Source organism: Aplidium turbinatum, chromosome 8 (genome assembly GCF_918807975.1).
Source record: "Aplidium turbinatum chromosome 8, kaAplTurb1.1, whole genome shotgun sequence".
NCBI lineage: Eukaryota > Metazoa > Chordata > Ascidiacea > Aplousobranchia > Polyclinidae > Aplidium > Aplidium turbinatum.
In genome coordinates, this window is record NC_137479.1 from 6,525,556 (window position 1) to 6,576,296 (window position 50,741).

A 50,741-nucleotide genomic window follows, 5' to 3' on the forward strand; every position below is an offset into this window, starting at 1 on the left:
ATCATTATTTTTCATACAAAAATCGTGCTCACATGTTTATACTGCTTGCTAGAGCCTCACAACCTGGTGATAAGGTAGTTTCAACAGCACTTTCTCAGTATGCGTACGATACGTCACAATAACTATTGTAGTTAAAAAATTAGGCCTATTTAGAGTGGGCCAACTTGCCTATTGGGCCAACTTACCTGAGTCTCCCCTATTGGCGGTGAAACACAAAGCATGGTTGTATTTTAACCTTCATTCGCTTTTTTCAGTCAAGAATGTAGGCTACGTTCTGCGGTTTTACCACAAAACCAAGCTAGTTTTTATAATGACCTTTGTCACACAAAAACTAGGCCATAATCTTATTTGTCAACGGATAGGCTACTCAAACATTCCACTTATCCAAAAGATTTTGGCAACTAGCAGATCAGTCTCCAGTAAAATTTGAAGCTACACGTTGACATGGCCTGTAGGCTACATGGTTGGTTTTGAATCGTTTTCCTCGGACTAACAAAGCCTTGGTAGGGTATTCATGGTAGTTTCGCAACTATAGCCTACTTGTAAAAACTTTTGACGCAAGGCCAGTTAACGAGGTTGACAGTTTCCGATTGTTGAAGTCTTGTTGCCGGGAAATTATTCTATCCAATGGGTGCCCCTAAATGGAGAGCAGTCGTTAGAATGCGTTAATGCTCAAGCACACACCCCGAGAGTCAAACCAGCGCCGCTTGATCTTGAACCTTTTTTATTCACGAAGTTACCAACTAAATTACTAAGCTATCGGGGCGCCATGATTAAAATCAAACCTTAAGCAACACAAGAATTTTTTTGATTTTAAGAAATTTTGTCCCACAAAAAACGATTTTTTTGGTTACAAATAAATTGACTTTCTCAAACTGGAACGTACGTAACTGGTAACACCCCAGGGCTTCCCAAAGTGGGGGTCGCGACCCCCTTGAGAGGTCGCGTAACAAACTTCAGGGGTAGCAGAAAGTACGGTATAGCCTACAAATTTTACACAAAGCAATGCATATTGTAGCGATCCATTATTTCATCATATAAGTTTTCCTGCCTTTTACTATTGTGAACGAGTTGACCTAAATTTATTTCCTAAACATTCTGTAATTTTCCATGTAAACTGCTCCCGAAGTAAATAGAAAAAAGGGAACAGAAAATAAAAGGGTTTGTTTGCCCTTTGGCAATAGCTCACATCAAGCCAGTCCAGTTAGACCAGTTCAGCTCTCAGAAAACATTAAACTTATTGTTTAGTTAAAAATGTAATAATTCGTAATAGCTTAATGTTTCCCTGTTCTGCAATTTCATTATTCTGTAATGTTTAAATTCAATTTGTGTTATAGACCTACAATATTATACGAACAGTCGAACACCTTCTGATAACTTAAAATTATAATTCGAATAACAATAATTGTGTGGAAATTATTTCATGGAGTCAGATAACCAAACTAGATAAATTAGATAGATAGAAATTTCATCAAGCAGTTAGACAGCCATCATCTTAATTCAACTTATAAACAAACCATTCTCATACTTAAATATAAACTATCCTTATACGTTTAATAATATAACCTAAATAATAGCCTAAATATAACCACAATACTAACACGTTGTGCAAGATGCTGTGAAAGTTATCTAAGAATCGTGTAGGCCTACTCAATAGGCTACCCGTATTTTGTAAATTTATATAGGCTAGTAGGCTAGGATATGGAATAGAAGTTTAAAATCTTCTTTGCTGCATTGTAAACGTGGGTTTCAAAACTAAAGCCAATGCTTTAAAAACTTAATAGTGTTAAAAATTTAAGTCGTGACTTTTCGAACAGAAAAAAGTTTAGACTTTGTCCGCCGTTGTTTGAAAGGCTTTTCAAATTATGCAATTTGTCGGGTTTGCTTAAGGGGGACGAATTTAATTTGCTCTTCCACGGAGAAAACATCTATGTTTTTACATTGAAATCTAAGTTGAAGCGTAGGGATGGGCAATTCAGAAGAATTCACTATTCCAGAATTATTCCGGAATACTAAACCGAATCCAGAATCGAATCCAGAATACCGAATCCTATTAACTTCCAGGCTCCAGCAACACAAAAAGTAAAAAATTTCAGACACAAAAGCTACACAATCAAAGTAAATGTTTGTTGCAATGCAACACATTAAGGCATTCTAAATGACTTCCAGCCAAATGGGAGCAGTGTAGCCAGATGATGGAAGCCGCTTGGCAACAAAAAGTAACTAAAATTTCACCAGATATTTAAAACAGCCTAAACAGGCCCGTAGCCAGCCGGGGGCCAGGGAGGGCCTCACCCCCCTGAAAAAATTTTGCTCCCCTGGCAAAATCCCAACATTCTCGAGCAACAGCTACAATTATAATGATTTTGCCAAAAAGAATTTTTTGCCCCCCCCCTAAAAAAAAGTTGGCCCCCCTGCTCTGCGGTCTGGCTACGGCCCTTACACTAAATAAAGCAATTTCGCTTAAATACAAATAGTTTTTAAGACATAAGACACTGCCATCATCCATATGCAAATCTCTTGCAAAACGTTTTCTATACGAGCAGGGATTATTTGCTAAAAAGTTTAAAAAAATTGAAAAAACTTTCTTGAAAAAAAATGAGTAGGGAAAATTTCACCAGATTTTACCAAAAAGTTATCTGGTACTAAGGTCAAAAAGCTTGGCAATAAAGACCTCTAAATTTCACCAGAATTTTTTAATTTGATTTTCTATTTCCCCATCTGGCAACGCTGAACGGGAGCGCAGCTTAGTTGCCGTCAAGCCGCAGTCGAAAAGAATCGCTCGGAAGATGCTGATGTGGCAGGTATGCTGAGGTGTTTCAGAGCCAACTCCTTTAGCAGGGGCATCTGCTCAATGTTGTTACGCCCACCAGTCAAACTATCGCAGAGTCGCACACGCACGTGGATTGAAAAAAAGCATTGCAATGATTGCACGATTGTGCATGTGCACAAAGCGTGAAGAAAATTGCGCGCTTAATTTCTTTGAATGCTCATGCGAGCGAGTGACGTAGAGTTGCATGCGCCGTGCGCGCACAATGTTTTTGAAAGTGCGGAACTGCGGATGGTGTCAGTGCAAAGAAAAAAGTGAGTAAACCACACTTTTTTTCAGTTCACTGTCTCCAGCTGACAGCTTGCACAAGACTTATGCATATCTTTAAAACCGAATCTTATTACCCGGTTTTATTGCCGTTTTGGATTCGGATAGTTTAGGATCCGAATCCTTCTGGATTCGGTATTCTGAATTGCCCATCCCTATTGAAGCGTTCATCAAAATAATAAACATTTAGAAACAAAAGATTGAAAATGATTTATTTGAAATATTCTCATTTACTGAAAAGTTTTTGACTTACAATGGCGTGGAATCAAACGTTATTAAGCCTCTGGTTATCGACACTTGCCAAGACTGTTAAAAGAGTTTAAAAAATATATTCCTCTAAAATTGGACAATAACAATTTAGATTGGATCCAAAACCCATTTGCAATGCAAAAACAAAGCAGCCTACTGAGCACCTCTCTTTCAAATCTCAAGAAAAACTTGCAGATCTATCTTTAGACTCTAAGTTGTGGCTTGAATTTTCTGGAAAAAGATTCACACTTTTTTGCTAAGCCTAACGTTAGAGCGGAATATTCACCATTATAATTATGACTTAGCAGTAACAGCACTCCTGCCGTTTGTCTCCATGTATATGTGCGTGTCAGTATTTCCAACGTTGATAAAATACTGTTTCAGCGTAAGTAACATTGAAACCGCCTTGAGACCAGCATTGACAAACATCGAGAGACGGCTAGACTTGCTTTGTAGCAGAGAGCAGTCGCATCCATCACACTGGATAAATGTGTTTACTTTTTGGTTTTGTTTCCAGTAGACTACAAGCAGTAAAGTAGTATAGGCTTCGAGTACGGATAGTTTGTTTTTAGTTTTCGTTTAAATTAAGCCTTTCAATAAATATCACAAACGTATATTTTGCATTCAGTTCAGTTCAGTTCATTTATTTATTTGTCACAAACACAAACATGAAAAGAATACAAAGTATACAATAATAATCGGTTGTGTGTCATATGACGAGGAGACTGCGAAAAGACCAAACGGTCATCTAGTCAGCAGCCACCTCAAGCTTGGTGATGTAGGCCTAAATAACATATATACAGTAAATACACAAACACACATACAAAACAAGAAAATCAAGCATTTGGTGATACAGAAACACATGTTTTCATTATGCAAAAGAGAAAAAAAAAAAAATTTTATCCTTTTAACCGTATCCTTTTAACCGTAAAGGGTCGCGGAAAATTTTAGGAGATTAAAAGGGGCCGCGAGCAAAATAGTTTGGGAAGCCCTGATCCATGGTAACCCTTCACCACTTAGTAGGCACCATTCCAATCAGCTGATTGATGTTGGCACAGTGTTTTCGCAGCGTACTGAATTAGGTAAAAGGCAGATGTTAATAAGGGGTCCTAAAGTGTGGCATGAGGTCCCAGGTGATCTCAAAGGTCTTTCTCCAACTTCTTTTAAAAGAAACTTTAAACACTACTGTTGTGTTAGTCTCGAATGACCACAAAAACCTCAGTCATCGCTCACGTAGCAGTCCTTGCGTCGCCCAACGGCAGGTACGCGCACAGTGCTGCGTAATTACCATTGCGTGGCGTCTCAGGGCATAACATGTGTTATGCCTTTACACTACATCTCCGCCCAAGCATCGAGGTACTGTAAAGACATCATACAGAGAAGTAACATAGTCATTGAAGCGCTCGCATGGCAGTTGATCTCGGCGGTTGAACACTGCTCTTTCGAAAATTACGTTATTGCGCAGTTTGAAATGGTTGTTGAAGCGTTCCTTGACTACGTCGTAGTTGATAGAATCGGCCTCTGATAACTTAAATGAAGAAAACACATCCTCGCCTTTGCTTCCTAGCAAATAGACTAGAGAGTTGACTTGCACTTTTTCAGCTTTCGACGCTAATTGGGATGCTTGCCTATATCGTTCGAATCTTTTAATCCACTGGCCCCACTCGTTATGTTGCCAGTTAAACGCATCTGGTAACATTATCTGATGCAACATTTTATCTCACTTCTGACACCATGTTGTGTTAGTCTCGAATGACCACAAAAACCTCAGTCATCGCTCACGTAGCAGTCCTTGCGTCGCCCAACGGCAGGTACGCGTACAGTGCTGCGTAATTACCATTGCGTGGCGTCTCAGGGCATAACATGTGTTATGCCTTTACACTACAACTACCGTACCTTCTTGATTTAAACGACACTGTTGAATAATAACTGTTTTGTCTAGCCTATATAATTACATTATTCTATTCTATTTGCTCATCTCTTTGGTATATATATGTTGCTTTTTATCTTTTTTACTGATTAAAATTGTCGATTAATATCTCTTAAACTCCACTCACAATTAATTCATTCAGCAGCATGGTAAACCTGCTTAGTTTGTTTGCTCTTTTTTTCTCTCCTTTTTTTGCATAATGAAAACATGTGTATCTGTATCACCAAATGCTTGATTTTTTTGTATATGTGTTTGTGTATTTACTGTATGTGTATACGTACCGTATATGTTATTTAGGCCTACATCACCTAGCTTGAGGTGGCTGCTGACTAGATGACCGTTTGGTCTTTTCGCAGTCTCCTCGTCATATGACACACAACCGATTATTGTATATATATATATATTATATCAAAATTAGTTATATATTTTATCAATATTATATATATTATATATATATTATATCAAATATAGTTATTACTATCTGAAGCCTTTACAAATTGTTTCACCTAACGGATCATCAGAAGGTCTGCAAAAACATGCAAAAAAAGTAATGAATCGATAATTCCTGAAAAGATATTAAATATTACAACTGTAATTTAATCTGCAAAAAAAACCTTTAAACCTGTACTTCCTGAAAAGATATTAAATATTATAACCGTAATCCAATCTGCAGAAAAAAAACCTCAGAATTACTAAGGGCTACCTTCATCCATTACTGCAAAGTTTCAATTTATTATATATACTTTGTATTTTTTTCATGTTTGTGTTTGTGACAAATAAATGAACTGACTGACTGACTGACAGTTCATCACTATTCCAGACAGCAAAACCCTTCAGTTTTACATTGATTCAACGTTGCATCAATGTAAAAATGAAGAGTTTTGCTGTCTGAGTAGTCAGTTAGTTCAGTCAGTCAGTTTTTTTCGTTTAGTTTCGTTCCATTTTCACCAAATTGTTTTTTGACTATATTTTACGTGAATTTGTCCTGGCTAGTATTAGAGTTGACAGATTGCCTTTTTTTAGTCAATGGCCACCTTCATGTACAGGTCATGCCAAAGTCTAGGTTCAAATTTGTCTGGAAGTATTTGATCTACTATTATAATATCCAAAATTGCCAGTATAAGTACAGGTAGATAGTTTGAGTAGTGTAATAAATCGTAGTGGCTATTTTTACCATATACATTGTAGGCTATTATAGCCTCTCAGGCTACATTCACCGGTGCAGTAGGCTAGAGCATGGACACACTTTTTTCCTTTTGCCTTCTCTTAACCAAAAAGAAAGCTGTGTTTATTACCATACCTCTAAACGGGGGATTTTTGGCATAAGATTTTCATAGCTCATCTTTTATAGGCGAAGTAAATAAAAAAATAATAGTAACTTCTCAAGTAGGTACATGTAGCTCCACACAAAGTGAAATTTACATGACTTTTGACTCTTTTTTATTTCTTGAAAAGTAAAGTCTAAAAAGACATTATTGTCGAAAAAGAATGTCTAAAAAGACATTATTAAAAGTCATCTTTTATGTCTGCAATTAGTGTTCCAATAGGACTTCAGTTCGACACCGCTCAAATGCGTTTTTTTTTCAAGCTGTGAAACAACTCAACGCTAGCTACCAGCTGTCCTTTACATCACAGTCTAGCAAAACAACATTTGAGTAAATAAACTAAAGCAAACACGTGTAAGTTTTTTCAACATACCCGGTCACATCCCCTTTTCACAAATGACAATTCACCCAGAAAAATTCTCAAACTTTAACACAAAAAAAAACTCCTGCAAAAACTGCGGCGCAAAAGACAGCTGGTAGCAGCCTGAGAAGCTGTAATTAAAATATATACCGTATATATTGTAAAAATATTAGCCACTGCTTATTAAAACAGCATGTTGCAAAGATTTACATCTGACACTGTGTATGCATCATATGATGAGACCTCTTTATTAGCTGATCAATGCAAACTCTGCAGAAGGTTTAAAACGATATTTGAAGTGAAATGTTTGCCTTGACAATCTTGTAAAATTGGTGTTTCCACAGTTTATTCCTGGTCTTTTAATGAACATTTGAGTTGTATACTATTGAGTTTCCCATTATTTAATTTTAAACAATGAGTATTTTGTAGGAATTTTTGATCGTTAAGTTGTTGAATGTTGATAATATGCCTTTTCGAAAGTTGCGCATGAGACTCTTTATTGGAGTTTTGTTGTTGTTAGTACTCTTGACTTTTTACCAAAATGTTCTCCGGAAAGACAGCGTATCTCCTAGTTTAATTATTTCAAAAGAAACACCACATTACCATAACATTAATTCAGTAAAGGCTACTAATAGTAATGTAAATGTTCCTCAACCACTGACCAGTGAACCAAAAGACATAGCGGTATCTCTTTCTCAAAGAGCTATTGAAATGAATTTTGCTCAAAAAATCCATCACACTGATAAATTTGGATATCATACAAAGGATACTTTTATTCTGGTCGTACAAGTTCATGATAGAATTTTGTATTTCAAAGAATTTTTAAATTCTTTGAAAAGTGTTGTTGGCATCAAAAATGCTACACTAGTAATTAGCATGGACAAATTTACCATGGAAATGGATCAATTGGTGTCAAGCATAGATTTTTGTCGGTATATGACAATTTTTTTCCCTTTTTCTATGCAGCTGTATCCAAATTCTTTTCCTGGGGAAGATATTAATGATTGCCCAAGAGATATTGGAAAAGAACGAGCTCTGTCTATAAAGTGTAATAATGCTGAACATCCAGATATGTTTGGTCACTATCGAGAAGTAAAGTATGTTCAGACAAAGCATCATTGGTTTTGGAAATTGCATATGATCTTCAGCGGCATCAGAGCATTTGTTGGCCAGCAAGCACCAGTAATTTTGCTGGAAGATGATTATTTTCTTTTACCTGATGTTTTGCATGTATCTAAACTGGCTGTTGAATTAAAAAAGGCCAGATGCTCTCGATGCAGTCTTGTTAGTCTTGGTAACTATGATTTAAAACAAGATTATTCATTTGGAAACCAAGTTGAAATTCATGCATGGACAAGCTCGAAAGCTAATATGGGAATGATGATTACCAAGGATTTTTATGATCTAATATCCGATATCACAAATGACATATGTGAGTATGATGACTATAACTGGGACTGGTCCCTCCAGGCTTCCATGACAAAATCAACCCCTAAAAAGATGTATACTCTTCAGTTCAAAGCAACCAGAATTTTTCACCTCGGTTCTTGTGGGGGAATGCATACTAAAAAAACATGTGATCTTGGAGAGGAACTAAATACTATCCACACAAAGTTACAGCAAAACACTGAAAGATTGTTTCCTGAAAGCTTACATGTTGCTTTGGATAATCCTGCACTTGCACCAATGCCACGTGCTAATGGAGGTTGGGGAGATGTACGAGACCATCTTTTATGCAAAAAATACAAATCTTTGTGTCAGTCTTCATTATCTTAGTTTTTGAAAAACTGTTCATTTTTCCTCCATATTACCGGTACCTATCTAAAAATGCTTAAAATACAGCAAGTGCATATAATTAAAAATGGAATGTTACAGTTAGCAGATATTACAACAGAACAACTTGCAAAGTTGATTTGTGGTGCAAAATTTGAAGCTGAGAAGTATATATATACTTTTATAACTTGAGGAAAATCAGATGAAACCTATTTTGTATCCCGAGCAATGAACCACAACATATTCAAAAAAGCAAACAGATTTTTATATGGCTCCTATTTTAGGAATACATTCTTTTGATTGTAGTAAATTATAATATATGTATTGTCCTTTGTTATGTGAGATGGTACATTTTTGATAATAATGGTTATGTGCAGGTGAGGCATAACTGGGGCAGCAAGCTTTTAATTTACTATGTTTAGTTTTTTGCAGACAAATTTGGGCAGTGTGAGTAACATCTCATTGTTTTGTTGAAATATTTGTGAAGTGTACATTTTTAGTCAGTGCACTCCTTTGTCTTGAAATTAGTTTCATTTGAAAATGCACATGCATTTACTAAGTTGCTTAGATATCATTATCCTAAATGTAAAACCGTTAGATTTTATTGTATATATGTTTGATTTAGATATGATATAATTATAGATGCTATTCTGGTTGAATTGCTCAAGGATAACATTTTGCCTTGAATATATTCGAATGCAGTTATGCTTACGCCTAGCCAAGTGAAAGTTTGTCACAAATATTTCATACTTTTAGCATATTTATTTGCTTGTAGGCTTTATAACAAGCAATGAACCCCGACTTATTTACATTATTATATGGTTGTGCAATTTGCTTTACTTTTTCATTAAAGCTTTAAGCATAAAAAAGAGAGTGTGACAAAGCTGTTTGCAAGATTTCGTTTGCATCAACCGGTATGCCTCATTTCAAAAGTATCCGCTGCAAGTGCAGCAGTTTAGATGTCTCCATTATCACTTTCTTTTGTAAAGTTATTGCGCTTCAGTATTGTCGAAAGCTAAAATATTGGTACAATGGTGTGTGATCAAAGGTGATATTGACCTGTCCTGTAATCTATTTGTCAATTTACCTCTCAACTCCGCTATGACCAGGTCTTGAGGTCACACTGTTTCAACATGTTTTACCATAATTAAATATATATTATATATCACTTTAAACTTTACTTTCTGATATTAAAATGTTGCACATTTCTTGACCTTTCCAAGATTTTTTGACTCACTTTTGTATCTATTTAACTTATTTGAAATGGTGCACAATGTATATAATTGTATGAAGTCTATCAATACATATATGATATATACTTTATTAGTCACTATCTGAGCAAATTAGTTTAAATTGACTGGGCTGGTGCAATGTACCTCACTGTGTGATGATCTACCGAAAAACAAGTCATTCTTATTTGCAATACCTATTTGTTTGTATATAGCTGCTCGAAATGGCCCGTTTCGGAGAAATCTCGATTCGGAGACAGTCTTTTCGAAGAGAAAGCCCTTTTCGGAGGTATATATAATTTCAAACTATACCGGTATATATAATTTCAAACGCTATTTGGCAACTGTCTTTTTTTCGTTGACACTTTTTCGCTGAGACTTTATTTCATTGACCTCTATTGTTGATCATGAAACTCTGCTGGAGCAAATCGGTGTTGCAATCGATCGGCGAAATGACCGTTGCATTTACAAGCGTCGCGCGCCAGGCAGCAAAACAATTTTTGTTACATTGAATCAACCTGTTCAGACGTGAAATTAATGTAAAGAAAAACGATAGGCCGACTGAGTGATTCAACGTATTCAGATATTGAATCAATGTAAATACGAACTGTTAGGCTAATTGGGTTCTTTGAACAAATCGAATGGCTTTTGTAAATGTTTTACTCAGTTACAACCTATACCTAGTCAGCAAAAGTTCCCTTTTGTGTACAATTTCAACGTAAGGCGACGTTGAAACGATGTAAAAATGACAATTTTTGCTGACCGGGAGCAAGGCTACCGAAGTTGAACTTGACCAATTGGCGGTTGCAAACGTATTTCCTTTTGATGAAACCTATAGGCTACCACATAGGCTACGCCAGTTTGCCTTTACATTACATTCAAAAGTTTTGTTGACATCAAAAATTCTTTGACTGTTTTGACTTACACCATCTTTTTGTGAAAAAGTTTGTTTTGATGTAAAAGAAATATTTTGAACAGTCTGTTCAACATACTAACTTACAGGCTGAAGGCACAAAAGTAAACACTGGATGAGATATATTTGAAATATCATATAAAATCAACAAAAAGCTTATTTAAAAAATGAATGACATGATGAATGACATAAACATGACGTAAAGAAGGTGGATGAAACAATATCGATTCTATAGCCCAGATTGTGTATGCTGCGAAACGGCTGCACGGCTAAAAATGTATGGAAACTACTGCCATAGCTTATGCATACAGTTGGTCTTTACAACAATCCAATCCATCAATGCATTACAAACAACAATCCAATCATTCATTTCTCGATCTATTGTAAGCTAATGCCTTTCAATATGCATATGCCGCTGTGATTTTACAATTCTTCGAAAAGGGCTTTCTCCGAAAAAGGCTGTCTCCGAATAGTAGCAGACTCATAGCTGATGTACCAGTGCAACATTGTCGAAGAATTACGTTTGTAGTGCATCTTAACTCTGTATGGTGTTACTTGCATGTCGTAGCAATTAAGAAGATGATTTTTTGTAAGCTCAAGACACTGCATTTTAAACTACCATTGTATGTTTTTATAAATTGGAAGCCACTGTCATCAGTTTAATCAGATACTGTAGTACTGTATTAACATTTTACGGGAGCTGTTTTGCAACGGTACGTTTTGCCAAAAATATTGTCTTTTTCAGCCAATCCAACTGCTCATCCACTTAGCGGATCCAGAGAGTTTCAGCTCACAGGTACGGTAACAAAAATTGCAAGAGAAACTGGACACGTAAAATTTGAGCATACCATCTTGCTTCTTCCCAAACAATTTTGACAAATTTAGCCTTGCTTTGGTCGCTTTTACTCTTTGATCGCTACGAACGACGACGACGACTCCGAGTGACGATTGTTAGGTCAATGAGATGTGATTAAACGAGCGAGAAACGTTTCGCTACAATAGAGTAAAATTGCATGCTTTCGATTTTGGGTCACGTGAACAAGTGGCTCTGGATTCGCTACTGTTTTATTCATGGGCAAGAGTACAAGTAAACATGGAAAAAGCAACTTGACATGCTTTTGGTCAAGTGCTTGGCATGTACACATGATCTGATCTAGCTCCAAAGACAGGTGTATCTGGTTTACTTAATTTATAATATTTTTGTCTTACTCAAAGGAAACGTAGATCGATTTAGATCGCTATCCAAAGTGATGTTAGCAGTTTGATTCAATGTGACATTAAAACCAACAGCCTAATTTAAGACTTTGATGCAATCTTACTGCACTGCTTTATTTATTAATGACGTTTTGCAAACTTGATCTATGCCTGTGTATATTTTGTTTTTGTCTATTCAACAAGGGTTTATGTGCGCCTGACACATCAACCGATACGTTTGATCATATTGAACAGGAGTGTGTTTAATGTTTTTGTTGTACAGACTATATTTGTAATTCAATAGCAGTCGACTGGAAGAGTGAATTGTCTATAAATTACAGTACTGTATTAAAAATTTCCTGATGATTAGAGAGAGAAACCCTTTATTTTGTCTGTTGCAAAAGATTAATTTAGACTTTACATGCAATTGCAACGAATATTACAGAGTTGTACATTGTTTTCACATTGTAGTTGTTTTCACAGATGAGTGAGACTTATTTTTCATCAATTCAATTCTATTTTCACTGCTAGCGCGAACATGCACGTGTTGTCGCCAAACCTTTGTCATGTATAGCCTACTGGTGCTTTTTTCATTGTTTTAACCTACATTGTGTTTCCCCAACGGTACTACAAACTGTATTGCGATGTTTATGCATTTTACTCGTTAAAACAACCAACCGACTTTATTGTATCTAGAAACTATTGCACGTGAAAACTTAATGAGAACTTTTAGAAAAGATGCACTGGGAAATGCTGGTGATCATGTCGCTGAAAAGAATTTGGAAGTAATTTCGTTACACACGTGCTTAGATTCTCTATAGATCAAAGTGTTTCGGAGTCAGAGGCGGATCCAGGAAAGGGGCCATAACCCCCTAAAACACAGAAAAGTAATTTTATTCACGGTGTGTTTGCAAGGTCGGATTGTTTTGTTGAGGATCCGCCTTTGTTTGGAGTTGGTGAGTGCTAAATGTGCAGACATTCACTCACCCAACTGCGCATATTAATTTATTAGCATCTCGTATTTGGATTTTCTTGTATTTAACGTGGCAGTTGGTGGGATAAATTGTACATTGCGCCTTTGGTGAATTAAAAACTTCATTTGCAGTCTTTGCGTGTCGCGCGATAGTGTAACGTTTTTCTCAGCAAGAGCAACGTTGAGCAGCTTTAAACATAGATATCTCACTAACAAGTTACTCAAATTCAATCGAGTTTTCACACAACGTTTCAAAGCACGTAAAGTTCCAAGTAGGGTTGTAGGCTAGTAGGTAGGCCTAGCTGCCCAAGTGTTTTTTTTTTTTATTGATTGATTGAATCTTTATCCCTTTTTGATTGGGGAACGTTCAAATATTACGTAACGCTTTTTTTCCGAATTTTTGACCCCCCCTCCCCCATGTAACGCCAACGTAACACTTTTTTCAATCCCCCCTCCCCCATGTAACGCTTTTTCACCACGAATTCAGCACAAAAAACTACCATTCCGTACTCGAAAGCGTTACGTAACGTTTTGCTTGAACCCCCTCTCCCCCGATGTGACGCTAACGTAACGCTTTGTATAACCCCCCCCCCCTCCCCCTCGAAGGCGTTACGTAATATTTGAACGTTCCCTTGATTGAATCTTTTTCCTCGAACTGGGAAAGCTTCTTGCAGAGCTTAATCCTGGGAGTTTCGCATACTTGTGGAAGCTTTTGGATCACTGACGCAGGCCCGGTCACCGAGATTGGCAGAGTGAAGTTTCCGATTGTTGAAGTGTTGTTGCCGAGGAACTATTCTATCCATTAGATGCCACTGAATGGAGAGCAGTCCTTAACGTGCGTTGCTCAAGCGCAGACCCCGAGAGTCGAACCAGCGCCGCTTGATCTTGAAGTTTCTTCGTTCCAGAAGTCACGTGCTAACCAACTGAGCTATTTTTAAAGGACGTGGCTAGATCTACAAAACTGGTGTCGCCAGATGAGGAGTTTTACTCCAATTTGAGAAAACATCAAAGATGTTCAAGAAAAAAAAACCTATGAAAGCACCTTTGACGGAACAAAGGACTTCCAAAAGTGTTATTTTTAACAACGAATCAAACAAGTCCAGTAAAGTTTTGGTGTTCATCAGGGTTGTTATCTTTTCTAGCAATATTTTTGTTGCAACTATAGCCAAAAACGATAAAAACTACGGTAATTAAATTCGTAATAAAATTTTTGCAAAATTACACTCAAATAATGGATTATAGTGCTTTCTAGAAACACTTTTAGGGTAATATTTGTATGAAATTTATTAGCAGATAAACAGCTATTAACCCATTAAAGGTATATCCATTACTCCAGAGGTGACGAACCTGCGGCCCGTCAAAGAATTTTGTGCGGCCCGCAAAACAATTTGACAATCGCTCATTCATTAAAGACATCTCAAAGCGCTGTTTTATGCCTTCACTGGTACACCCTTCCTTTGCTACCGGTCGAGGCTGACAGACGAAAATCTTAGTGTGCAGTTGAGTTAGTGTGCAAAATTCAATGCTTCAATGTTATTTTTAATGGTTTATGCTTCAATGCTGCATTAGATAGCTTCAGCTGTATGATTCGCATGGGCTTTTGTTTGTTGTTTGAAAAAGAAATTTCATTAACTGATTTGTTGTTTCGGAGCATAGGCTAATGGTCAAAACATTTAGTCAACTTGAGCAAAAAGGATAGAGCCAAAAAAAAGAAGAAGTCATAGCCTACTCATGAAAGCAAACGCTTAAACTGGAAAATTAAGCTCAGAAAATTAAACTGTCTTCAGTGCAAATACTGTTGCTCTATCCTTTTTGCTCAAGTTGATTTGTTTTTATTACAGTATTCTTCTCTTCCCCAAAGAACTATAGACCAATATCACTTTTATGCATCCTCATGAAAGTATACGAACGCTTCATACTAAATAGGATTTCAACGCAAGTAGATGACCAACTTACACATGACCAGGCAGGTTTTCGACCAGGGCGCTCTTGTTGCGGTCAAGTATTAAACCTAACTCAATATATAGAGGATGGATTCGAACAGAAACTCGCCACTGGAACCGTCTTCGTAGACCTATCTGCCGCTTATGATACCATCAACCATAGGGCCTTGCTTCTTAAACTAGATCAAGTCATCAAGAACCCCACAATCAACCAAGCTATTCAATCACTTCTTACAAATAGACGATTTTTTGTTGAGATGAATGGTCGAAAAAGCCGATGGAGAACCCAACGTAATGGCCTGCCGCAAGGCTCTGTCCTTGCACCTATCTTATTTAACATATACACCAATGATCAACCAAAACCCCCCAACGTACGTCGTTTCATTTATGCCGACGACCTCTGCCTAGCTACCCAATCAAAAAACTTCTCGATGATAGAAAAGACCTTAACAGGAGCACTCTCCGAGTATTCCACATATTACAAGTACTGGAGCCTAAATGCAAACCCTTCCAAAACCCAAGTGACATGCTTTCACTTGAACAAGCATAAGGCTAGCCAAAAACTTATCATCAATTGGGAAAACACTGCTTTACAATATACCCTCTTTCCTGTATACCTTGGCATAACACTAGACAGGACCCTATCCTATAAGACACACCTAATGAAGCTTAAGAAAAAATTATCTGCTCGCAATAACCTTTTGCAAAAGCTGGGAAACTCAAACTGGGGAGCAGATGAGCACACACTGAAGCAAACAGCACTGGCTCTCTGTTATTCGACCGCTGAATACTGCGCTCCAGTATGGGCTAGGTCAAGCCACACCAAAGTAATTGACTCCGAATTAAACCAAGCATGTAGAATCATAACTGGCACACTCCGTCCAACACCAATCGCCGACCTTTATAACTTAGCAACTATAGCTCCACCTCATATCCGAAGAGAAGTCGCTACAAAAAAGGAAAGAGTAAAACAAATATCCGACCAACGCCACCCTCTCTATGAACACAAACTTATTCCAGCAAGACTCAAGTCACGCAAAAGCTTCATCAAAGTCGGCCCATTGGAACACACAAGCGCGACAGCTGCACGACTAGAAATGTGGACCTCTGAGCCCGATAGGACACAACATCCTGCCATCCCAAGTCCTTCCGAAAGTCTACAACAAACTCCCACCCTTGAGAGAAGAGAGTGGTGCTGCCTAAACAGAGCCCGCTGCGGAGTCGGGAGAAATAAAAGCAATCTTTTCCGATGGAAGATGACTCCTGACCCAATGTGTGATTGCGGCCTAGACAATCAGACGATGAAGCACATCCTCACCAACTGCCCCCTTAGCCCTTCATGTGATGACAACGACCTCAAAAACATCACAAACAATGCTCTTACCTGGCTCCGACACTGGCGTGACAAGCTATGAATGAATTACAGTATTACTGTTGTATGTTTCGATTCTGCGTAAGATAATTTCAACTGTGTGGGTTTTATTACTTTCATCTGCTGTTTGTTACTTTTCATGAATAATATCTTGAGTCGCTTCTAAAAGATTTCATAGTAGGGTACGATTAAAAAGTTGTGTGGCCCGATAACTCATGTGTAATTGACAAAGTGGCCCGCGACCGCAAAAAGGTTCGTCACCCCTGTATTACACGAACGGGCAAAAACTGCGGCTCAAATTAGAAAACACCAAAATTCAGCTTATCTTCAGTTACAGTAGCTACCTACTGCTGTAGTAGCCAGGATAACAGTGTAAATCTAACATTAGGCTCAAACTTTTCCTTAGGGAACGTTCAAATATTACGTAACGCTTTTTTCCGAATTTTTGACCCCCCCTCCCCCATGTAACACCAACGTAACGCTTTTTTAAATCCCCCCCTCCCCCATGTAACGCTTTTTCACTACGAATTCAGCACAAAAAACTACCATTCCGTACTGTAAAGCGTTACGTAACGTTTTGCTTGAACCCCCTCCCCCCCGATGTGACGCTAACGTAACGCTTTGCATAACCCCCCCCCTCCCCCTCGAAGGCGTTACGTAATATTTGAACGTTCCCTTACGAGGCAGATATAACCCTAAATCCTGAGATTTTCTCATTACGCACCGGTACAAAACCCCACAGTGAGCGATTCTGAAATTGCTTCCACAGATTAACTTAACGCTGCTTTTTTCCTTTGTTCCTTCGTATCAAAAACGAGAGAATAAATGTGGTACGGATCTGTGCTTCCGCAAGCTTCCGACTTTAAAAAAAATTAAAACCTAGTCATCATGAGTTAGAAACTGTTCTAATTCGTATTTAGGTAAAGAAATTACGAAATCGTTTTACTGAAAAATATTATCTTCTCTTTTTTTAAAATTTTGACAGGGGAAGCAATGCTTCCCTTGAGGATACGCCACTGTAAGGCCATCAAGTTATTTTTAACCAAAAAATAACTTCAGAAAATTTTTTTTTTCGGCTATCTTGACGTGACAAAACTTATTTTTGCCCATAAAAATCCGGGCGGGCTTTTTTTTTTACAAGTCAAGATATTTTGGTACGGTTACTGTGAGAAAAAAATCCTTGTTTTTGCATTTTACAAGAGTGTTATAGGCTAAATTAAAAAAAAAACGTGAATCTCTTCGTTATGGCATGCTCATTACTCAGTCTGGTGGCACTAAAAATTTGACAGAGTATGGTTAAAAAGTGACTGAAATAACTTTCTTTGAAATTTGAGAAAACAAAACAAACTGCTAGTTGCTGAGGGCGCTCCCTGTTTAACTCGTTGTTAAACCACTGAAAGCGGCAAGCTTTAACCGAGAAACTAGTCAGCACTGTTCTGACATGAATGAACTTTTACCAAATGGTACTTTTGTGAATGGCAGACGTTACCACGGATGATCATAGCAGATAGATTTAATTGATCGCCTTCATTTCAATAAATACAGCTGCGTAGAAACTATCGCAGGCCTGCACATCATCACTTGTACTTCCAACAAAAATCTTCTAAACATCCACATGACAAAAACGTTCACACAAAGAAGTTGTACCGGTATCAGAAACTGGTTGGAGTCGAAATAAAACCATAACTGATATTGCAACAAATTATTCGACATCTCTGCTCATATGCACGCATAAAAGCAGACTCCAAATGTTTGTGGTTTTACACAAAAACTTGTCACGCATCAAGTCTCATCTGGTGATGTTTTCACCCTTGTTGTTGGCCCATGGCGCTTTGCATCACCATAAAGAAAACAACAGGCAGAATGTACATCCACTGAAAATACAATGATAAAGGTTAGTCGCGAAGTAACTCAACATACTTTCAATGCAATAGGTTGCTTAATGCTTATGTTTTCTATTGATTTTTTGTATATAAATTTAGGGTGTTGCACACGCCTCATCAAATTTAAATTCTAATCTCAACTTGCTTGAGTTGTTTTTGGTTTTGTGTTGACGAATATTAAACTTAAGTCCAAAGTTTAAAAAAAATTCATCCCAGTAACCATGTGGTTTGCGCATGGGCTGCCGATAGCCGTTTTGAATCGATTGTTTACCTTATACCGATAGCAAAAAATTCACATTGCTTTGACGTCGCTAATACTTTGACAAGATATGTATTTTTACGATACAAGTAATAACCTGAGCAAGAGCATTGTGGGTGGGGCAAACGTTGATAAAAACTTTTCAAACTTTGCATTTATGATCAATATTCATTAACACAAAACTAAAAAAAGTCAAGCTGTTTTTGAGAAGGTCGGGGCGTGTGCAACCCTAATAAATACAGTAGGTATATTTGCTCAATGCGAGTGTGCAACATAAAAGGACGTTCTCACATATTTTCCAAGGAAAGATTGAGGTTCATTGGCAGATTTCTCCTTTCGGCGACGCTCTTCATCAAGTTTATTTAAGAATCCATGTGTGTCAGGTCTGTGCAAGAATAGGCGCAGTTAGCTAGTTACAATAAGAATGCAGTGAATAACTTGCATAAATATGACAAGAAAACTAGAAAAAAACATATTGTCTTCACTACTGTATGTATGACCTCGTCCCCATCAAAGCAATTTATGTATATTCGTTGTGAACTAAAAGAATAAGGTGACACCTTTTTTACACAAAAACTGTAGCGTAACAGAAGATTAGTGCTGGGTTTTAGAATCGGTTTGGGTTGGGCATTACTCATATACTCAAGTTGAAGTTGCTTGGACTAGTTCTATCATGATAAAGACATTAAGAACATGTTTCCTTGATCCAGCGCTGTATTAACTCTGGCAACAGTCTGAAAATGCCTTTGATAAATTCTGACTGTGATTACAGATCAGACTATTTCAAGAATTATTATCAGCAGGCTCTTTATCTTGACCAAGTTTTCTAGTTTTGTGTGGTAAATATGGACACAGTTTTGTCTGCAATAGCATTGCAATAATAAACAAACCTACTTGTCAATGTAAACATCGAACGAACCTAAACAAAAAGATAATCAAGATATTAAACAAAAACACCCTGGTTTGTAACATAGCAATGACTTCATTCAGATACATACACAGAAGCAACATTGGGCATGACAACAGTGACATTAGAAGTGAATTCGGCAACTTCTTCATCCAGAAGATATCCGCAACTCCTTGGGAATATGTTTATTGCAACAAAGTGCCCAAGTCCATCACTATGGAGGGTAATGTCGTCACATAAATTGGTCTTCAGAAGAAGATTCTAAAAAATACTTGAAATAAAAGATCGCTCAGCAACAACCGCATCAAAACATCCCAGTATTTCACTGTCCTTTTATCTCCAAAGTAAATCTAATGACATCATATAATATCAATTTACGATATTTGAAACCTGTCATTGTCTCAAAACCACTAGCTATCAAAACTAAAAAAATTGTACATTTAAAGAATATTTTGTTTACTTTTTCACACTTTTAGACTTAACTCGATCCAAGATGGTGAGATGGCAAAACGGATAAGGTGTTGGCTTTCCAATAATGGGAACCTGGTTTGGCTGGTTGTGGATAAACACTACTCACCTCTATCCAGGGTGTAATAAATTGGGTGGGCAACTGCGGAATGGCCCGTTTGGGTGAGTCCGTTTCGGTGAGTCCAATTCGGTGAGTCCGATTCTGCATTTGGTGATTTTTTTATTTTTTTTTTAATTATTGGGTACCGTAGTCTAATTATCATTGCCGTTTTAGGGTTAGAGGTTAGGAGTTAAGGTTAAGGGTTAGGGGTTAGGAACTCACCGAATCGGACTAACCGAATCGGACTCACCGAATAGTAGCAGACCCGGGCAACTGGGCATAGTTGCAGGAGAAAAGGCGGCCGAAAGAAAGGAACTGGCCACTCTACTCTCATTAGTGTCAAAGGCTTAGTGTGATGAGAACATTATCCTCTTTTTCCCAAAGAGTAAAACTTAACAGAGAATGGGACCTTTACTTTACCTACCTATCCAAAAATCTTGTCTGTCAAGATTTATATATAGGACATTTTTGGATGTAAATCATATCCTGAGGTCAAGCTCAACTAAATAATTCAGTCTGACACCAAAACTTAAAAAAAAAGATTATAATATAGCAGAACATACTGTATATACTAACGTATATACAGTAAAACCACCATAGTCTGTTGCAATGAAGCTAAACAAAATATGTACGGTACAAACCATAACGTGGGAAAGATTTACATAACATGACATAGTATGATAAAGACAATATAATCTTCTATTTATTTCACATACCGCATATGTGTAACTAGTTAACCATACAGATTCATTTTCTTCAGAATTAGTAGTTTGCTCTCGAAGAGAAGATTTGATGCGAACTCTGTAGATATCATTTGATTTTGACAGTTTTAACAACTGATTGTACTCATCAGTTGTAAGAGCTTTTTGATCCTGCAAAAGTGCTTCTTCCCCTCTTATACCAGGAAAGTATATCTCTCCTCGTTTATAGAAGTCTCCTGCAAAGAAATGTTAACATCTTACATAAAATGAGGTATTTGATCTAAACTGGAACAAACCCATAACAAATATTACAAAAATTTGGAATATTTTTATTTTGAACAGCCCTAGTAAACATAATACCTCTTCATAAGAAGCTTGCCAAATGATGGTCAAATGACAAGCAAAGGAGAGCACACAGACACAACACCTAATTAACCACTAGATGTAAACTGAATAAGGTATTAATTCAGTAGGCTCTGGTAGTTCTCTTTTAAACTATTATTTCCGTCGACGTTATATATAACAAGTCAAAAAAAATCATCTTAGTTGAAGATCACCACATTCATGAATAGAACTCATGGCGATAGGTAGAGTGGGTTAACAAATCTTAGAAAGAAATATTGAAGATAAGCTTCAAATACTGACTGCCGATCTTCTACATACATCATAGCTAATAAAACATTTGTCTAGCAATCAGTAGCACAAGTGAAAGTATTTTTGAAACATTTATCAGACATACCATTTCCAAAGGAATGCTCTAAGGTCAGAAAATATCCATCTTTTGTTGCAGCTCCAAAATGAAAAAGACCAAGCAAAGTTGCAAAAACATTTACAACATTCATTGTTCTATTCAGCTTCGCTACAAAAAGTACATTTGCCAGTGATTAAATAAGGTCTGGAGTAGAGATGGTTAAAAACGTTTTTTTAGTCATCGTTTTTTGTTTATTATACTGCCATAAAATCAATTTTTTACCTCAAACCAGAAACCTTTTGTAAAACCTTGAGATTATCTCCTGCTTAACGACTGCAAACCAGCCTGAAAAGTTCATGTTGAACATACAGACAACTAGGTGTGGCATAAAAGGTTATATATACTTTCCCAGTTCAAGAAACTCCATTTTATCAACGGCAAGGTTGTGATTGACTGATTGATATCATCAGTGAGCTTGAATGTGACTTTACAAGTGCTCTCAAGTGGAATATTTTTTTACTGCTGATAACTAATCGAATATATATTCAAGATAACTATTAGAACTGTCTAAACTGTAGGTCTTTCAATTCCTTCCTTTGTCATTTCACTAATGTGATATACCAATGTATTGTGATGACATTTATCAATTAGCCTGCAATGTTTCATCAATCAATTAATCATTTTATTTTTCATCATTAACGGGTCCGGGACGAAAAAGATACTAACTACAAAAAGCGATATAAACCTACCAGCACGTTAATGAACGGGAAAAGGTGGTAAAACCTTGAAAGGTTTAAAACATGCCTGGATGGAAAATCATGTAGTAGGCTATATATCAGTGGTTAGCACGGCCACAAAACCCAAAAAACAAATAGCAAAAAATAAAACAAAAACAGAGAGAAGCACACATGTAGTACTGGTAATGAATGACAGCCTAATGAAAAGTGTAAAGGACATTAAACGATCTTTTCTTGCATTCAACACTGTGTCACTGTTTGAGTTTGTCATCACTCAATCAGCAATTTATTGTATGATTGAGTGTATGCTCTACTTCTAAGTTACAAGCCTCCTACTTTTGTGTTATAGAGAATATTTGCAATTTCCTGTGAGTGCCTACTTTACAAACTGTAAAATACACTAATGTTTTTTTCATAGACCTGAAAAACTTTAGCTTGATCTTACTCGTTGATACACATATTGATTTTTTTCTATAACTAAAAATAAGCTAAATAGTCAATTAGTCATCATTACTTTACAAATAGCAGGCCTTAAAACTCGTGTTTTTTTCCGGCAGCCATCGTGGCCTACCGAGAGCTTCTTCTCGGCAGCCAAATCTGCGTGCTTGGAGGCCAAAATACAATAACGATAGCACAAGTAAATAGCATTAAACTTGCAACAATATTAAAATGATCACTTAGCGTTGTTGAAATCTGGGCGACGTCCTGCAATAGAATCGTTGTACCACGCATTAAATGCTTTAGCGGGATTGTAATCTGGTATTGCGGGACCATCTAACGACCCTAAATTGTTTTAACTGCTCGCAGCTCAGTAAATTGTTTCAACTGCATACCGCCTTTCATAAAACCTGGCCATTTATTCCGTTATGATGTCACCATTGAGGGTGTGAAGTCACTAACTCACAGCGTTCTCAAATATGAAGACAAGTGTTTTACCCACGGATGTCAACTAACCTAGTTCTCCTTTTTAACAACGATTCAATGTCCGACAACATTGAAAACGACAATATTGCCTGCCGATGTAAATTAGCACTTCAGATTAACACTTCGTTAAAATAAACATTGGGAATTGCAAACAAGACTTACAGCGCTGGTGATCGCAGCTGGATATATTCAATACAACAGTAGTGACTATGATGCACTGACCTAATTCTGCGTCACTCTTTGATACTACATATTTTCGACATTTAATCCACGATCATTCTATTGCGAAATTAAATAATTTGCTAGAAGAAATTGGCCGACGGAGGAGGGTCTGCTACTATTCGGCGAGTCCGATTCGGCGAGTCCGATTCGACTAGTCCGATTCGGCGAGTTCCCTATTCGGCGAGAGCCTTTTTCGGCGAGTGCCCTATTCGGCGAGTTTTTGAAATTTTTGAAAGGAAATTATCGGGTACCGTAGCCTAATTATAATTGCCGTTTTTACATAGTTTTAACGTCGCTAAACGTTGAAATTGTGCAGAAAGGAATAAAAATAAAATGTTTGAACTATTAAATTAAAATTCGTCATGTCAGTTCAGTTGTTTTTATTTCTGACCATCATATGAAAAACAATACACGTCAACATAGCAAAGGTGTAAAAAAGGTAGAAGCGACAAAACGCGAACGTTAAAACGTGCTTGTGACCGGAGTAAGTTATTGAGTTGAAAGAAACATACGCGCCGACTTCAGGGGGGGCCGGCGCCCCCCGTAAATTTATGGTTGAGGGGCAACAAAAATGGTGATGACAAGTGGTGTTTCAAAGATAAAACACTTCGCGAAGGAGATTTAGATAATTTAAACGGACTTAAAAAATGCGGAAAGCAAGAAAAGCCTACGTTGCTCTTGCCCGCAAAACAGCAGCTCGCATGGCTATCTCATACGGTATGGAAATTTCAAAGTAGATGGTAGAGTACTGCTGGAATAGTCACGTAACTATTCACTGCAATATTAAGTAAACCAGCTAAATTAGACGGCTTGACGCGCTATTTTCAACGAGATCTTCCCTCTGTGAGATCAATTATGATTCAACAGAACGCATTGTTTTTGCAATGTGTGAGAATTAAATCGAAAACCGATAAAAGAAAAGGTGTTTAATGGTCTTGGTCGCAGATATTGCCTGCATTAACGACGTCTCTTACCGCTATTATCACCTAGCTAACCTGACATCATTGTTTTATGCGGCCGCTAAGGTTTGACATCGACTTTAACGATCATGGAATGTTACGTAATAATAAGAACGATTATATCCTACACGCAAAAATAAAAAAATGATCTCTTTCTGTTTTGTCTCGTGAGCTTTGCATATTGCTCAACAAGTGCACAAAGTTTAGAATTGACAAGAAATCATTGAATTTGAAAATTAAGTTTGAATCACTGCAAATAAACGTATTCAAAACTTTCACTTAAGCCGACGCGATTTCACAATCCGTAATCTACGTCGACAATGATTTTTAGTGCGTTCATTTTGAAAATTGCTGAGCTGGAGACAACAGCTTGTCCCGTGTTAGTTGAACTTGTCTTTTTGAGGTGAAAATCACTTGCGAACATCTCGATCTTTACTCGAGTATAGCCTACTGTATTCAATAAAAGACTATAAAGACTTTCGATAAAAAACAGAAGAGAAAACACTTCGCCGTTGTCAACGCTTTGAAAGTAAGTAATTAGCGAAACGAGGTTAATAAAACTGATACCGGGTTTTCACTCTGCTTGAGATCATGATTTTTTGCGTTTTATTTCGATAACTTCACTGTCTTGATCGTTGTTGTTCACTCGCACGAAAAGGACATGAATCGGCTTGTTTTCCAACAGTTCCAATTATGAGCTAACAATATCAAAATTTTTATGACTAGGCGTACTGCGTGCGTAAAACTAATCCTTTCAAGCAGCGGTTCTAATAAATTCGGTTTGCGACCTATTTGTTAATATAAACACGACACTAAGCTTAATCAAAGACTATTTTAACCGAGTAAATAGCGCTATGGTTATGACGTTATCACCTTTCTCGCCCCCCAAGGTTTTTTGAAAAGTCGGCGCCTATGGAAAGAAATTTGGCACGGTCGCAACACCTTCAGAAAAATTTAAGATATGAAGGGAAAATAAAACAAAGAAAATGTTACAAAAAAATAAATAAATAAATCATGTTTATGTCTGTAAGTTAGCACTTTTGAATAGTTAAAATGATTAGTTTGGATCAACAAATGTGTGGCCTACAGCTTGGATTTAAAAGAAATTATCGGGTACCGTAGCCCAGTTATCCCAACCAGCAAAAATTTCCGTTTTTACATCGTTTTAACGTCGCTAACTGTTGAAATCGTGTAGAAAAGAGAACTTTGCTGACTAGGATACGTTGAAGCTGAGAAACATTCACAGAAGCCCTTCGAATTGTTCCAAGAACCCATTTAGCATAACATTTTATTTGTACATTGATTCAACGTCTGAATACATTATCTTAAAAATGCAACGTATCGTAGGGCTTCTGTGAATGTTTTTCAGTTTCAACGTATCCTAGTCAGCAAAGTTCTCTTTTCTACAGGATTTCAACGTTTAGCGACGTTAAAACGATAGGCCACACATTTGGTTAGCCTTTTCATTCTGTTACTACAATGGGTTCTCATTTGTTGATCCAAACTAATCATTTTAACTATTCAAAAGTACTAACTTATACACATAAGCATGATTTTTTTTGTAACATTTTCTTTGTTTTATTTTCCCTTCATATCTTAAATTTTTCTGAAGGTGTTGCGACCGTGCCAAATTTCTTTCAACTCAATAATTATGATACTTCGGTCACAAGCACGTTTTAACGTTCGCGTTTTGTCGCTTCTACCTTTTTCTACACCTTTGCTATGTCGACGTGTATTGTTTTTGATATGATGGTCAAAAATAAAAACAACTGAACTGACATGACGAATTTTAATTTAATAGTTCAAACATTTTATTTTTATTCCTTTCTGCACGATTTCAACGTTTAGCGACGTTAAAACTATGTAAAAACGGCAGTTGTAATTAGGCTAGGCATACGCGCCGACTTCCGGGGGGGCCGGGGGGCCGGCGCCCCCCGTAAATTTATGGTTGAGGGGCAACAAAAATGGTGATTACAAGTGGTGTTTTAAAGTTAAAACACTTCGCGAAAGAGATTTAGATAATTTAAACGGACTTAAAGAATGCCGAAAGCAAGAAAAGCCTGCGTTGCTCTTGCCCGCAAAACAGCAGCTGATCGCATGGCTTTCTCACACGGTATGGAAATTAAAAGCAGATGGTAGAGTAACTTACGCTGCTGGAATAGTCACGTAACTATTCACGGCAATATTCAGTAAACCAGCTAAATTAGACGCGCTATTTTCAACGAGGTCTTTCCGCTGTGAGACAATTATGATTCAACAGAACGCATTGTTTTCTTCGCAATGTGTGAGAATTAAATCGAAAACCGATAAAAAGAAAAGGTGTTTAATGGTCTTGGTCGCAGATATTGCCTGCATTAACGACGTCTCTTACCGCTATTATCACCTAGCCAACCTGACATTGTTTTATGCGGCCGCTAAGGTTTGACATCGACTTTAACGATCATGGAATGTTACGTAATAATAAGAACGATTATATCCTACACGCAAAAATAAAAAAATGATTTCTTAAAACAGCTCTTTCTGTTTTGTTTCGTGAGCTTTGCATATAGCTCAACAAGTGCATAAAGTTTAGAATTGACAAAAAATCATTGAATTTGAAAATTAAGTTTGAATCACTGCAAATAAACGTATTCAAAACTTTTACTTAGGCCGACGCGATTTCACAATCCGTAATCTACGTCGACAATGATTTTTAGTGCGTTCATTTTGAAAACTGCCGAGCTGGAGACAACAGCATGTCCTGTGTTAGTTGAACTTGCCTTTTTGAGGTGAAAATCACTTGCGAACATCTAGACCTTTACTCGAATATATATCCTACTGCCCTACTGTATTCAATAAAAGACTACAAAGACTTTTGATAAAAAACAGAAGAGAAAACACTTCGCCGTTGTTAACACTTTGAAAGTAAGTAATTAGCGAAACGAAGTTAATAAAACTGATAGCGGGTTTCCACTCTGCTTGAGATCATGATTTTTTGCGTTTTATTTCGATAACTTCACTGTCTTGATCGTTGTTGTTCACTCGCACGAAAAGGAAATGAATCGGCTTGTTTTCCAACAGTTCCAATTATGAGCTAACAATATCAACATTTTTACGACTATACGTAAAACTAATCCTTTCAAGCAGCGGTTCTAATAAACTCGGTTTGCGACCTATTTGTCAATATAAACAAGACACTAAGCTTAATCAAAGACTATTTTAATTGAGTAAAATAGCGTTACGGTTATGACGTCATCACCTTTCTCGCCCTAAGGTTTTATGAAAAGTCGGCGCCTATGAGGCTAGGGTACCCGATAATTTCCTTTTAAAAATTTCAAAAACTCGCCGAATAGGGCACTCGCCGAAAAAGGCTCTCGCCGAATAGGGAACTCGCCGAATCGGACTAGTCGAATCGGACTCGTCGAATCGGACTCGCCGAAACGGGCCATTCCGGACGGAGGAGGTAGCACAGGCGGTCATTCAAGCACTACTTAGCGGCCATGGCCGCCGGCTGCTTTAAGGCTTGAAACAGTATGTCTACACCAGGGGTGACGAACCTTTTTGTGGTCGCGGGCCACTTTGCCAATTACACATGAGTTATCGCCTATCGGGCCACACAACTTTTTAATTGTAACCTACTATGAAATCTTTTAGAAGCGACTCAAGATATTATTCATGAAAAGTAACAAACGGCAGATGAAAGTAATAAAACCCACACAGTTGAAATTAAAAAACAGTAAAAAATAAAAACAAATCAACTTGAGCAAAAAGGATAAAGCAACAGTACTTGCAGGGCCGGATTTATCCTAAGTGCTGCCAGGGTTGCCAGGTTGCTGAAAGAGTTTTTAGCCCCAAGACACAAAAAATAGCCAAAATTAGCCAGACCCTAATATTAAAAGTCATATGAAGCAATTAAAACACACTCCAATAAATATTAAAATTCATATAAAGCAATTAAAACACACTTCAATAAAAACAACTGACATAATTAAAAATTTACACAAACAATGTCACATTCTTGCTCAGCAAGTTCCCCGTTAGCTCAGTGGCTACGCGCCCGGCTCAAAATCAAGCCGTGCTGGTTTGACTCTCGGGGTGTGCGCTTGAGCAACGCATTTTAGGACTGCTCTTCATTCAGTGGCACCTAGTGAATGGAATAATTCTCCGGAAATAACACTTTAACAGTCAGAATACTTCGCGCAACACTAAAAGGCGAAATGCGAAAGGCGGAAATAAGCCGGGCGTGAAATGGCGTATTGTCCGCAGAAGTAGCGATTTAATGCCGATGTAGCAAACGCGGAAATACAATCTTGGCGTTCATATTGTTTAACATAACGATAACTTCATCATGAAAGAATGAACATTTGTTGCAACATGGAAAAAGGCGGAAATGCGATTTTTAACAACAACTCACCACCGAACCTACTTTTATGTTGAAATATCATTGAAAGATATTGTTTAGAAGCAATTGTGAGGTCATTAAATACTTTGACTGTTTTAATTCCACAGTTATTGGAGTAAATTTCGAAATTTAATGGAATTTATTGAAATAGGAAAAAGGCGGAAATGCGATTTTTAGCCACAACTCAATACTGAACATTTTCTTATGTTGAAATATCATTGAAAGATATTACGGTATTTAGAAGCAATTGTGAGATCATTAAATACTATGACTGTTTTAATTTTAAAGTTATTTCGGCTTATTTCCGTGTTTTCGCCTTTTAGTGTTGCCCGAAAACTTCACTCTGCCAATCTCGGTAAGCGGCCCTACGTAAAGAGCCTCTACAAGTAGCCTATTGCGAAGCTACCAGGAATAACCAATCAAGGCTTAATCAGTCCGAGGATAAAGACTCAAAACCAACCAACCATAAATGGTTCTGGTATCTCCCTGTATTTGATTCTTTGATATAATACATATGATATCATTTGTGAACAGTTTCAGCATTCTGGCTGTTACTTTAAAATCTTTTCAGCAGTTCTGATTTAAAGTTAACCAGGACTTAATTCTTAATATTGAATCCAGTGTAGAGAGATTTAAATGATTTCTTTCTTTGCTATTGACATTGGTGACAAAAGAAAACACCCGTTCCACAAATGCAGTGCTTGCAGGAATTGAAAATGCATTGAGAATGGCCTGAGAAATTGCACTAAACGTCTGGTACATCATAAAAGCGTTGAAAACTTCCACAGTTCCACTAACACTCTAACTCCTTGTAAATTAGCCAAAAATTAAGTGGCTAAAACTCAATTTTTTTGTCTAGCCAAGCGCACCAGAAATTAGCCACAACGGTTAGTTTTAGCATGGTTTTAGCATAGATATCTTATATATAGATATGCAACTCAGTGGTGCGTAACGATGTTTGAAGGCTAACAGCGTAGCTATGGCTGTATGCATTGACTTCAAGACGGACTATATAGACGGACTATATGACTTTCAAGACGGACAATAATGTCACTTTTGTCAAAACTTGGTAATTCATCAACAGGCTGATTGCGAGTTCCACTTAACGCCCTTTGAGTAGTTCTAGGAAGAAATAGTAGTGAGGAACTAAACTCAAAGGGACACAGGTAAACACAGATGGTGGATACAAAGGTCTTACTTTCCCATACTTGATAGTGGTAGGATAGTTTTCTGGCCAATGGCGTTCACAAACGAAGGTGTCTTTTGAATCGGGAATATTATCCCTTGAAATAGTGGCAAGCCATCTATCACGTTCCGGTCGGCATTTAGGCAGTTTAAACACTGCAACTTTATTTTCTTCACTATAATTTCCATTGCAATTAAAGACACAGCACTTCTTAACCACATTTACAAGAGTACTAATATATCACAAACAATGCTTCACAACGTAAAATAAATCAAATATTAGATTGAATCAAATATAGACGTATTAGGACGTTAAATAGCCTATCCATCAAGGCTGTTCGAAACAAACATAGCCTACTGTATTTCGAAATACGGGTACTTACGGTGCATCCTGACTCATTACTAGTAAGGTAACCGGGTTGCTCAAGGGTAGACCCTCCGCCCAAATAGCTCAAATGACGGCCAGCAATTCAATTAGGCTATGCTTGGATTTTGAAACGATTAAAAAACATATTTTGAAATACCAAAACAAATCAAAGTAGGCTATTTCTATTTCAAATATCGATCTATCTCATCCTTATGCTGATATAGGACACTGATAAATCACATTCCTACCAAGTTTAGAGTTGTAGCTTAAGTAGACTACTGTACCGGTACTCATTAAAGTAAAATGATTCCTGACTACCCTGAACTAAACGCACTGCAAAATGGAAGCATCTGTAGAGAAATTCAATTGAAGACAATGGCACTATGACGTCACTATCTGCCCCCAGTTTTAACAATCCCATTGTACGTTGTCATGGCCTCTATATAGTCCGTCTTGATTGACTTCAAACTTGGCACAGCAAAACAACTTTATTTTTAATATATTTTTTTGGTTTTTGTTTAAATAAAACTTTCTTCGTTTTCAAGTTGACGTATGGATTGCTTGTGATGACGTCACATTTTCGTTCCGCATGGACTGCTTTATGGAGATTCTGGCGATTGAAAACAAATCACAGTCACAGAGGGTACCTCTAAATACCCATCGTCAGGCATTGTCGGGCATTGTCAGGCATTGTCGGATTTTTGGGGGGTTGTGGAGCATTTTCAGGGGTTGTCGAACATTTTCAGGGGTTTCAGGTATTGTAGAGTAGGCTAACTACTTTCAGGCATTGTTGGGAATTTCTAGGCATTGTGTAGGATTTCCAGGCATTGTCGATCATTATCAGTGGTTGACGGGGTTGTTAGGCATTATAGAACATTTTCAGGCATTATTGAACATATTCAGGGGTTGTCAGGCATTGTAGAGTAGCTACTTTCAGGCATTGTTGGGAATTTCCAGGCATTGTCTAGGATTTCCAGGCATTGTCGATCAATATCAGTGTTTGACAGGTTTGGTAGTCATTATGGAACATTTTCAGGGATTGTCGAACATTTTCAGGGATTGTCGAGCATTTTCAGGGGTTGTCAGGCATTGTAGAGTAGCTACTATCAGACATTTGTTGGTAATTTCAAGGCATTGTCTAAGATTTCCAGGCATTGTCGATCAATATCAGTGTTTGACAGGTTTGGTAGTCATTATGGAACATTTTCAGGGATTGTCGAGCATTTTCAGGGGTTGTCAGGCATTGTAGAGTAGCTACTTTCAGACATTTGTTGGGAATTTCCTGGCATTGTCTAAGATTTCCAGGCATTGTCGATCAATATCAGTGTTTGACAGGTTTGGTAGTCATTATGGAACATTTTTAGGCATTGTCGAGCATTTTCAGGGATTGTCGAGCATTTTCAGGGGTTGTCAGGCATTGTAGAGTAGCTACTTTCAGGCATTGTTGGGAATTTCCAGGCATTGTCTAGGATTTCCAGGCATTGTTGATCATTATTAGTGGTTGACGGGTTTGTCAGGCATTGTCGAACATTTTCAGGGGTTGTCTAGCATTGACAATGCCTGGAAATCCTAGACAATGCCTTGAAATTACCGACAAAGCCTGACAATCCCTGAAAATGCTCGACAACCCCTGAAAATGTTCGACAATCCCTGAAAATGTTCGACAATGCCTGAAAATGTTCCATAATGACTACCAAACCTGTCAACCACTGATATTGATCGACAATGCCTGGAAATCCTAGACAATGCCTGGAAATTCCCAACAATGCCTGAAAGTAGCTACTCTACAATGCCTGACAACCCCTGAAAATGCTCGACAACCCTTGAAAATGTTTGGCAATGCCTGAAAATGTTCTATAATGCCTAACAACCCCGTCAACCACTGATAATGTTCGACAATGCCTGGAAATCCTAGACAATGCCTGAAAGTAGCTACTCTACAATGCCTGACAACCCCTGAAAATTTCCGACAATGCCTAACAACAAGGCTGTCAGCCATTGATAAGTAAGTAAAGACCTTTTTTGGAGCTGCCCAGCAAACATTGTACTTCGGCCCAACGTAGTGTGACAGTTGGTAAAATAATGCTCCTCCGTTGGCACTACGTTGTGGCCGAAGTTGACCCAACGTATCTTGCACCATTCGTTGCAGTTGGGACAACTTCTTTAAAATATTTGGGCCAACGTTATCCCAACTCTGCACCCAACGTAGTTCATTGTTGGTACCCTACGATGGCCCAACGTATTTTGCACCATTCATCGCAGTTGGGACAACTTCTTTAAAATGTTTGGGCCAACGTTATCCCAACTCTGCACCCAACGTAGTTCATCGTTGGTACCCTACGATGGCCCAACGTATTTTGCACCATTCATCGCAGTTGGGCCGACTTATTTTAAAATCTTTGGGCCAACGTTATCTCAACTCTACACCCAACGTAGTTCATCGTCGGTACCCTACGATGGCCCAACGTATTTTGCACCATTCGTCGCAGTTGAGCCGACTTATTTTAAAATCTTTGGGCCTACGTAATCCCAACTCTACTGCCAACGTAGTTCATCGTTGGTACCTACGCTGGCCAAACGCACTTTGCACTTTTCGACGCAGTTGGCCATACATATTTTGCACTAATCTTATAGATGAACAACGTTGGTTAAACTTAACCTGCAATTTCAAGTTGACACTGTCCTGATGATCCATATGCCAATACGATGACCACCTTCTTGTACTGAGCAAATTTAAGTCAATGATGTAAACAAACGTAAAGTTGTTGAAAAATACATTTATTCGAATAGTAAAATGCACCACCCATGCACAATTCACAGCTACGACAAGACATGCATAAAAGTCTAAAAACACAGTGGACTGAGATACTTCATGCCTCATCAGAAGACTGCGCCTGGATGTAACAACCCAGTAAACATTTTTCCTTGGCCCAACGTTGGCTGACGGTTGTTCGAGTTGGCTGAGGGTAGTGTAGTTTTGCCAACTTTGCCAACTTTTGAAATATTTTAATTGAAGATACCTTCGAAGAATTGTTTAAGTTTGCTTCATCGTATTCCTTTTACAATTGTAATGGGACAATGAAAATGCAAAAAAACTTAGAATTAGGAAGTCGGTTTTTCCAATGTTGGTGTGCAGTTGTACAGAACGTTGGGCCAACGTCATTATTTGCGGGCGAACTACGGTAACCCCTCAATTTTTTTACGTTATTGCTATAAGTAAAAAAAAAATTGAAATGTTTTTCTAAATCATGCATCACTATGAGGATCACTAATTCTGAAAAAAATACACTAATTTGCAAATTTAGCTGCAGTTTTTCAAGTTTGTTAGCAGCAGCTAGTTTTTTTAGTGTTCTACTATGGCTCTATATAACTATACTCTGCCTTCTTAAAATTGATCAGGGCTGTAGTTTCATCTCGCAATTTTTACGTGCTCCGTTCATTTTTGTTTTCGAAGTTTTCATTTTATTTTCGAAAAAAATTATGACAACACTGAGCTGAATAATTGGACCACAGTTTCCCGTACCATGTGTTTCAGGCAAGCACTTTAAAAAAACCATAAACATCTTATAACAACTAGACAGCGCATCTCGATTGAAGAAATTAAAAAAAGGCATTCGCCATTGTTACTGTCTCAAATTTGCGTGAAAGCTGCGCTGTTACAGCCAAGCCATACAACAAAATCTGTCATTTTTACACTGATTCAACGTCTACAGACGTTTGTTAAGACAGAATTTTTGTTAAGCGTTTTACGAACCAATTTAGCTTGTATTTGCTTGCAGGTTTTCTTACCAATGCTGTAAAACCTAATTTTTAAATAACATTTGGACACAGTTTTGACTAGTGTAAAAATATGATTATTGGTAACGGTGCATTCAAACACATGATCCGAGAGATTAGTAAATATCTTGGAATAATATTTACTCCTTTTATCATCTGAATTGTATTTTCTTCGTTTTCTACATCCATATGCACAGCACGCCATATCTAAAGCATTGACAAACGCGAGTAATTGGTACATTGTAAAAAATGGCGGACATCTGAACGTGCTTTTTCAAAATTCGCTAAAAAGAGATGACGATGCGCAGTCAGAAACTACAATTGTTTGTCTCTGACGTGAATCGTAAAAAACGCGCGAAAACCCAAATGGAGTTGGACGACATTTGCATTTGCAGTTTTGTCTTGTTCGCTTACAGAATGAATGGAAGTTTATTTGTCAAGTTTTCTTCCGTATTTGAGTTCATAGCAAAGTAGTCACTTGCCTAATGTCCCTACCATGTTTAAATGCCCCAGTTGAATGACTTTTTAGTACGGATAGCTTGAAAAACATTAAAACTGACTACAAGAACAGTTTAAACTGAGAAAGTTTAGTTGGTTTGCTACACACCCAAGGTATGAAGTCAGCTGACAAACTGGGATTAAGGGATCGAGCTAAATTGTTGCAGTTGGCAAGGGCTCATGAAGAGTTCAGCTACAGATGCTGAAGCACATGAACTAATCAACTAATTACTAGTCGAATTAGCTCTCATGAATAAGTTGATAGTCGTGCACAGTTTATGTCATTTTTAGCATGTGATAAGCATTGGGAAATCTTCACTGTATCCCTGTAATGTTAAACATCACTGTAATTTAACATACCGTACTGCTTTTTGCTGTGAGACTTTGCCCACTAATACAACAAAGTTATGTAGAATGGTTTTTGCTAGTGTTGTTGTTTAAACCGCTTAACTCTTGCTTTTTGTTTCAGAACGTGAAACTGTTCGAATGTAATAATGATTTAGGGAACTTTGATGTAATCTAGGAATTTTTAGACGTAGCTTTGGGGACTTTCAGGTTTTCATTTATGAGAGCACTGCCCAAATGAATGATCATCATGAAACTCAGGTAAGGTTTATTGCAGTTGACTCAAATCTATTCTTCAAGGTAAACTATTTAATACTTTTTACGGCAATTACGTGACCTGTTTATTGGTTTTGAAGTAACATTTTTAGAAGTAGCCTACTCAATTATTTCAAAAAGGGGTATCTTCACTTTCAAGTGGCATAAAAATGACTATTATGTCAACGAGAAGTGCTTTTATCAGGATTCGAGTGTTGCTACTATCACCGCATTATGTATATATAATACCACAAGTTTTTTGCAGATTGTTTTATGAAGTAGATTGCGCAGCATCGGATGCAACCTAATTAGTACCATGAACAATTCGTACCGTCAGTTCGTACCTTGAAAAGATCGAAAAAAAAATTAAAAAAAGCCGAAGTCGCTGATCACAGTTTCTGCAAACATTTTAAAATTTTTCCGCAAACAAACAAAAACTCTTAGGATCATTTAAAGAAATTTTTAAATGTTTGCGGAAACTTCGATCAACCCTAATCCCGAACCCTTTTAAAATATTTGCGGAAACTCTAATCAAGCCTAACCCTTTTAAAACGGTATATACTTCTAAATACCCATTGTCAGGCATTGTCGGGTATTGTCAGGCATAGTAGGCTTTTTGGGGGTTTGTGGAGCATTTTCAGGGGTTGTCAGGTATTGTGGAGTAGGCTAACTACTTTCAGGCATTGTTGGGAATTTCCAGGCATTGTCGATCATTATCAGTGGTTGACGGGTTTGTTAGGCATTATAGCATTTTCAGGGGTTGTCAGGCATTGTAGAGTAGCTACTTTCAGGCATTGTCGGTAATTTCAAGGCATTGTCTAGGATTTGTCTAATGCCCGACAATGCCTGACAATGGGTATTTAGAGGTACCCCTTTTTAAATGTTTGCGGAAACTGCGAGTGCGATCGGCGAGTTCAGCAAACTCTTAGGAGTTAGGATCATTACCAGATATTTTAAAATGTTTGCGGAAACTGCGGAAAAATGGAAACTGCGATCAGCAACTTCGGCTTGGTTCTATTTTTTTCACTCGATCTTTTCAGTTTGTTTGTTTGCGGAAACTGTGTTCAGCGACTTCAGCGACTGACGGTACGAATTGTTCGAACAATTCGTACCGTCAGTTACCTTGAAAAGATCAAGAGAAAAAATTAAAAAAGCTGTAGTCGCTGATCGTAGTTTCCGCAAACATTTTAAAAGGATTAGATATCGATTAGCTAGGCATCGGTATCCGCAAACAAACAAACTGAAAAGATCGAGAGAAAAAAATAGAACATTGCTGATCGCAGTTTCCGTTTTTCCGCAAACATTTTAAAATTTCCGGTAATGCAAACATTTTAAAATTTCCGGTAATGCAAACATTTTAAAGTTTCCGGTAATGATTCTAAGAGTTTGCCGAAGTCGCTGAACGCAGTTTCCGCAAACATTTTAAAAGGGTTAAGGTTTAGGGTGTTTCCGCAAACAAACAAACTGAAAAGATCGAGTGAAAAAAAATGGCAGTGGCTATTTGACCGGCGCCGGTCTTTGAATCTGAAACACTATTTGACCGGTCATGACGTCACTATACAGTCACTTTTTTTTTTTGCTCTTTCAAAGCAAAAGACGAGAAGCGCATATAAGTTCTAAATCCAACCATCTTATTCAACTCGTTACGTGGCGCGTGCGATACGTCGCCGCCTTCGACTCTAGAGGGACTGAGTTCGATACTACCCGGAAGCGTTCTTTTTTTTTTATTTCTTTTTTTTTAACTCAATTTTGACACGAAGTGCATTTTTGTAGTCAGTTTTTAATTATTTTTTATGTTTTTTCAAATGTGAGTAATAAAGTTAGAGTTTTTTTAATTTGCTGGAATTTGAGAATTTCTCTGGGTAATTTTCCCATTGTGGCCTATAGCCTACATAATTTTTCAATTCAGGCACGTTTTAAACTTTTCAAGGTTTTGCCACCTTTTCCCGTTCATTAACGTGCTGGTAGGTCTATATCGATTTTTGTAGTTAGTATCTTTTTCGATATACAATGCTTCTTTTAAAAAAATGGTAATGGTATGTAAATGTAATGCAACTCAAATTAAAAATTGACTACAAAAATTCACTTTGGGTCAAAATTTAGTTAAAAAAAAAGAACGCTTCTGGGTAGTTTCGAACTCAGTCCCTCTAGAATAGGAAGCGGCGACGTATCGCACGCGCCACGTAACGAGTTGCTTAAAATGGTTGGATTCAGAACTTATATGCGCGCTTCTCATCTTTTTGCTTTGAAAGAGAAAAAGAAAAAAAGTGACTGGACAATGACGTAATGACGGTCAAATAGTGTTTCAGATTCAAAGACCGGCGCCGGTCAAATAGCCACTGCCAAAAAAAATAGAACAAAGCCAAAGTTGCTGATCGCAGTTTCCATTTTTCCGCAGTTTTTACAAACATTTTAAAATTTCTGGTAACGATCCTAAGAGTTTGCTGAAGTCGCCGATCGCACTCGCAGTTTCCGCAAACATTTAAAAAGGGGTACCTCTAAATACCCATTGTCATGCATTGTCGGGCATTAGACAAATCCTAGACAATGCCTTGAAATTACCGACAATGCCTGAAAGTAGCTACTCTACAATGCCTGACAACCCCTGAAAATGCTATAATGCCTAACAAACCCGTCAACTACTGATAATGATCGACAATGCCTGGAAATTCCCAACAATGCCTGAAAGTAGTTAGCCTACTCCACAATACCTGACAACCCCTGAAAATGCTCCACAAACCCCCAAAAAGCCTACTTTGCCTGACAATACCCGACAATGGGTATTTAGAGGTACCGTTTTAAAAGGGTTAGGCTTGATTAGAGTTTCCGCAAACATTTTAAAAGGGTTCGGGATTAGGGTTGATCAAAGTTTCCGCAAACATTTAAAAATTTCTTTAAATGATCCTAAGAGTTTTTGTTTGTTTGCGGAAAAATTTTAAAATGTTTGCAGAAACTGTAATCAGCGACTTCGGCTTTTTTAAATTTTTTTTTCGATCTTTTCAAGGTACGAACTGACGGTACGAATTGTTCATGGTACTAATTAGGTTGCATCCGATGCTGCGCAATCTACTTCATAAAACAATCTGCAAAAAACTTGTGGTATATATATACAATACATAATGCGGTGATAGTAGCAACACTCGAATCCTGATAAAAGCACTTCTCGTTGACATAATAGTCATTTTTATGCCACTTGAAAGTGAAGATACCCCTTTTTGAAAAAATCGAGTAGGCTACTTCTAAAAATGTTACTTCAAAACCAATAAACAGGTCACGTAATTGCCGTAAAAAGTATTAAATAGTTTACCCTGAAGAATAGATATAAGTCAACTGCAATAGGCTAAACCTTACCTGAGTTTCATGATGATCATTCATTTGGGCAGTGCTCTCATAAATGAAAACCTGAAAGTCCCCAAAGCTACGTCTAAAAATTCCTAGATTACATCAAAGTTCCCTAAATCATTATTACATTCGAACAGTTTCACGTTCTGAAACAAAAAGCAAGAGTTAAGCGGTTTAAACAACAACACTAGCAAAAACCATTCTACATAACTTTGTTGTATTAGTGGGCAAAGTCTCACAGCAAAAAGCAGTACGGTATGTTAAATTACAGTGATGTTTAACATTACAGGGATACAGTGAAGATTTCCCAATGCTTATCACATGCTAAAAATGACATAAACTGTGCACGACTATCGACTTATTCATGAGAGCTAATTCGACTAGTAATTAGTTGATTAGTTCATGTGCTTCAGCATCTGTAGCTGAACTCTTCATGAGCCCTTGCCAACTGCAACAATTTAGCTCGATCCCTTAATCCCAGTTTGTCAGCTGACTTCATACTGTTCCTGTAGCCTAGTCAGTTTTAATGTTCTTCAAGCTATCCGTACTAAAAAGTCATTCAACTGGGGCATTTAAACATGGTAGGGACATTAGGCAAGTGACTACTTTGCTATGAACTCAAATACGGAAGAAAACTTGACAAATAAACTTCCATTCATTCTGCAAGCGAACAAGACAAAACTGCAAATGCAAATGTGGTCCAACTCCATTTGGGTTTTCGCGCGTTTTTTACAATTCACGTCACAGACAATTGTAGTTTCTGACTGCGCATGCGCATCGTCATCTCTTTTTAGCGAATTTTGAAAAAGCACGTTCAGATGTCCGCCATTTTTTACAATGTACCAATTACTCGCGTTTGTCAATGCTTTAGATATGGCGTGCTGTGCATATGGATGTAGAAAACGAAGAAAATACAATTCAGATGATAAAAGGAGTAAATATTATTCCAAGATATTTACTAATCTCTCGGATCATGTGTTTGAATGCACCGTTACCAATAATCATATTTTTACACTAGTCAAAACTGTGTCCAAATGTTATTTAAAAATTAGGTTTTACAGCATTGGTAAGAAAACCTGCAAGCAAATACAAGCTAAATTGGTTCGTAAAACGCTTAACAAAAATTCTGTCTTAACAAACGTCTGTAGACGTTGAATCAGTGTAAAAATGACAGATTTTGTTGTATGGCTTGGCTGTAACAGCGCAGCTTCCACGCAAATTTGAGACAGTAACAATGGCGAATGCCTTTTTTTAATTTCTTCAATCGAGATGCGCTGTCTAGTTGTTATAAGATGTTTATGGCTTTTTAAAGTGCTTGCCTGAAACACATGGTACGGGAAACTGTGGTCCAATTATTCAGTTCAGTGTTGTCATAATTTTTTTCGAAAATAAAATGAAAACTTCGAAAACAAAAATGAACGGAGCACGTAAAAATTGCGAGATGAAACTACAGCCCTGATCAATTTTAAGAAGGCAGAGTATAGTTATATACCGGTAGAGCCACAGTAGAACACTAAAAAAACTAGCTGCTGCTGACAAACTTGAAAAACTGCAGCTAAATTTGCAAATTAGTGTTTTTTTTTCAGAATTAGTGATCCTCATAGTGATGCATGATTTAGAAAAACATTTCAAATCTTTTTTTCACTTATAGCAATAACGTAAAAAAATTGAGGGGTTACCGTAGTTCGCCCGCAAATAATAACGTTGGTCCAACGTTCTGTACAACTGCACACCAACATTGGAAAAACCGACTTCCTAATTCTAAGTTTTTTTGCATTTTCATTGTCCCATTACAATTGTAAAAGGAATACGATGAAGCAAACTTAAACAATTCTTCGAAGGTATCTTCAAGTAAAATATTTCAAAAGTTGGCAAAGTTGGCAAAACTACACTACCCTCAGCCAACCCGAACAACCGTCAGCCAACGTTGGGCCAAGGAAAAATGTTTACTGGGATGTAGTTCCAGGACAAGCTGAAGTTTTATTCAATTAATCTACTGAGTGTTACCAAAATGAAAGTTACTGCTGGCTACCGAAAGCTGTGCTACAGCATTTGGCAGCCTAGTTATGGTGTGTACCAAACATTAAAATTGTCTTGGTTTGGCGGTTGGATCCGTGATGCTAATGAAGCTGTCTCAGCAGGGGGGAGGATGCCCCCTGCCCTCAAATTTTCTCTGGATGGGGGGCAATGGTGCCCTTTTAAGGTCATGCAAGCTACTGCAAATAGCCAAATTATAGGGCCTATAGCCTACAGTAGGCCCACACAAATTATCCCGTGGACACATTTTATACTTTGCAGCAGATTGTGATGCTATGAATGTGAAATTTACCTTTCGTTTCTTGTTCAAGCTATTGCAATTATTCATCTGTCTCACATTTCGACTTTCATGGCTAATAGCGGGAAAACGAATGAGTTGCCCAGCATTATCCTTATATCTCATCCTAAAAATCTCGTCCTAAATTTGTTCCGGCGCCCCTCTATCTCAGGTTTGTAAACTGCCTACAACAAGCTTTAATGAGTCACTGGAAATAAGCTTAAATGAAAGTTCCAACGATCATGAAACAGAAGTTGCATAACCTACGTGAAGAAATATTATTGTCTTGATTTTTCATAGTAGGCTATTCTGTGAAAACTTGAAATATACGCCAAACAAAATATTCCAAAGGAGCTCAAAAGCCACCACTCGCCAAGCCCAAACCGTACAATAATAGCCTACCATAGATACGCTAGCCAAGCTGGCAACCTTGATTGTTGATTGTGTCCATAAGGTCAGTCGAGCGTGACAATAATTCCACGATTGCTGAGTTGCATATCTATAATGTAAGATATCTATGGTTTTAGCCACATCTGGCCACTTTGAGTGCTGCCCTAGGTAGATAAGAAAAGTGTTGCCCCCCAAAAAATTTTCGATGGTGCGCTACAATTTAGCCTATATTTTCAATTCCTTACAAAAAAGTAATTTGCACTGTTTATTTGAATACATCAATGAATGTCATTGTATAACAAACTAATTGTTTAAAATCGCTTCCGGCGAGCTGTTTCTCTTGCAAGCAAATCAATTATTTCTTCAAAGTCTGTAGAAATAAGTAAAGATGAGTTAATGCTTAAAAATGTGAGGTCATTTATGTGATCATGCTTCAACGTACACCACCCTGCATTCTTGATCAGCTTCAAAATAGAGAATGATCGCTCTGCACTGCAAAGATTAATAGAAATTGCACAGACAAAGCCTAGTCCTCCGTAGGGGAGACCGGGGTATTATGAACCACAGAGTATTATGAACCAGGCCATTTTCTGGAAAACTGTTGGAAATCCTAAGATCTCATTTGCATATTTTAGTCACATGATCACCATGCTTTTTTTGGTACCATCATTTTTGGTCAGCAGTTAATTGTTCTCAGTAGAACTGAAAAAATGTAGTTTTAGAGGTCAAAAGTAAATTCAGTTATCCATTTTGGTTGGTCTGCCATGCTTAGTAGGCCTACAGGGACTCTAGAAATCTAGATTTTTATTCAGGGATAGATTATAGTTATGAAATACTGATGCAAACTGATTTTAAGCTTTATGTTGATTTCGTTTTGTTAGGCAATACTGTAGCTTGAATAAGAACACTCTAGCCGGGGTATTATGAACCAGATGGTTTCTACCGCAAAAGCGAACATTCAATTTCAAGAAGCCCCCTTTTGGTGATGTGAAATATGAAGGAACTGGCCAAATCGAGCAGGTTCTCCCTTATCCTACCTACACAGGACAGACAACCAGAACATTTGGCTTAATCCGATTTGAATGTCATTTCAACACTGAACATGAAGTTTGTAGCATCCCGCTCGGTGGATGGCTGGTTTTTATCGCTAACCTACCAGTCTAGCCTGACTCTCACCACAAGTAAAAACTACAGTCAACATGAAAATTGTAATTTGACCAGAAAGTAATTAACAAGTGATAAACAGCATAATTTTAACAGTAACTAACCAATAGGAAGCAATTTAAACTAAAGTTTTCTTACCGTCCACCTTGCGACCGAACACCACATGAAAAGAAAGCACAAGAGAATCAGCAACTTCGTTGTGCTACATTGTCACACAGGTTCAAGTAAGAATAAATTGTAAACAAAAAGGGGCAAACATGAAATGATAGGAATCGTCCTCAACATTCTCCCCACAAAAACGTAAGTTGCTAACGAACGTTTTTTAACTAAGGACGATGCCACACGAGAGATAAATTGACACTGGCACACGAGCAACTGCCAAACAGTACAGTAGGCGACAGGCAAGCGAAGACAACACAAATAGCAGACCGTGCATGAGCACGAAAGTCGAAATCAAATGCGATCACGACATCGAGTACGAATACAGACTATCCAACGACTAACTTTGAAATTACATAAAACTTGATGTAGCTAAACGTATCAATGAAAGACTTAAACTCAAGTACGCCTCTACATTATGCTTAAACGTCGTTGTTGCTTCTAAACAACAAAAAAAACAATTCAAAATACACCAGTAAACTAAACAAACATGCACACGAAATGAGAAACTTACTGTTCGTCAGCGAAACCCTCTAACAAACAAAGTTTACGAATATCTCTTACGAGGGTTGAGTGAGCCATTCGAACTCTCACTCTTCGAACCAAATTATTACTGTCAGGCATTACGGCCTCGACCACACCCTTCGGCCAACAACCACGCTTGACCGATTCGTTCACAACTAAAACAAGATCACCAGGGCGCAAATTACGAGACGTGCCAAACCATTTCTGGCGTGGCTGCAGCAGCGGTAAATAGTCCTGTAACCATCGATCCCAAAATACATCTGCTAAGTATTGTGTCTTTTTCCACGATCTGCGGTACGCATCAGCCTTCATGAACACACCTGGGGCAACTCCTTCGCATAACGATCCAGTAAGGATCATACTGGGGGTCAAGGCTGCTAAATCATCTGGGGTCGCGGCAAGCTTGGTAATTGGTCTGTTGTTTAAAATTCTTTCAACCTCTGTTGCCAAGGTTAGTAAGTCGAATTCTTCTAGTGTAGCTTCTCCGACAACCGAACGAAAGATTTTCCTGACAATACGGAAAAAGGCTTCAGTAAAACCGTTTTGATGTGAGGCCAGAGGAGGCCCGAAATGCCAGTGGATGCCTTCTTGCAACATGGCATCTTGAAAATTCTTGCTTTTCCAAAGCTTGATACATTGGTTCAATTCGCGATTAGCTGCAACGAAATTGCCACCATTATCACTGTAAACATCACGAACCTTGGTTGTTCTTCTGTTGCAAAATCTTCGAAAGGCTTGTATGAACGCAGTCATGTCCAATGATTGAACTATTTCGAGGTGAACAGCTCTGCTGGCTAAACAGTTAAAAAGGCAAACATATCGATTCACATAGCTTCTTCCGATTTTCACATGCAATGGACCCATTAAATCGGTCCCACAAGCGCTGAAGGGGGGGCTCGGCGTCACTCTGTGAGCAGGCAGATGACCCATTTGTTGTTGACCTGCTTTCGCCGCCCAAAACTTGCAATTTAGACACGAACGTAGCACTCTCTTCACGGTGGATCTTCCTTTCAGAATCCAATAGGTTTTGTTTAGCGAAGACAACACATGAGGGGTTCCCATGTGTCCTTCTCGTTGATGACACGTCAAAATTAGGAGAGCGGTAACTGGGTGATCACTTGGGAGCAAAATGGGATGTTTTTCTTCATCTGTCAGCGGAGATCTTTGTAAACGGCCGCCAACGCGAAGCACCCCATCGACAAGATACGGATTGAGCGACTGAACAGTTCTCAAATTGGCACATTTCTTTATTTGAGCTTCTTCTACTGGGACAAACGGGGCATCAAAACTTGGGTGATTGTAAAGCGTCTGCATCACGTCGGAAAAGGCTTCAACTTGAACAGCTTTGATGATCACGGACGTAGCTTTTGTTAATTCTTCCATGCTCAACAGACCACACTTGGGAGCATCACGAGCTGATTTAGCTTTCCACATCAGAAACTTCTTAAAACGTAATAACCAGGCACACGTGCGTCGAAGACGACTGAAATCTGAATAGTACCGCAGCAATCGATGGATCGAGTCACTTGATGGATCAGACAGTTGAGTGGAACAAACCTTCACTTCAGCATCACATTGTTCGATATTGTTCACAAAATCTGGCTGTCCTGGCCATTCGTTTTCGCGCGCGCGTAGAAATTCGGGACCACAAAACCACATGTCTGCATTGGACACCTTAGAGGGCGCCATACCGCGCGAAGCTATATCAGCGGGATTTTGGTCGGTGGGCACGTAACGCCATTGCTGCACTGACGTAAGAGTATGTAATAATTCCAGTCTGTTAGCTACAAACGTTTGAAAGCGACTGGTAGAATTATGCAAATACCTTAAAACTACGGTGGCGTCAGTCCAAAACACAACACTACTCAAAGAATACTCTAATTCACTACAAATCATTTTACCAAGTTTAGCACCAAGAACAGCAGCAGTAAGCTCCAATCGGGGAACACTAACGGGTTTTAAGGGAGCTATCCTGGACTTCCCCATCACAAAAACACAATCAATGAAATTATCCACATATACTATACGTAAATAAGCACATGCACCATACCCAGTGGTGGAAGCATCAGTGAAAATGTGCAACTCAATGTAGTCAACCACACGATCTTGGAGCTTGAAGCTCCTTGCAAGAGACACCGCCTCTAAACTAGGGAGTGCCTGCACCCATTCTTCCCAACTATCTTTCCCACCCCCCACGACCGGTAAAGGTTCATCCCACGCCAATTTCAAGCGGCAGGCCTCTTGCAACAATTTCCTAGCAGGCAACATGAATGGTTGGAGAAACCCTAGAGGATCGTATGTCTGCGAAATCATTGATAGGAGCCCTCGTCGAGTACACGGTTTTTCTTTTATATTTACCTTCACCTTTAAACTATCGCTTTCAGCATCCCAGTAGACGCCCAAAGCCTTCTGGGTTGGAAGTTCACGTTGCTCCAAATCGAAAACGCCTGAAGCATGGTCCTTGGATGGAATTGAGCTTAAAACCTGCTTGTTATTGGAAAGAAATTTTGTTAATTTAAAACCACCACTACTCAAAAGCTCTTGCAGTTCTTTCACTAGTCTCACTGCCTCTTGCACAGTTGTACAAGATTTACACATATCGTCTACATAAAAATTGTTAAAAACAGTCTTAACTGTGTCTTGACCAGAGTTTGTGAGGTTCTCCTCAGCTGTCCTTCGTAGGGCGAATGCAGCAACTGATGGCGATGAAGTCGCTCCGAACAGATGCACCCTCATCCGGTATTCAGCTGGAGGTTGAGTCAGATCATGGCCTGGGAACCAAAGAAACCTCAAGGCATCACGGTCCTTTTCATCTACCAAAACCTGGAAGAACATGCCTTTGACATCTGCCACAACAGCAATGGGTTCCTGCCTGAAACGCATCAAAACACCTACAAGACTATTAGTTAAATCTGGGCCTTGAAGAAGCCCATCATTAAGAGAAGAACCATTCCACTTCGCACTGCAATCAAAAACTACACGAAACTTTGTTAACAATGATGTGCAGTGGTGTGGGACATACGAGATTTTTCCTTCTGGAGGCGAATCAGTCAATGGAACAAGTTCACAATACTCATTTTCTATCATTTCGTTCATTTTTTCACAATATTTTTGACACACTTCTGGATCAGCCTCTAACTTTCTTTTTAAACCAGCTAAACGTTTCTCTGCCAACTTTCTGTTATTTTTGAGATCTACCCTGTCCTTTCTCCATGGTAACGCTACCTGGTAGTGATCTCCCACTTTCTTCACAGTCTCTTCCATAATCTTGACCGCACGTTTGTCTTCTCGTGAAAGACAAGCATTCTGGGGAAGGTCAAGGTCCTTGAAATCTTGGTCCATTATCTGCAAGACTTGCTGGCAAGACTCATCTGGCAGGCTTAACTCACTGATAAAACTAACACATACTTGGTCAGAGTAACAACCGGGCGTCACTTTGTCAACTCCCCACAAAGCCCAACCTAGGGCCGTATGAAAGCCGAATGGCTGGTCAGTATCACCATAACGCAGTTCAGTGACACGAAATGCGTTTTGCACATCCTGACCAAGCAACAATTCAACTTCATTTACCTCCATCTTAGGGAATGACAAATCTTCTAAGTGTGGAAACATTTTCGCAACTTCATTGGTGGGGATACTAGACCTTACATTCACGATGGAATCCTGCACCAACACTCTGTTCGCTTGAAACACCTCTGACTCGTCAACTCCTCTTATATGCAGGTTATTCATCTGCCACGAAGCTTCTGACACAGCATTAGCCGTGCATATTTTCACCTTGGCCTTGGACAAAGGAGCGCAAAGCTTCTCAGCAAGTGCACGGGTGCACAAAGTTGCTTCCGACCCCTCATCCATATAGGCCCAAGTATGCACAGCCTTTGCTGGATCATGCAGCCACACTCTTACAGGAACCACCTTATGCAATTTCCTGCCCAGTCCATCAACAGAACTTGGACAAGAGTTACACGCCACTAACACATTGTCATTAGTTTCAGGGCTACTGTCACCAACACTCCTCACCTCTCTTTGATGTCTCTGAAAGTGCAGTAAGCTATGGTGTCGCTTGCCACACTCTTGACATCTCTGTTTGGAATAACAATCACCCACACGATGACCTGGTAACAAACAGTTGAAACACAACTTGAGACTTTTGACAATATCATTCCTTTCATTTACCGACTTCTGTTTAAAAACAGCACAGCTTAACAGTTTATGTCCACCATCACATATGTAGCATTTTCCTTCTGCCCTCGGTAAACCTGAGTGGACTTCTTTCACAGCACTTACTGTTACACGTTTATTAAAATGACTACTGGAATGCTGGTCTCTGGAAGTTTTTGCTCTTCCAGCTGGTTTGAGGTCCAGCTGATACAGCTTCTTTCCAAGAGCACACTCAGCATCCGCAGCAGCACTATCTACCAACTCTCTTAACTGACGAAAACTACCTTGTCCCTTTCTGTACAAGGGAACAAAATCCCTTTGAAGTTGTTCAGGCAAGCGACTGAACAATTTATGGATTACCTCATGACTGTCTAAACTATCTAAACAACCAAGACTGAGATAACTCTGTTCGCACTCAAACATTTTGTCTCTTAGACTATTCAGTGCTGACGAATCATATGCCTTGATGACAGGTCCGTTAAGCATCTCATTACGCACCTGTGCCATCAAAAGGTCATGACTGCCAAACCTTTGGTCTAAGCGATTCCACGCTGTCTGGTAAGCCATACTTCTATTCACATGACCACCAAGGCCACGAATTGCCCTACCTGCCTCTCCAACACACAGAGATTGCAGGTATGACATGCGTACATCATCATCCTGGTAAACATTCTCTACAAATTTTGTAAATTTACGTTTAAACTCTAAGTAGTCCATCACATTACCACTAAACTTATCTAATGTCACTGGAGGAGCAACACCAAGATGTGGAGGCCGCATGTATGGGGCGGCGACACCTGGAAATATGGGGATTTGCTCACTCTCAACTCTCACTGGGGATTGCACTGGTGGAATACTGTATGAAGTACTAGCACTAGGATCTGGCAAATGCACTGTTGCCCTAGGCTCCTCATGATTATTTACGACCGGTTGAGGACTAGTGACAACTTGAACATGGGACTGATTCTCATCTCTCATGTTATTTGAAATTCTAGAATCACTTAACTCCTTCACTTGACTTAAAGTCACATTCAAGCTATTCCAGTATCTCTGGGCTCTAGATTTGGCCGAATCAGAAAAACTAGTACCAGCATTGATTTTCTCATACAAGAACTTGGCATCTATCATTGCCAACTCACATCTTTCGATTAGCTCATTGACCAACTCATCGGCATCTGGTTGACCAATGGCAGTCCACATCTCATGTTTGAACTCACATAATTTTCTCTCGACGCTTAGAAATCCTTTCATCAGCAAGGACAATTCCTTGGATGAAGACACTTGTTTATTCACCACAGTTGTCACTTCAGAACCACTTGGCTCACTGACACTTGAATGACTGGCCACAGAACTCACACCGAGTACGGCCCCATTGTCACTTTCTACAGCTACACTGTTACTTGTACTAGATTGCTCAGACATGTTCTTACAACTGGTAACACGAGATCTAAGATAATAATTATGCTGACTTTGGTGCATTCAACCAAATTCACTTAATGAGGCTACACCACCAGCAAACACAAGTTCAACACTTACTTTATCCTTAACATTAAACAATGTCTCACAACTTCTACACAAGTTTAACAGCACAACACAATTTCTCAACACAGCACAAGAGTTAATCAACACTAAGCAAGTTAAAATGACTAGCTTTTCAACTGATTACACAAAGAAACAAATTCACTAAAGACCAAGTGCAAACAGCACTATGACGACACAATTAGCATTGAAATTTACAATGCATAAACACTAGTGGTTACACAAGACACCACAAATCATTTACTAGGAATAATCCAATTTAACACAACACAAATTAACAGGTCTTTAGTTTAAATCCAATGTAGCATCCCGCTCGGTGGATGGCTGGTTTTTATCGCTAACCTACCAGTCTAGCCTGACTCTCACCACAAGTAAAAACTACAGTCAACATGAAAATTGTAATTTGACCAGAAAGTAATTAACAAGTGATAAACAGCATAATTTTAACAGTAACTAACCAATAGGAAGCAATTTAAACTAAAGTTTTCTTACCGTCCACCTTGCGACCGAACACCACATGAAAAGAAAGCACAAGAGAATCAGCAACTTCGTTGTGCTACATTGTCACACAGGTTCAAGTAAGAATAAATTGTAAACAAAAAGGGGCAAACATGAAATGATAGGAATCGTCCTCAACAAAGTTAACTGATTAAGTAAACTGAACACCTATGTGACTGAGTGAACTGTTATGATTTCATAATCTGCACGTCTTTGAAAAATGTAAAAATAAATTTTGTGTGCTAGTTTTATTTTTCAGCAGCTGGTCATGAGTTTTTTGACTGAATCCATTGCTAAGTTTGCATGCAAACTACACAACTATCGTTGTTAGGAGACCAGTTGTGTAGATTACTACGCAAGTGAAGACGTGCTGACTGCATTGGAACCTCACAACTTCGGCTTTTCCTATTCAAATAATGCAAATAGTCAGACTTGAAAGGCAAGGAGTTTCTAAAATTTTCTTAACCCCACTCTAAAAATTTCCGGGTTGATAATCACTGCTTTGAAGCATTTTATGGAAAGTTGTTTATATTGGTTCATAATGCCCCGGCAAGGTTCATAATACCCCAGGTCATTTTTTTATGAAAAACTGTAATAATTCAAATTTTTGAGAAGTTAGTGGATTGTAGCCTTTGTGATATGTTATAGACAATGTTAAAGACTATGCAACCTGAAAAATTCATAACTCTAGAATCAATTAGGGAGCGAAAGAGAGCATCCCAAATTTTTGTGGTTCATATTGCCCCGGTCTCCCCTACTAAGCGAGACAGATAACTAAGAAGCGCTAAGCAGCACATATTGTTGAAAACCAATCAAGCATGAAGTACTCTAGAGGCGATGACTTGCCACACATGACTTGCCGCACTGTTTATAAATGTGTGTGATGTGATAACATATTTATTAATTGCTAAAAACAATAAAAACTATTAGGCCTAATACTACAAAAAGTGCTCAATGCTAAGCAAAAAAGCAAAGCAGAGGGAATTAAATCAAATATAGTTATTACCGTACTATCTGAATCCTTAACAGCCTGTTTCACCTTTAACGGATCATCAGAATACGGATCATCAGAATTTCTTATTCAAACAGAATAATTTCGATTCTATTTGAATAAAAAGTTCTGATGATCCGTTAAATGTGAAACAGGCTGTTAAGGATTCAGATAGTAATAACTATATTTGATTTATTAATTGCTATATATCTGAATGTAGCCTATCTGTTGTGAATTATTATATTCACATACAATATTATCAAATATCAATGTAATATAATCGTATATTTTGCCGCCCCCAATAATTTGCCGCCTTAGGCAACTGCCTACTGATAAATCCGGCCCTGAGTACTTGCACTGATACTGAAGACAGTTTAATTTTCGAAGCGTTTGCTTTCGTATGAGTATGATTTCTTCTTTTTTTGGCTCTATCCTTTTTGCTCAAGTTGACTATAGGCCTACATGTTTCGACTATTATGCTCCGAAACAACAAATCAATTAATAAAATTTCTTTTTTAAACAACAAACAAAAGCCCTAGCGAATCATACAGCTGAAGCTATCTAATGCAGCATTGAAGCATAAAATATTAAAAAATAACATTGAAGCATTGAATTTTTTTGCTTTGTGGTATTTTTGCAA

General features: G+C 38.2%; 4 protein-coding genes across 7 annotated transcripts; 1 reads left to right on the forward strand and 3 right to left on the reverse strand.

The window, feature by feature from the left end:
* The first annotated feature begins 7,424 nt into the window (after positions 1-7,424).
* Positions 7,425-13,178, forward strand: LOC145775388 (alpha-1,6-mannosyl-glycoprotein 2-beta-N-acetylglucosaminyltransferase-like). The gene has a single exon (XM_082586682.1). The coding sequence runs from the start codon at positions 7,428-7,430 to the stop codon at positions 8,736-8,738; it is 1,311 nt and encodes a 436-aa protein (XP_082442808.1). The 5' UTR covers positions 7,425-7,427; the 3' UTR covers positions 8,739-13,178.
* Positions 13,179-17,854: 4,676 nt separating this feature from the next.
* LOC145775053 (ER membrane protein complex subunit 10-like) lies at positions 17,855-42,441 on the reverse strand. 4 transcript variants are annotated; one of them, XM_082586248.1, is made up of 7 exons: positions 42,367-42,441; positions 21,417-21,536; positions 20,693-20,913; positions 19,986-20,078; positions 19,500-19,669; positions 18,793-18,886; positions 17,855-18,233 (listed from the first exon to the last, which is right to left on the reverse strand). In XM_082586248.1, exons 2-7 carry the CDS (start codon positions 21,517-21,519, stop codon positions 18,165-18,167), a joined length of 750 nt encoding a protein of 249 aa, XP_082442374.1. In that variant the 5' UTR covers positions 21,520-21,536; positions 42,367-42,441; the 3' UTR covers positions 17,855-18,164. The 4 variants fall into 4 exon arrangements, with proteins under 4 accessions (XP_082442374.1, XP_082442375.1, XP_082442373.1 ...); XM_082586249.1 differs by lacking the exon at positions 42,367-42,441 and adding an exon at positions 38,370-38,503; XM_082586247.1 differs by lacking the exon at positions 42,367-42,441 and adding an exon at positions 30,160-30,354.
* LOC145775050 (uncharacterized) lies at positions 42,259-47,304 on the reverse strand. Its single transcript, XM_082586245.1, has 2 exons — positions 42,816-47,304; positions 42,259-42,785 (listed from the first exon to the last, which is right to left on the reverse strand). The coding sequence occupies exon 1, from the start codon at positions 46,765-46,767 to the stop codon at positions 42,898-42,900; it is 3,870 nt and encodes a 1,289-aa protein (XP_082442371.1). The 5' UTR covers positions 46,768-47,304; the 3' UTR covers positions 42,259-42,785; positions 42,816-42,897.
* LOC145775052 (uncharacterized) lies at positions 46,926-48,711 on the reverse strand. The gene is made up of 2 exons (XM_082586246.1): positions 47,572-48,711; positions 46,926-47,027 (listed from the first exon to the last, which is right to left on the reverse strand). Exons 1-2 carry the CDS (start codon positions 48,550-48,552, stop codon positions 46,929-46,931), a joined length of 1,080 nt encoding a protein of 359 aa, XP_082442372.1. The 5' UTR covers positions 48,553-48,711; the 3' UTR covers positions 46,926-46,928.
* Positions 48,712-50,741: the final 2,030 nt, after the last annotated feature.

Coding starts and splice junctions, on each gene's coding strand:
- LOC145775388 (XM_082586682.1), top strand. CDS start 7,428: ATGCCTTTTCGAAAGTTGCGCATGAGACTCTTTATTGGAGTTTTGTTG.
- LOC145775053 (XM_082586247.1), bottom strand. Junction 20,914..21,416: donor AGAGCATTCCTTTGGAAATG/GTATGTCTGATA, acceptor ATTTCTTTGCAG/GAGACTTCTATAAACGAGGA. Junction 18,887..19,499: donor ATGCCCAATGTTGCTTCTGT/GTATGTATCTGA, acceptor ATTCTTGCACAG/ACCTGACACACATGGATTCT.
- LOC145775052 (XM_082586246.1), bottom strand. CDS start 48,552: ATGCACCAAAGTCAGCATAATTATTATCTTAGATCTCGTGTTACCAGT. Junction 47,028..47,571: donor ATGACCTTTTGATGGCACAG/GTGCGTAATGAG, acceptor GTTTGTTACCAG/GTCATCGTGTGGGTGATTGT.
- LOC145775050 (XM_082586245.1), bottom strand. CDS start 46,767: ATGGATGAGGGGTCGGAAGCAACTTTGTGCACCCGTGCACTTGCTGAG.